The sequence below is a fragment of the Schistocerca americana genome, chromosome X (genome assembly GCF_021461395.2).
Source record: "Schistocerca americana isolate TAMUIC-IGC-003095 chromosome X, iqSchAmer2.1, whole genome shotgun sequence".
Lineage (NCBI taxonomy): Eukaryota > Metazoa > Arthropoda > Insecta > Orthoptera > Acrididae > Schistocerca > Schistocerca americana.
Window position 1 is genome coordinate 448336386 of NC_060130.1, and position 72089 is coordinate 448408474.

General features: G+C 41.3%; 1 protein-coding gene across 1 annotated transcript; it reads right to left on the reverse strand.

Moving 5' to 3' along the window:
* Positions 1-17281: 17281 nt before the first annotated feature.
* LOC124556068 (ABI gene family member 3-like) lies at positions 17282-33372 on the reverse strand. Its single transcript, XM_047130097.1, has 2 exons — positions 33294-33372; positions 17282-17526 (listed from the first exon to the last, which is right to left on the reverse strand). The coding sequence occupies exons 1-2, from the start codon at positions 33370-33372 to the stop codon at positions 17282-17284; spliced, it is 324 nt and encodes a 107-aa protein (XP_046986053.1).
* Positions 33373-72089: the final 38717 nt, after the last annotated feature.

Here is a 72089-nt window from a genome sequence, read left to right on the forward strand (position 1 = left end):
GCAGTGCCAGACTTAAGTATCGAGCCACTTTCCCAGTACTTCGTCTCCGGTAGCTGTCAGCGACAACCTGGCGCTGGGAACCATTTGCAGAAATCTGGGCACATTTGTACCAATGGGTTACCTGCCTATTGAATGTCTTCTGCCCTCAAGCGCCTCAGGTGGGTTGCACCTTTGAGCACAGGGTCCTATGCTGTACACCACTTTCTGAGGGCCATGATCTTTGGTCACAGCGTATGTGAACATGCACATTCGACTCTGGCTACGCTAGACGTTACGTTTTAACACCAATAAGCAGCTATAACGAGTTAGCCAGACTTAAAGGAATTGCGTCCGACACACTTCGGCAGCAGCTTCACTGGCGGCACTGCCCATCACTGTCTCCTAGTCTAGCAGTTGCTGATCTTGGCACTCAGCATCCCAGCAACCACAGATGCCATCGAGGGGCAATAGACTTCCACGTAATGCACTCCTGTTTCTGTATAAAAATGAGTAAAAGGATGTTGTAAGAACAGGTGTCACATTAACGTTTTGCCCCATAGTTCAAGTCCCACCACTTCTACAAACAATGTCCGGGTAAGAAAGTGGCATTTCCTCCTCATCATTGAAAAGCCAGTTCCTCTGTTACAGTTAGGATCAGCTTCAACAGCAAGTGGAGAGCTGACCTCTGCTTGCTGGAGGGGGGGGGGGGGGGGGAGGTGTCAGTGTCCGAGAGTTTCAGCTATTAGCGATTTCAACTACTAGGTGTCAGGTACAGCCACTGGAAGACGTAATGCGTAACAAATAGGTGAACAGTTATCACAGAAGAGATAACAGGTAATGGGTAATAGGATATAGGTCATGGGTAATGACTAATGAGTAATGTTTAGTCGTTGATGAGTAACAGGTTATGAGTAATGGGTAATCAGTAATGGATAAGTGGTATCACTTATTGTTTACCAAGCACTTACAGCTCTCCCATTAATTCATTGGTGCTAGCTAACATATCCTGGTATCTACCACCGCCAGTAGCTGATCCCCAGTTGCTTATACCCCCTACAGATACATGCTGTCTGCTCTCAACATGCGGAGTAGTTGCTTTTGCTAGTCGGAACAAGTCTCAACTTCGTAAATCAGTATCATGATCGGACACGCTGGTGTCAGCATTTGCACGATGATGTACACCCGAGAAGATCCATTAACTAACAGCAGCAACACACACGGTAACTTTTGATGACAGAATACTATTTACGACCCAACAGTTGACCCCTACTATCAGGATTCAATGCATGTTATCTGAGTTCTGAATGAATATGTATCTGGAACTGTCAACCATCACTCTCTTGCCTGCTTAGCACATTGTTTCAGGTTTCTAACCATAACTGACATGGAGGAAGAAGAGGAAAAGAAGTTTTTCGAGTATGAAGACAATCAAATGCATCGAGCTTTATAACCTACATGGTAAGTAGTAAGTGCTAGTAAACAGCACAAAGGTCAAATCACAATCACAACTTGATGTATGTACAAAGTGTTCTAGCATTCTGTTGCTATTCATTCCAAGATGTATGAATACACTGCTTTTTCGAACGTGAAACGTCGTCATTGTTTACTTTGCTATTCCTCTGTGCAATTTACGCTGTATGGTAGATCTGCCTATGTGTGTTTCTTGCAACCAGTTTTTGAGTGTATAGATGAATTTATTGCTTATTATGGAGATCAAAATACGGTCGTCAGCAGGAGATAGCTGAACGAGGAAAGCAGAACGAATTTACTTTGAAGCTACATTGGGCTTGTAAAATGTGTTTTGTGACAGAAAACGTTCAATCTTATTTTTTAAAAGACTTAATTTTAGAGATCTGTAATGACATTTGCATATTATGATAAGGAACTTACGTGTATTTTTTTGTCTTGAACAAATGATAAATAATTTTAACAAGTATGTTGCTTTTGAGACATCAAATCTGTCACTTTCTTCGGAGATGGTGCATCTCTATCAACGTCTTTGGTCACGTTGTGTGTAAATGTAGGAGAATTCATTAAGTTTGAGTGACACACTGTAATAAAAACGTCTTCTTTCTTCCCTCATAACATGGTGTTCGGTTATACTGTGTCTGTGTGGCGTTTCACATCGCGTACATGCGGTTAGGAACGAAAAACGTATTGTGGCACTTAATTTGGGCGTCCACAGCAATGTTTTAGGCACCAATTTACGTATATATTATATGTGAATGCATATGTAAAATAACAGTGTTATAATTCACGTAAACAATGCATATTTTTCAGTTTCTGACGTATTTTCGCACAAATTTTGAACGTTTAATGTACATTGTGATACCAGAAACTATCATAGATCTGAAACATAGTAAATATGGTCAATAATTCGAATTAAGAAGCGATCTGTTCGTGAGGAGAGAAACAGGAGTATTATTCTGGAGTGGATTCTAGTTCGCGTTTTGAAGTTTTGAGGAACAGTATTTAAGGTGAAAAACCTCTTCAGCAACTATACAGGGTGGTCCATTGATCGTGACCGGGTCAAATATCTCACGAAACAAACGTCAAACGAAAAAACTACAAGAACGCAACTTGTCTAGCTTGAAGGGTGAAACCAGATGTCGCTATGGTTGGCCCGCTAGATGACGCTTCCATAGTTCAAACGGATATCAACTGCGCTTGCCGGCCGAAGTGGCCGTGCGGTTAAAGGCGCTGCAGTCTGGAACCGCAAGACCGCTACGGTCGCAGGTTCGAATCCTGCCTCGGGCATGGATGTTTGTGATGTCCTTAGGTTAGTTAAATTTAACTAGTTCTAAGTTCTAGGGGACTAATGACCTCAGCAGTTGAGTCCCACAGTGCTCAGAGGCATTTGAACCATTTGAACCAATCAACTGCGTTTTTTAAAATTAGGACCCCCATTTTTTATTACATATTCGTGTAGTACGTAAAGAAATATGAATGTTTTAGTTGGACCACTTTTTTCGCTTTGTGATAGATGGCCCTGTAATAGTCACAAACATATGGCTCACATAGTTAGACAAACAGTTGGTAACAGGTAGGTTTTTTAAATTAAAATACAGAACGTAGGTACGTTTGAACATTTTATTTCGGCTGTTCCAATGTGATACATATCCCTTTGTGAACTTACCATTTCTGAGAACACATGCTGTTACAGCGTGGTTGCCTGTAAATACCACATTAATGCAATAAACTCTCAAAATGATGTCCGTGAGCCTCAATGCATTTGGAAATACGTGTAATGACATTCCTCTCAACAGCGAGTAGTTTGCCTTCCGTAATGTTTGCACACGCATTGACAATGCGCTGACGCATGTTGTCAGGCGTTGTCGGTGGATCACGATAGCAAATATCCTTCAACTTTCCCCACAGAAGGAAATCTGGGGACGTCAGTTTCGGTGAACGTGCGGGCCATGGTATGGTGCTTCGGCGACCAATTCAACTGTCATGAAATATGCTATTCAGTACCACTTCAATCACACGCGAGCTATGTGCCGGACATCCACGATGTTGGAAGTACATCGCCACTCTGTCATGCAGTGAAACATCTTGTAGTAACATCGGTAGAACATTACGTAGGAAATCAGCATGCATTGCACCATTTAGATTGCCTTCGATAAAATTGGGGCCAATTATCCATCCTCCCATAATGCCGCACCATACATTAACACGCCAAGGTCGCTGATGTTCCACTTGTCGCAGCCAACGTGGATTTTCCGTTGCCCAGTAGTGCATATTATGCCGGTTTACGTTACCGCTGTTTGTGAATGACGCTTCGTCGCTAAACAGAACAAGTACAAAAAATCTGTCGTCGTCCCGTAATTTCTCTTGCGCCCAGCGGCAGAACTGTACACGACGTTCAAAGACGTCCCCATGCTATTTCTGGTGCATAGAAAAATGGTACGGGTGCAATCGATGTTGATATAGCATTCTCAACCCCGACGTTTTTGAGATTCCCTATTCTCGCGCAATTTGTCTGCTACTGATGTGCGGATTAGCCGCAACAGCAGCTAAAAGTCCTACTTGGGCATCATTTGTTGCAGGTCGTGGTTGACGTTTCACATGTGGCTGAACACTTCCTGTTCGCTTAAATAACATAACCATCCGGCGAACGGTCCGGACACTTGGATGATGTCGTCCAGGGTACCGAGCAACATACACTACCGGTCAATAAAATTGCTACACCACGAAGATGACGTGCTACCGACGCGACATTTATCCGACAGGAAGAAGATGCTGTGATATGCAAATAATTAGCTTTTCAGAGCATGCACACCAGGTTGGCGCCGGTGGTGACACCTACAACGTGCTGACATGAGGAAAGTTTCCAAACGATTTCTCATACACAAACAGCAGCTGACCAGCGTTGCCTGGTGAAACGTTGTTGTGATACCTCGGGTAAGGAGGAGAAATGCGTAACATCACGTTTCCGACTTTCATAAAGGTCGAATTGTAGCCTATCGCGATTGCGGTTTATCGTATCGCGACATTGCTGCTCGCATTGGTCGAGATTCAATTACTGTTAGCAGAATATGGAATCGGTGGGATCAGGAGGGTAATAGGGAACGTTGTGCTGGATCCCAACGGCCTTGTATCACGAGCAGTCGAGATGACAGGCATCTTATCCGCATGGCTGTAACGGATCGTGCAGCCACTTCTCGATCCCTGAGTCAACAGATGGGAATGTTTGCAAGACAACAACCATCTGCACGAACAGTTCGACGACGTTTGCAGCAGCATGGACTATCAGCTCGGAGACCATGGCTGCGGTTACCTTTGACGCTGCATCAGAGCCAGGAGTGCCTGCGATGGTGTACTCAACGACGAACCTGGGTGCACGAATGTCAGAACGTCATTTTTTCGAATGAATCCAGGTTCTGTTTACAGCATCATGATGGTTGCATCCGTGTTCTGCGACATCATGGTCAACGCACATTGGAAGCATGTATTCGTCATCGCCATACTGGCGTATCACCCGGCGTGATGGTATGTGGTGTCATTGGTTACACGTCTCGGTCACCTCTTCTTCGCATCGACGGCACTTTGAAGAGTGGACGTTATATTTCAGATGTACTACGACCTGTGGATCTGCCCTTCATTCGATCTCTGCGAAACCCTACATTTCAGCAGGATAATGCACGACCTCATGTTGCTAGTCCTATATGGGCCTTTCTGGATAGAGAAAATGTTCGACTGTTGCCCTGGCCAGCACATTCTCCAGATCTCTCACCAGTCTGATCAACGGTGACCGAACAACTGGCTCGTCACAATACGCTAGTCACTACTCTTGATGAGCTGTGGTATCGTGTTGAAGCTGCATGGGCAGCTGTACCTGTACACGCCATCGAAGCTCTGTTTGACTCAACGACCAGGCGTATCAAGGCCATTATTACGGCCGGAGGTGGTTGTTCTGGGTACTGATTTCTCAAGATCTATGCAGCCAAATTGCGTAAAAATGTAATCACACATCAGTTGTAGTATAATATATTCGTCCAATGAATCCCTGCATTTCTTCTTGGTGTAGCAGTTTTAATGGGCAGTAGTGTACATAGCACACCTCCGTTGGGCATTTTGATCACAATAGTTATACATCAACACGATATCGACCTTTCCCGTAATTGGTAATGTATCACGAAGCAAATACCGTCCGCACTGGCTGAATGTTACGTGATACCGCGTACTTATACGTTTGTGACTATTACTGCGCCATCTATCACAAAGCGAAAAAAGTTGTCGAACTAAAACATTCATATTTCTTTACGTACTACACGAATATGTAATAAAAAAAGGAGGGGTTCCTATTTAAAAGAACGCCGTTGATATCCGTTTGACCTATGGCAGCGCCATCTAGCGGGCCAAACATGGCGCCATCTGGTTTCGCCCTTCAAGCTAGACGAGTTTCGTTCTTGGTAGTTTTTTCGTTTGATGCTCATTTCGTGAGATATTTGGCCCGGTCAGTATCAATGGACCACCCTGTATATAACGAATTCGTTAGCTACTTTAAATAAGCAAATATTTGTTTCTTATCCCTTATGGGAATTATGTTTTGTATCGTTGGAGCACTTCCTTTAGAGCGTGTAGTCAGGTTTTGGACACCAATTTGATGTAAACGTTGGACTTTTGCGTTCCCGCAGCATTTTTCAGACATTGTAAATGTGTTAAAAGAACAGTGTTATACTTGATAAGCACAGATGTGTAAAATAATGAATTTGTTTCTTCAGTATAAAGTTTTCTTCATTTGACGTCAGACTAGTTTTTCACGCGGGAATGACACCGATCACTTTCACTTGAATATGTACCTTACGTTAGATCATTATGTGCGTTTTTCATTAAGGCGTGCTTACCATATTACGCCGAATGGACATGATATCAAGGCAAGACCTACTGGAAAAAGCTCAGTCACCAAGCCCAGTCTTGCCTCTGTCTGGTTATTTGACCATTGAAAATTGACAGCAATGCAGGTGTCGAAATGAATTGATTTGAGATTTGTTTTGATTTTCAAGTAAACACGTACTGCTTTCTGTAATTTATTTTGAATATGACGCAAAAATCTCTATCATTTAGATGTTTTTGAGCACACTCTAAACAACTCTGAAAAACAGCTAGTTACACTTTCTATGTAACGTTTTTGGTGAATGCTTTCGTATTTGGCACCCCTTTGGGTAAATGTTTGCAAAAATTCTGTATTTTGAACATACCGAAAAAAAATCTGAACATTCAGACACTTTTAACACCCTTTAGAGTTCTATGAAATAATGCATGTTCCATTCTTTACGTATTATTTCGCCAAATACGTATGTGTGTGTTCAAGCTGCCACTTTGCACAGTTCAGTCGACACTTTCATAATTCTTTTAACTTCATACGAAATATTCAGAGTGTTTGAATACTTTTGACCATAGCCAAAATGGTTATATTGTGGCCTTGTTTTTATTTTAATGGTCTGTGAAGTACGAAGCTGTGATTAACTCCTTAATTTTAATAGCACAATGTGACTGACTGTAGAAGTTTAGTGGAAGGGCGTGGGGTAGGGGATTGGAAGAGAAAGAGTGGCCAGAGGGGAGTAGATTCAGACAAATAGATAGTAGGCAGTACAAATTACAGAATCATCACATGTGTTCATATATTATACATTCTATAAGGAAAATATCTGCGCCTGTCTCCTTTACAGTATTAAATAGTACATCATAACCTGGGATTTATACCTCTAATTGTATAAACTTATCTACTAGGCCACTCACAGGTATTACATTAAGCTGTACAGCTTTGTCTCACAAATTTCCTGGTTAATGCTTATCGATACTGTTTTGAATGTTTCGGTGTTGGCATTGTTCGTCGTCAAAGGTCTATGACTTCCTACCATATTAAACTCCTTTTGCAGTCTGCATACTTTGCCATCTCCATAGGTGACGGTTTCTGACTGCTCCAGCTGATGTGTAGTATCTCCGCAACGCAAGTGTCAGCCATGGAGACATTCTCTGTCTATGTTTCTTCTTTACTATTTTTTCGGATTGATTTCCTTGTTCATGGTTATCTTATCTCACTTTCAGTCGTATGCTGTTCGTTTTGCTTGTTGTTCTTTTCGGATGCCTCTGTTTTGGCATGCTAACTTCGCCTTCGGCAAAGTGTATCCCCTGCAGTACTCACGCTACACACAAGAACAGAGATACAACGAAGTGTTTCTCACAATACCTGCGCACGACAGTTCGCTTATAGTGTCTCTAAGACTACGTTTCCCAGTGTTGTCGCTAATTTTTGCAATTGCGTCTATAGATTCCACGTCTGACGTTTCATCCGTTAATGCTAACGCCGACTCTTTGTTCGGATCTATACTGACCGATTTTATTATATTTCTGGATTCATCGTCCTTCGATGTATCTGTCCTTCTGTAGTCATCACACACTTTTTTGGGGTGATACACAGTCTTGCATGTCTTCTGACGTGATATTTATAAAAGCTAACAGCACAACAGCAAAACTAAACTACTACTGACGTTTTTGGACAGTAATACCAAAGTCTCTTGTTTTATTCTAGGAATCCACTACAATTACTTTCTGGGGGAAACATCTGCGAGTAGGTCCACTCAGACTTCTGAGTCCAGCAGAAAAGATACTTAAATATAAAAGCAACTACATTCACATGCAAATCACGTAAGTTGCGTTGCGTCGAAAGGATTGTACCACGCAAGGTGACACACAACATTTATTTATTAGCACCAAACGTTTCAACTGTTATTTTTTCAAGTTAGAGAGTGAGACGCTTGACGTATTACGACAACGGATCTTACTTTTGGCGGATTTCAGAGCAGTTCTCTAGGATTCAGGTCTAGATGCTATTGTAGCCGTAGGTCGGGAATCATTTTCTTGAAATTCTTCTCAGTTACATGGTTTCTGTTGAATAATCATAATGTGCTGGAAATGGAAATGTGGACTGGGAACCCTGAGGTCTTCTCAGCTGGGTCCGCAGTTAATTAATTATTTAGAGTGGCCACCCGACTAAGTTGGGAAAATATAGTTATAAGAAAGGGAATTAATAACTGCTTCGATCCCCGTTAATTATATATACTTAATTGCCTCCAAAAGTTGGTCAGTTAAAGTCAAATTATTCATGAAGTAGATAACTTCCGTGTGAAAGTTAGCAGGAGGTTAAGTCTCGAGACAATATCCTAAATTCTCACTTAGAAACATGAAAGGACTTGGTCTACAAGAATTGTTGCGCTTAAGAAAACGCCAGACTGGATGTATTACGCTTATTATAACAACGAAGGGGTTTGAAGCCATTTTGACTATTTTTCGACTGTGACTGTTTCAAGAAACACGTAAAGATTTTTCTAAATTACCGCTACCAGTCACAAACTTTCTCAACTGTTGTATTACATATTTATTTAGTGACATGTTTCGAGGGAATACCTCATCTTCAGTTTAAATGGCATTACAAAAACAACTTTACCGTAAGATCACACTGATATTACATAGTCTTCTCGTAAATGCTGTGGTCATCTTTCTCCTTCTGGTGCGACAGGCTCTTTGTGATGCGCTGAGGTGTTTCCATTTCCGTGGCTCTCTTGGCTTTCTTGGTCACTGTTCACAAACTGTCACTAACATAACAGTAACTTGGAAACACGAACACAAACAATTCTGTATTTCGACCGCCATCTTTCCACTGCCATACAGAATTGTTTGTGATAGTGTTTCCGAGTTACTGTTGTGTTAGTGACAATTTGTGAACAGTGACCAAGAAAGCCGACAGAGCCACGGAAATGTAAACACCTCAGCGCATCACAACGAGACTGCCACGCCAGAGAGGAACAAAGATGACCACAGCATTTACGAAAAGACTATGTAATATCAGTATGAAAGTTGTAAAGTTGTTTTTGTAATGCCATTTAGCCTGAAGATCAGGTATTCCCTCGAAACACGTCGCTAAATAACTAAGTAATACATTAGTTGACAAAGTTTGTGACTGGTAGCATTAATTTTAAAAAAAATTTTTATGGACGAAGGGGTTGCCTTGGAAACAGTCATCAACTTCTGACGATTTATTTTCATAGAAAGAAACAATTCAAATCACCCCATAAGAAATTATGTTACCTTAAAGTGACCGTTGCGTGTATTTACATACTGGTATCATTCAAACCAAAAGTGTATTAGATACTTACGAACATCATGAATTTAATTCAAACAAAATGGGGGAAAGACATGGTAAATTCACAAGATCTGTGTTCACATTAGAAGAATACAGACTGTAGGAGGTCAGCTCTTCACCACGTAAGTACACAAGACGTGGTCCGTGCCTTTCAGCAGATAGAGGTGGCGGTAAAAATGAAATGGCACCGAGCATTCACACACGTGCAAGTCAATACACAAACGAATCACACACGAGGGCATGAAACGCTAGTGAATTTTCTGAATAATTAGCCAATAAATTAAACTGATAAATACGTGCCATAATAGGAAAAACCAAATAAAAATTAAATGATAAATATAAGGAGCTTAGGACACTACGGACTCATGCGTTCACGTAGCCTATGTGAAAATACCAAGAACTCGAACACCAAAGTTTAACATAATAAACGCACACGAAAACATTTAACTACACTGAATATCTACTGCCACACGAGGTCACCATAGAAAATAAAATGGTATAGTCATGAGGGCACATGGAAAGAATTTATGACTACGTGTTGTGCTATACAAAAGAAAATGTGCGTAGTTATTCGTAAAATTGAAACGGAAATGTTTTTACAGAAGAAATGAAAATACATTCACACGAGAGTACATTCACACGCACATTCTAAACTAACGAAAACTATTCTCTCAAAATCTCGCCGTATCGTAGTGGAATGCATTCTCGCACCACAAGTTCTGGCACAGCATAGTAAGTCTTAGAAAAACTTAACAAAAGCAGAATAACACAAGTTCTTACTCTGAATGAAGTATTAATTATGATTCTGGTACTACCGCTGTGAAATGAACTGAATTTGAATATTCCAGATAGCCTGAAGACTTTCACACTGCACATTCTACACTCCTGGAAATTGAAATAAGAACACCGTGAATTCATTGTCCCAGGAAGGGGAAACTTTATTGACACATTCCTGGGGTCAGATACATCACATGATCACACTGACAGAACCACAGGCACATAGACACAGGCAACAGAGCATGCACAATGTCGGCACTAGTACAGTGTATATCCACCTTTCGCAGCAATGCAGGCTGCTATTCTCCCATGGAGACGATCGTAGAGATGCTGGATGTAGTCCTATGGAACGGCTTGCCATGCCATTTCCACCTGGCGCCTCAGTTGGACCAGCGTTCGTGCTGGACGTGCAGACCGCGTGAGACGATGCTTCATCCAGTCCCAAACATGCTCAATGGGGGACAGATCAGGAGATCTTGCTGGCCAGGGTAGTTGACTTACACCTTCTAGAGCACGTTGGGTGGCACGGGATACATGCGGACGTACATTGTCCTGTTGGAACAGCAAGTTCCCTTGCCGGTCTAGGAATGGTAGAACGATGGGTTCGATGACGGTTTGGATGTACCGTGCACTATTCAGTGTCCCCTCGACGATCACCAGTGGTGTACGGCCAGTGTAGGAGATCGCTCCCCACACCATGATGCCGGGTGTTGGCCCTGTGTGCCTCGGTCGTATGCAGTCCTGATTGTGGCGCTCACCTGCACGGCGCCAAACACGCATACGACCATCATTGGCACCAAGGCAGAAGCGACTCTCATCGCTGAAGACGACACGTCTCCATTCGTCCCTCCATTCACGCCTGTCGCGACACCACTGGAGGCGGGCTGCACGATGTTGGGGCGTGAGCGGAAGACGGCCTAACGGTGTGCGGGACCGTAGCCCAGCTTCATGGAGACGGTTGCGAATGGTCCTCGCCGATACCCCAAGACCAACAGTGTCCCTAATTTGCTGGGAAGTGGCGGTGCGGTCCCCTACGGCACTGCGTAGGATCCTACGGTCTTGGCGTGCATCCGTGCGTCGCTGCGGTCCGGTCCCAGGTCGACGGGCACGTGCACCTTCCGCCGACCACTGGCGACAACATCGATGTACTGTGGAGACCTCACGCCCCACGTGTTCAGCAATTCGGCGGTACGTCCACCCGGCCTCCCGCATGCCCACTATACGCCCTCGCTCAAAGTCCGTCAACTGCATATACGGTTCACGTCCACGCTGTCGCGGCATGCTACCAGTGTTAAAGACTGCGATGGAGCTCCGTATGCCACGGCAAACTGGCTGACACTGACGGCGGCGGTGCACAAATGCTGCGCAGCTAGCGCCATTCGACGGCCAACACCGCGGTTCCTGGTGTGTCCGCTGTGCCGTGCGTGTGATCATTGCTTGTACAGCCCTCTCGCAGTGTCCAGAGCAAGTATGGTGGGTCTGACACACCGGTGTCAATGTGTTCTTTTTTCCGTTTCCAGGAGTGTATTATGTATTCCCTAGTCTCGTTCTTAAAATTGTGATGTGCCCTCATCAACCGCCCAGTGACAAGTGCTTTAGCATACTCCCCGAATAACGAACCCCAGGTAAGCGGAACTCACCAGAAGGGTTCCTTACACACCCAACGTAACCACTGTCGAAGGCACAAACCTCTTTGCCTTGGCTGAACCCACTAAGTCTGCCACCCTGTGTCTCCAGTAGATAAAAGATTGCTGCGATACTAACTACTATTGAAATAGAAAGAGGGTACCCACATTCACTCACTCTTTCGCACAGAAGTTAAGGAAGGAAGGGAAATGTGGGAGCACAAAATACAAATAATAGAAACAGTACCACGGGTTTGCATGGAACATGAGTAACCATGCATAAATATGTTACAGGGATGTATAACAGATAGTCTGCATCGCTCCATCAATTTATCATGAGATAAGCATGTCCCAGTTTTGTCAGGGGTCGGGCCAAGAAACGCACCGATAATTCGAGATGCCAGTAATGAATGAAATAACATTAAGTCCGAGAAAGGCTACATGAAACGTTTCCGATTGCGAAGTTTCACAATAGAATAAAGAATGGTCAGAGCCCATTAATTAATAGAGGAAATTCGACATACCTTGTCCTTAGGTACTTTAAAATTTTAGCCGTCCATCTGTACATAATAGTCCAACAATTTCCTGTTATAGACACAGACAATAAAAACTTGTCTGGCATTATTATCTGATAATACTCCCCAGATACAATCATTTTGCAATAATTATTCAAAGTCTAACTGGTTTTAAAAAAGAAGTTACTGGCTAATTTCATTAGATGCTTAATGTTTATTGAAAATCTTATATACTATCCTGATTTTACAAGTAGGTTGTATCGTCCGCATATAATCACACGTTTATTCAGGCAGCTTTTTAATTGAAATTCCATGGATGGAACATAATTTCTCTGAGTTTCTTTGCTAGTCTGGAACTCCTGTATTGTGTGACAAACTCTGCGAAGGTTTTTCAAAGACAGTTTCCTTTGTATTATCCATTACATCGCGTAAACTTCTGTGTAACAATACCTGTATCTGTATCATCAATAAAATATTAAGTGTGTGAATTTTACTTGCTTTGCTTTGGGATAGATGCACGATTCTTGTTGAACTTGGCGTAATGCCCCTCATTCCACTATTTCTTCACCAATGATTTGCTTCATATTTGCTTGTTAACCCTAGAATCGCCGACGGAACATGGTTGTCCCATTGGAAAATATTTGCCCCCTCAGCCTGCTTTAATTGTTTTATGGTGTGGATGAGGGTTCATGAGTGTCAACGTTTCTTAGCGTAGTTCAATTTGAAAGAAAAGTGAACAATATCAGTTGTACAGGTTTTGAGAAACATAGTAAATACCTAATATCACAGACGTGAATATTTTGTCCCACTGAATAAACTAAACGCTGCAGATTGCTATAAATTGTTGGTAGTGTTTATCATGTCCGCTCCTACAGTGCAGATATTAAACTGTAAGTGTAGCATCATTGGCTGAATAAACATTTATATAAATAGAATAAAGAGGCACTGTGATGTACAGCAGCATGGCTGAGAGAATAGTGAGAATTGAGAGAATAGTGAGAATAGTTCAAAAGAATAAGCTAGGCAGTGCATAGAAGAGTCAGTTTTGAAAAACTTTTGTCAGATTAAGTTTCACCTAACAACCTCCTGTGAAACAAGTAAAATTATTAAATCTCTGAAAAATAAATGTTCTGTTGGAGTAATTGACATCTCTAATAACATATTAAAACAACGTGGAGCATTTACAGCTGATGTTCTGAGTCATATAGCTAATGCATCACTAACTCAAGGTATTTTCCCAGACAGGTTAAAATATGCCACTGTCAGGGGGACACTACAGATGTCAAAAATTATTGGCCAGTATCTTTGCTTACAGCATTTGCAAAAATCTTTGAGAAAGTAATGTACTCAAGAGTGGACAGCCATCTCAACAGTAATGGCGTAATATTTATTTAGTAAAATGTCACCAATAGGAATTTTCTGTGACTTGTCCAAAGCATTTGATTGTGTGAACCATGACATGATGTTACAGAAATTACAATTTAATGGTATAACTGGAATAGTGTATGAGTGATTTAAGTCATACCTACAGATCAGGAAACATAAAGTTTCTTTATATGGGTGAAGTGATTTAAATAAGTTTGCCACTTCACCTAGCTGGGGTGAAATTACATTAGGTGTTCCACAGGGTTCAACCATGGGTCTCCTTCTTTTCTTGATATATAAGAACGACCTTACTTCTTATCTGAAACAAGAAGCTGCACTGAAATTGTTTGCTGATGATACAAGCATCATTACTAATCCAGTAAAAGGAACTCCAGTTGAAAAGGGTACAAATAAGGTCTTTGGAAAAGTCATTAATGGTTTTCTGCAAATGGGCTTACTTTAACCTTTGAAAAATCGCAGTACATTCAATTTTATGCTGCAAAAAGTGCAGTTCCTTCAATAAATGTAACACATTAACAGAATTCAGTAGACAAGATAGAGAATACAAAGTTTTTGTCTGTACGTATAGATGAGAATATGTATTGGAAAATTCATATTTTAGATATTCTAAAGCAACTAGGTTCAGTAACTTTTCCGATCAGAATAATTTCCAATTTTGAGGATATAGAAATTAGTAAGCTAACATACTCGCATACTTTCACTCTCTGATGTCATGCAGAATAATATTTTGGGGTAACTCAACACTTAGACAAAAAGTATTCACTGCCGAAAAGAAAGTGATTAGAATAATGTGTGGGGTTCGTAGTCGCACATCTTGTAGGCATCTTTTTAAAAGATTGGGAATTCTTACAACAGCCTCTCAGTACATTTACTCACTGATGACATTTGTTCTCAATAACATCGACCAGTTTAAAAACAACAGTGACATTCAAGATTATAACACCAGGAAAAAGAAAGGTGCTATAAAATTTTAGACAAAGAAAGTTAATGGAAAAATTAAATAAGGCATTCTCGAGGCTGATTTGGTTGATTTGAATGGTAGCCAGTAATAATATCGGTATAAGAATTTTATACGAAAATTCTGAATCCGTGTTTCCCACTATCATATTGTCAGAGTGAAGAACCATCCCCTCATTATATAGATAAAATTTACAAAAAGATAGTAAAAAATACCAGAATGTAACCGAATTGCAGTCAGCAACGAAATATAAGGTACAGATATCAAATACAATTGTCTGTCATCGTATTGCAACTTCAGCACAAAAACATCACTGTTTTTCAAAAAACAAGCTATAAAAGTTTGCTTCTCAACTAGAAACAGACTTTGGCGTATTTTCGCCCATGGGGTTGATAAAAGGAATATACATCACGAATCAGCAGAGTATAGTATCAAATGTCCAGACTGTAATACCCATTACGTTGGACATACAGATGGACAACTTGAGATCAAGTTGGGTGAGCCTGTAGCTTTGGAGAGGCGGGAGTTACATTGAGAGAGCTAACTTCACTGTCCACATAGTTGCGAATGGACACACCCTCCCCTCTCTGAGGTCATGTGTCAAGTTGTAGCACAGTGCTCAGGAAGGCAGATTCATGGACCTATTATAGGAGATGGAGATATACTGCCATGTGACGTGATCTGGCTCTCACCTGCTCAATAAGCAGGTGTCGGTGAAGAGAAACCTGTTTTGGGGCAACAGACATCACGACCCAGGGAGGTGCTTAAGAGCTGATTTCTTTTTCTTTATTGTCATTTCATTCCCCTAAATGGGGGGGGGGGCGGGGGACAAGGAGGCAGCAGTGATGTAGCCGTTGTTCAGCCTACTGATTGTAACATAATAATGGAATGGTTGAAAATTTAGAAAGGTGAAAAAAATAAGTGTACTGAACACTTCTGGATGACAGTGATGTGTAGACTTGGCGTTTCATGCCGAGCATCGAGGTGACGAGTTACAGAAGATGATGTTGATGTGGCGTCTACTTGATGACCAGCTTCAAGTAAGTGGCAGACAGAACGGATTGTGGTATCACCGTGGAGAGTAAAACTAAAGATGAGGTTAGAGAGCTGGCATGAAGCTGTGGAGAAGGAGAAATTTTGTTTATGTGGTAGTGAAAGGGTTCGTTATGGAAGGGATTGAGGGTGCCAGGGGGTTGTAGGGTCTCCTCAAGTGTAGGATGAAATATGTTACACAAGGGCGTCTGCTTAGGAGAAGAGGATATGGCAGTGGTTTTGGGAATATGTGGAAGTGGCATATAAATGAAATATGGAATGGGATGCTAGGGTGGCCTGATAAATGATGTCTGAACCCTCAGATAAGTTGATACTTGGAAGGATAGTGGTGATGAATCGGATGACGACTTCAGCAATAGGAGTAGGATGTAGTGAGCAGTTTTGGTGGAGTGGTGTGTCAATAGGATGGATTGGGACAGTCAATTCAGGTTTCGTGGGGGTGGGTGTGGCTTTAAACTTACAGGAGTAGATGTGATGGGACTGATTGCAAGTGTTGCAGGTGCATGCAGTCTTCAGGCTGAGACAGGTGCAGTGGAGCAAGTGAGAGAATTTTTGCATGCGGAAGTTAAATGATCGTTGTAGATGAGGCACTTGTGGCAACAGAATGCTTGGGCTTGGAATCTTGAAGGCTCAACGTTATGTTTGCGGTGATAGATATAATCCTGAAGGAGGTGATTTATGGTTGAGGAATCTTTGAAAAATATGCAAATGAGGAATGTAGGATCATAATGATGATGAATTCGAAGATTTTTTCGGATATTTGAGTTAGGATTGGAATTTAGCTCCCAATCAACTTTCCCCACTGTGATCTCAGGGTCCACCATCTTGACCACAGCAATAAGAGGCGGCAGGTGGCGTGCGGTTGCGATTCTCTGGGTCATGGTGGTTCATGGTGGGTTGAGGGGGACAGGGAGGCATGTGGAGCATAGGTGATGAGACGGACACATTTCAGTAGGTGAGTTTGAAAATCAGGATCAGATGATTTGACGAGTACATAGTCTTTGAGGGGTATGATTCATAATATGGTGAGTGTTGGAAGGTATTTTATTATTTCGAGGCAAAGTGTTTTAGGATTGCAGCATCTGACCTTGGGATGTGATAGGAGGAAGGAATGTGTTGGAGTAGATATGTGGGGTGAGCTGGGGGAGGACTCCATAGGTTCTGGTGTGTGGGTCTGGTGGGGCAGCAGTTGGCTATCAGGGATAGGTGGAGTACCTCTACTGGGTGGAGTCCAGAGATAGTTTCATGATGGGAATTCGGAGGATATTCTCTATGGAGTGGGGTGGAGTTTACTACGACTTTCCTTAGTTGTCTTAGATGGAGCTGGTAGGGTTGAAGCTCATACAGATGTGGTTGGTGTGACCACAGCTGTTGCATGTGTTATTGGTGCTGGTCCGTTTGTGGTTGGAGTAGCTGTGGCCGTTGCTTCTAGATGAAATGACGACAGTGGCAGCAATGGAGCAGCAACAGCAGGAGCTCCTGGCACTGCTGGCTGGTGCAGGTCTAACATATCTGACGAGAGTGGCAGTGGTGGTGGCAACAACAGTGGCAATGGAGATACAGTATAAGTTGGAGGGATGACATCTGCAAATGACGAGGGAATTAATGTGCAATGTTTCAGATTGGGAAGAGGGATGGTGTCATCAGAGTAGTGGGGAAAGAGGGAAAATGAGGAAAGTGCAGGGGGGAAATTGAATAGTGGGTAAAGAAGTAGGTGGAGGTTGAAATGGACTACAGATGTGAGTAAATGACCGAGGATGTCGTAGTTGTAGGTTGATACATCCATGGATGAGGGTAGCGAGAGTGGTGACTAGCTAACGGAGGTGAAGGCTGGCAGCAAACACTTCGGCTGTTGATCACTGGCGATGTTCAGCGGCGAGGAAAGCACTGGCAGTAATGACGATGATGGGCGGTGAGGTCTTGCAGTAACGATGATGTGTGGCAGTGAAGGCAATAACGATGACGAGCAGTAAAGACTAGTAGTAATGGCGTCGTCTCCCAGTGGAGACGGTGACGATGATGATGAGGATGATGGACAGCAACGGGACGGAATCGGCCACAAACATGTCTCTATGGAATTTCATCCCTGAAGGCAGCCCAGGCAGTTGTGATATCTCAGGGGGGAGGGGTTCCAGCCCTCAGACGTTGAGCTAATTTGGGAATTTAAAAAGACTGTAATTGGCATTGTAGTATGTGAGAATATAACTTATTAGTGAATTGTTTTGTCTTCCATTTTCCCAGAGTGCTATAAAATAATATATCTGTTTTACCACCAAACAAGTAAGTCACTGTTCACTTTAAGAGTATTGTAAGTTAGATATAATGGAAGCTTCTTTTATCATCTTTCCGCAAACAGCGTAACGTCATTGTTGCTATATCATATGTTTATTTATGAAATTTTACGTCAGTAGGGGGCGGTTGCATGTTTCGTTAAATGTACCTGGTTAAATCAGCTTTTTCGTATTGATCTTCATTATTTTACTGTGATGTTAACATGTATTCATAAAAATTATTTCTGAGGACTTCTATAATTCTTTCACATTAAATATGTAATGGATCACTTAACCACTACGATATGAGTGCTATTCTTGGCTTTACACAACCGCCCCAGTTTCCTTCTGCCTCTGAACCAGTACGTTCATATGGTGACATATACTGCTGCGAGTTTATTGGATTTTAACATAAATTATGGGTTGACTAGTATGGACGGATGCTGTTCGATAACATGGTGCTTACCTTATTGTTCTATACAAACTAAATTAATCCGTATTCCTTAATTGCTTGGTATTTTAGCGCTGAAGGTGGCTATTTACAGCCGAAGGTTAGATACGCAAGAGTAATGAAAATCAATGGGATTGCGACTCATTGCTGTTTGCCTCTTCTTCCTTATTGTCAATGGTCACTGTGTACAACGGTACACTATGGAATCAAAGTTTTTTAATAGGTACAAATGTTTGTTGCAGTGGCTGACAAATTTAGAAAAGTGGAGTGGTCTAACTTATTTATGCTTTGCGTCTTCGTACTGTTTAGTGTGGCCATGGTCATTATCTTTTAGCTTTTGATCTTCAGCAGCCAGGGTGTATATGTGAAGTGAATGATCTGGGTTCTTCCTCCAGAATTTTGGTGGGTCTTGGAGGTATACTTGGAATGAGATGCCTTGGAAATTGTATTGCACATGGACACCAAATATTTGGTAAGTATCCATACATCCTACGTTTCTAGGGTAAGTGCCATTACTAGTCACAAGCGACAATGCAAAGCAATATACATTCCGTTCATCAAGATTCTGGCCATTAGTGCATGCCTCTTGGCAGCAATATCATATGACGGATGAAACTGAACCCCCGGCACCCAAAATCAATATATTTAATACATGTGAGTATATATCGAGGTGGAGTACATCGCTGAGTACCTTCCTGGACCCTACTTCGTGCATTTCAGACTAATGGCACAGTATGACCCACTTCGTAAAAGTTTTAAACCAGGCCAGTATTGACTCACCCCACAGTAACACACCATTAGCCCCCAAAATTTGGATGATGCTCTTTTCCTCAACTGCATCACGGCACACTTTCTAGTGATGTGTAAGTGCAGAGTACAGAGCTGCTTTATTCTTAATGGCTGGTTACCGTGCGTCGTTAATGTATCCAGGGTGCTCTCTCTGCAGAACAACTTGGAAAGCATTAAGGGTAGTGGCAGAAACTCGATAGTATGTATTCGTGTAATCAGTGTGGACCAATGAGGCGGTGACCCCAAATGAGCCAGCAACCACACAATGGTCCAAAGAGACTGAAGGATCTACTTTGTGACCTGTAATAATGTGATAATGTGAACTCTTATGACGATGTTACGAGATGGTCCAGGAGACAGGGATTATGGCCTAGACTATGGCAAACGAGGAAAGGCTTTATTGCTGTTCCATCATGTCAGTGACTGACAGACTTGGGCGTCATAAACGAACTGGGCTGTGGCACATCATGACACGGGCACATCATCCTCAGACAAGCCTGACTGTGGCTCATATGTTCGTAACTAAACCATCACTGACCAACAGGTACGCTATGGCATACCCAGCTGTGAGTTCATAATCGATGATGCGCTTGGATGAAGCATGATCAGCCGTAGGTGTATCATCATAGTCAACAATGGGTCAGTTGTTGCAATTGCAGGCGCCAGCCTCCTTAGTTATATCTCATCCTTATCAGCTGCAATGAATGAAAATATATTAACTATCACCCATAATTTAGTAAAAATACGTTATGATGTCTGTAGACATCTGCCCATGTTCAAAATTATCCGCATGCATATCAGTCGGTGGAACATTCTTCAAAGCATTATTGGCTGCTATCTCTAGTAACTTCGTCTCCAACACAGCCAGCAGTTCAACACTCCCCTGGCTCAAGGCGATATTCTCACTGAGTGCACCTAGAAACATACAAGAATATCTAAAATTTGCATGAATGCAGTTGTGTTGAGTAACAAGTGTATCATTATTATGGAACTACTCACGTGTTCACCACTTCCTGAGTGCAGTCATAATCTATGAACTAATGCTGGAGAATGGAGAAGGGATCTCAATTATAAGCTGTGTCGTTGAGTGGGTTAATTTGTGCTCTCGCGTGCACCTATAATTAGAAAAGATAGTTTCACTTCAGTGCTGCATGCAATTGTGTGGATAAGAAGCATATTATTATCAGTATTATTATTGCACAGGAAGAGAAAGAATTAATAATCATGTATTTGCTCCTTGATGACTTGTGTCAGCCCCAATGGGCTCACGGTGGAGAAAGATGTGGCCATAGATATGGTTATCTCTGGCTGTATTATCTGAACATCATCCGAATTAATTTTAGTGACCATCTGTGGCATTAAAAGAAATATTGTCGGAGTCAGCAGTACATCATAAATTACCATAGTGATGATGAATATCCTTCCGACGATTCCCTGAGTGTCTGTTAATGGTAGAAACTCTATCAATGTACTCACACACCGGTTGCACCCAGCTGCTGCGAAGATGCTATCTGCAGAGTACTACCCACACTGTTGCTGGATGGTAATCTGTAGCTGCCTGGTCAGACATAATCGCTGCTACTGCTCTGTGCCGAAGTCTGCTTTGCTGAACGGAGACTGGGTTGTGACGCTGTTGCACATGCACTTATATAATAAAGGTTTGTGATATAGAGATCGTACTGATGATTTCGGACGTCCACTCTCCAGATTAGTTGTATACCTCAGTTCACGTATTAAATGAGAGGCCTATGGGGTGGATAGGAATCGCTTCACCATACGTATTGAGGGGGCTTCTAGGATTGTGACCCCGATACTCAATGAACAACACAGGCCATATTTAACGAATACTTACCTGAACCCTTCAAAACCTATAAGAGAATGTGAAAAAATTGAAAAGAGAAACAGTTTAAAATAAAATACAGTATCGTTTCTTGATGATCTAACGTAGAATTATTTGTTCTTTATCTGAGGCCTACATAAACTGAGGTGACATAAGTCATGGGATACCTTTTAAATATAGTGCTGGACCTCCTTTTGTCTGGTGTAGTGCTGCAACTCGACGTGGCACGGACTCAACAAGTTGTTCGTGGTACCCTGTGGAAATATTGAGCCACGTGCTCTTTATAGCTGCCCAAAACTGTGAAAGTGTTGCTGACACATGATTTTATGCACACAGTGACCTCACGATTATGTCCTATAAATGTTTGATGGCATTCATGTCAGGCGATTTCGGTGGCCAGATCATTTACTCAGATTGTCCAGAACGTCCTTCAAACCAGTCGTGAACCATAATGGCGCGGTGACCTGGCGCATAGTCATTCACAAAAAGTCCATCGTTGAATGGCTGCGAATGACCTACAGTGCTCGAACATACCCGTTTCCAATCAATGATGGGTTGAGTTGGACCAGAGGCCCAGGATCATTACATGTAAACACAGCTCACACCAGCTTGCACAGTGACTTGTTGACAACCTGGATCCATGGCACCGTGGGGCCTCCGTCCACTCTAACCCTTCCATCAGCTCTTACCAACATAAATCAGGATTCATCTGACTAGGCCACTGTTCTCCAGTCGCCTACGCTGCACCCCGTATGGTTATGTGCCCAGGAGAGGCGCTGCAGGCGACGTCGTGCTGTTAGCAAAGGCACTCGAGACGGTCGTGTGCTGCCATAGCCTATTAACGGCAAATTTTGCAGCACTATCATAACGGATGCATTTGTTGTACGTCCCGGATTGATTTCTTCGGTTATTTCACGCAGTATTGCTTTTCTGGTAGCAGTGACAACGCTACGCAAACGGCGCTGCTCTCGATTGTTAAGCGACGGGGGTCGGCCACTGCGTTGCCTATGGTGGGAGGCAATGCCTGGAATTTGGTATTGTCGGCACACTCTTAATGCTGTGGATTTCCGAAGTGGAATTCCCATGCGTCTAGTTCCATCTGCCATTACGCGTGCAATGTCGGTTACTTCCAGTCGTGCGGCCATAATCACGTCGCTTCCGACCTTTCAACATGAATCACCTAAGTACTAATGACAGCTCCGCCAATGGCCCTGCCCTTTTATACGTTATATATGCGATACTACCGCCGTCTATATATGTGCATATCGGTGTCCCATAATTTCTGTCACCTCAGAGTATATTCACCTACGTGCACAACGTACGTTTTCCTAAGTCTCCAAATAGCTGAGCAGCTATTATCTTGAACATGCCTTATTGATGGACTTCTGAAAATGTTACGAAACAACAAAAAAGCTTTACACAGCCTTTGACATAAACAATTCAGTCGCGTTGATTGTAGATTCCGAGGGATGTCGCCATTTCTTCAAGGTGCAATCTGTGGTTATTCCACCGCTGACCGAGGTGATTGCCGGTTAACAAGTCAGCTGTCTGTCGGGTCTTGGCCCTCTGAAGTGTACGAAATGGTATGGGTGAAATGGCGATGCTGAAGAACATCGTCAATTATGGTCCACCAACAACTTTAAACACAAATTGCCTCCATTTGCCATAAAAGCCCCGCATATCTGTGATGACGTTCACACTTTGTGGCGCCATCGTTGAATGTCTCTGGTGTGAAGCAGCACCATCGCATATACAGGGTGTTTGTCTTAATATGAGACAACTAAGTATCTCGAAACGACGCATCGCACGAAGAAAAGGTTCTACTTGGTTCAAAAATGGTTCAAATGGCTCTGAGCACTATGGGACTTAACTGCTGTGGTCATCAGTCCCCTAGAACTTAGAACTACTTAAACAGAACTAACCTAAGGACATCACACAGATACATGCCCGAGGCAGGATTCGAACCTGCGACCGTAGCGGTCGCGCGGTTCCAGACTGTAGCGCGTAGAACCGCTTGGCCACTCAGGCCAGCGGTTCTACTTGAAATGTGGATATTTGTAAAGGGGCAATCTGTCTGTACTACAACTGGCCACTCCCTCTCTGGTGTGGGTGGTGTCAGCTTTGTATTTTCAAATAGGAAACCACCCTTTCTTATACCATTTTCGAATTCTACCCAAAAAAATACGTATCGTTTACTCAAAATAGTGTTTCCCATTCGTGATAGATAACGTTTTAATCGACCTATAGCAAGTGTACTTGTTTTGGTATTAATAAATGGTACACTTGATTCTACATTTCATTTACAATGTAAATGTAGAATTTTGTTTTCTTAGGGTTGATATTCATACTCTAACGTTATTGGTGTTGCAAATGTAATTGTACAATACAAATAATGTGGCTACAGATTGACATTTCTGGTTACGTAGTTTTCTGTTGCCTACAGGGCCAATTTTGGTAAGTCCCCAAACCATCGGAATGCTTGATTTCGGTGACCGTCTTCGTACCCTGCCATCCAGGTGACGGGTTCCGGTATGTTTCCATCCAACCACTGTAAACTCTCACAGAAGCCTATAGAAGGCCACTCGCGGAATACAAACGACAACCCTTGTAATAAGGTAAAATGTCCACGAAGTGACAGTAATTGGCGCACCAACCATAGGTACTCACCGAAACCATCCAGCTTAATGGTGGCTGGTAATGAGGCTCACTGAAATCAAACACATCAGTGGTCGGAGGCAAGAGGGCTCACCGATATCAAGCATACCGATGGAAACAGAGAACTATTACATATACATGGTTGTTCCTGGATCATGGATATTTATAACTAGACACTGCAGTTGTTAGGCATATTGTATTCTACAACCAAATCCGCAACACTAAAGTCAATTTCGAACAAAAATGTCAACCGTTAGAACACAAAGGTTTATGTCTACATCATAAATGAAATGTAGATTCAATTCCATCGGTTCTTATTAGCACATTTAATATTTGATGACTACAGCTCGTCTACCACGAATGGAAAACAATTTTCTGAATAAACTATACGTACGCAGTAAAAATGAAAGGCTCCCAGGTGAAAATTTGAGCTCACAGGGGAGATGGTTAGGAGGTGGTCAGTCGTAGCGCAGGCAGATGATTTCTAAACTAACATTTCACCTACAACAATTTTTTTCCATACGCGGCGTCGTTGTCGAATTATTAATTGACTCAAGTTAAAACAAACACCCAGTGTGCTAATCGCTGTACAATTCCTGAGAGGAATACAATTAATAACACATACATACAACAGTAATATGTATGCTGCACTTCTTGGAGGGAAAGGTTTTATGATTAAAATTCAATATGGATATCAATAGGCCCCGTCTTGATATTCTCATTTTGCTTCAAAGAATTAATCATGACCGCTGGTGATAAATCCTTAAATATCCGTAAGCTACCATACATCGAAATTCACTGCCCTCATAGAAATCCTGATGATTGTTGTTATTGTCACTGTCGCATTCGTATAGCGGATTATTCTATGGGTAATATACAGAATACAGTAACACTTTTGCTTTCGTTATGCTACAGTTGTCGTTTACAGTGGAATCCTCAATCACATTTCCTCTCATGGCTGTCTGCAGCTCCTAAAAAACGGGTCAAGGTGAACATACTTGAACAGATGTCTTAACCGATCAGCTATATGTAGAAGTCATTGGTGTAACACGATACTCAGAGAGATCCCAAGATTGGAAAGTTAATGAAAGCTCAGCTGCAGAATTTAGCACACAAAAAATTCCCATCTGGTACAGATATGTGCGGTACTTCCCTCATCACTTCAGCCAAAACAATGTTTCCTTCAGCTGTTTGAACTTCTTCACTGTACTCATTATTAACTATAGCACTACGGACTGGAATCATTTACTGTCTGGCGTTTATAATGGTGTATTTATTATCTTTAAAGAACTCCATGATATTTTGAGAGGGATGCACATGTGAAACTGATTACCTAACGCTCCATCAGTGGATAATCCAACGTTTTGTAGAAAATTCAGAACATTTGTAGAAGATTTTATGCAGAGACCAAAGATCTTGAGTGGTGATTTGATTCCAATGTTTCCTTTGTGGTCATTAAATGTCTTTCGTTTCATATACTATTTCTTGAAACAGAAGGGAGAAAGCACTATGTCTAAATCACGATATTTCTGCTGGAGTGCTTCCTTCAGTCTTTATAAATGTTCCTTCCATGTATAGGAAACTGCTCCTTGAAACTGATAAATTATCTTGATGCTGAATAAAAATTCTTATCTAGCCATTATTATTGAACATCACTTTAGCAAATGGTGTGTGGGAGATGTATTGTGGATGAGTGGTTTGTTCAAAATACTTAAATGGTGTTATTTTGAATGATGTTAGTCTGAGATTTCAGTTCTATCGACTCGAGAAACAGTTAATTCTGATGTGTTATCACCCTGTCCTTCAGCTGCAGAGTGGAGTACTGACTGGTGTGTGGGCTGATTTTGTACTGTACATCCAAAATGCTGAAGACGTACCACGACTTCCTCTCAGAATTCAATTAGGTTGCTGTCCTGGCCAGCACTGTTCAGCCTGAGATGTTCTAGTATCTGAACAGTCACTGAGAGATATGTTGGACTGCTCGGCTACTCAACGAGTTTGTATACTGGTCCCATTGTAGGAAAAATCTGTAGACAGTATGTACTGATTGGTCGTTGAGGTATGAAGCCCAGCGCGGGTCATGTCAACAGGAAGAATATCAACTGGTTCATCAGACTTTGAACGTTTCGCGATATTATTAGCCTAAACTTGACGCTTCGAGAAACCAAGTACTGACCCTATTACGCGTTCCTGGCTAGATATGTTGTATGTTATGTCGTTTTTATTTCCGTTTCAAACGTATGTTTGCACAAATGACAATACCTTTTACATATCATTTTACAATATTGTATTTAGAACATCAGTGTCACGTATGCCAGGAGGAGTCTTCACAACTTCGTCACCTCCTACATAAAGTTCAATTTTTCGCCTCAGTCATGTTTGGAATCCTATTACAAGTTTCCAGCATCCAGTCTAAGTTTTCATTAATAGAAAATGCTAGAATATTTATTTATTTAGCTTTATTGGCTAAAACTCTGTCTGCAGCATGATACTCTACGAAACTTTTTTTATATAGCATGCTAAATTACGCTCCTTGTAGCCTTCATCAAGTAGATTAGTTGCTTTATAGCCAACAGTCAGATGCCTTTTAATTTCATTCCAGGTGAACAGAAGCTGTATGCAGAGATAAGGAGTTAGCTGACAGTTTGATGGGAGTATCACCACCACCTCTGATGTGCTTCTAAGCGCTTATACCACTCAGCAGTCCGAGGTTTGTGGAGCCTCTTATATATCTGATTGGGACCATCCACGCAACTGTTTTACGATGAAGCAAAGCCAAACAATTTCACTAAGGCCTTGATCTTATGACACCTCATGAAATGCAACACGAGACACACATCTTGTTCCTCTGTGTAAAAACTGCCTGTTTAGTTGTCCTTTAAGACGGAAGTTCTCACGTTTGTCCACTGCTCTTTGACCAGCTCAGAATGTAAGACTTCTCAAACACAGCTTTCTATTTTGAAATACGCATCGTATTACATACTTTAAACTTCAGCTTGCATGGATGCGCTTGTTAATATGACTGCCTGTAGTATTTAGAAGTCCATTGTCACGTATATCAATAGTTCTTATCTTAATCGTATGTTGCTGAGGTCGATCGCACTTACCTGTAATTTATAAAAGAGCAACTATCCATGTTTATGAACAATGTTGATTGAATCAGATCCACAAGTGGCTTTCAGTGATTCAGTTCAGACACTTCACCATACTCATTGTTAAATGAGAGAATGTTGAGTTATGGTTTATTCCATATCGCTTCATTACTAACCTGAAAAAGCTTATTGCAAAATCCACTTACATGGTCGGTGTGTAGGTTGTTGGGACACTGATAAGTTCCAGTGTGCAGCAATTCTTCAAACACCCACTCGACTTCCCCTCCAGTCTTTGCCTTCACAGGATTGGTCCAGGCAAATTTGTAATACGTATCTATGACTGTTACAATATTTTTCAACCCTTTATTCTAGTATGAGTATTCATGGTATCCATGACATCAGCCTAAATAAATCAGCCAAACCTCACATTATGACTCACCTGCACTGGAACGTTCTGCGAGCAGGCCTCTGGAGTTCACGGATTGCGGTCTCCATTGTTTAACAACGCATCTTTCTCGGAGGTTCAATATGATTGACTTATTTAGTTCATGTGATCTGTATTCCTAGCAGTGGCAGATGTTATTAGTTGACATAATAACTCTATGGCTTAATTTGGACCATCAGAATACGAGGGTTGTAATTTAAATAGTGGCAACTATTTAGTCACAACCGATACAAAAGAGTTACATGTTTGCACCTGTTACTGTCCTTCAAAGTAGTCACCAGCGTTGTGTAGGGCCCGTTACCAGCGTTGTAGAATGCGTAATATACCGTTAGCAGAGCCTATTCTGTTGATGCTGCGAATGGAGCGGTCTACTGCCTGTCGAATCTTTGGAACAGTTCTGAAGCGAATGCCACGAAGTGGTTCCTTCATCTTTCTAATCAAATCAAAGTCACGAGGACTTCTCATCTTTCACCACCATACGCTGCCATGTGTGAGAACCTTTTAATACTTCCTGTTACTGGTCTAAACATTTCAGTGAAATGTGGTTTATACTCCAGCTGTCCCACTTTTAAGACTCATAGTTTAGACGAATAGCTCTCTGCACTTCAACGACTCTGCGTTTTGTCGATATGCTGTCGCGTACTGATCACATTTCGTGATACTACACATCTTATGCAGAGATACACACGCTTTTCTTAAGCTCGTCAATCTTTTGATTTATTACATTGGGTTCATTGCCTTTTTCTTGCGCTTTCCTTCCATGATATTTACAGGAGGAGATTTTTACCCCTGCTAACGTTTTAGGACATTACCATTCACTAAAACAGTCTGATTTATGTCTGCTTTTGTTGTCCCAATGTGTGATTGTACTCTATCATTGGACAACCAAATCTGAGATCCACCTTTTGTGGTTGCTGTTATCCAGTTTCATTTGGTTGATTGCCTGATCACATCGATGGATTCCATTAATGAGCTGGTTCATCTGAGACTCGCCTTTTACAGCTGCTGCCTTAACATCACTACAGAATTCCGTTAATTTTGCATTGATTGTCTCGATTTCTCTGTTGCTTTATAAACGTATGTTTGGTTTCTGCTTTATGCCATCAGAATGAGACCATTGCATACATGTAAATTTCTCCATAGTCTACAATATACTGAGGAAATTACATTTTCGTACACTGGGTTATATGCGGAATCTCACCGAAGTTTCGGCTGTATCAGTCTTCATTCAGGTTCCTCATTTTATCAATAACTGAACAGTTATACTGCAAGTTATTCCAGGAATCGCTGCATGTGGTGATGAATTCACTAAATGACATGTCAGCATGAGGTTGGTAAATATGCTTTAAATTCAGATTGTCCTCCCTGAGGATGTGGAACAAAAATGGAAAAAATTCAGAAACATCGTCCAGTACGCCTTAGATAAGTTCGTACCGACTAAGGTCCAAAGCGAGGGGAAAGATCCACCGTGGTATAACAATCATGTACGAAAGGTACTACGAAAACAAAGAAAGCTTCATCATAGGTTTAAGAGTAGTCGAATCATAGCTGATAAGGAAAAGCTGAACGAAGCGAAAAAGAGCGTAAAGAGAGCAATGAGAGAAGCATTCAACGAATTCGAACATAAAACATTGGCAAACAATCTAAACAAGAACCCTAAAAAGTTTTGATCATATGTAAAATCGGTAAGCGGATCTAAATCCCCTATTCAGTCACTCGTTGACCACGATGGCACCGAAACAGAGGACGACCGAAGAAAGGCAGAAATATTGAATTCAGTGTTCCGAAACTGTTTCACTGCGGAAAATCGTAACACGGTCCCTGACTTCAGCCGTCGCACGGACGCCAAAATGGAAAATATTGAAATAAACGATATCGGAATTGAAAAACAACTGCTATCACTTAGTAGCGGAAAAGCATCCGGACCAGATGAGATACCCTTAAGATTCTACAGTGATTATGCTAAAGAACTTGCCCCCTTTCTATCAGCAATTTATCGTAGATCGCTGGAAGAACGTAAAGTACCTAGCGACTGGAAGAAAGCGCAGGTCGTTCCCATTTTCAAGAAGGGTCATAAATCAGATGCGAATAATTATAGGCCTATTTCGCTTACGTCAATCTGTTGTAGAATAATGGAACATGTTTTGTGTTCTCGTATTATGACGTTCTTAGATAATACAAATCTCCTTCATCATAACCAACATGGATTCCGCAAACAGAGATCATGTGAAACTCAGCTCGCCCTATTTGCCCAAGAAATTCACAGTGCCGTAGACACTGGCGAGCAGATTGATGCCGTATTCCTGGACTTCAGGAAGGCATTTGATACGGTTCCGCACTTACGTTTAGTGAAAAAAATACGAGCTTACGGAATATCGGACCAGGTTTGTGATTGGATTCAGGATTTCCTAGAAGAAAGAACACAACATGTCATTCTTAACGGTTCAAAATCTGCAGATGTAGAGGTAATTTCGGGAGTACCGCAGGGAAGCGTAATAGGACCTTTATTGTTTACAATATACATAAATGACTTAGTTGATAACATCGGTAGCTCCGTGAGGCTATTTGCAGATGACACGGTTGTCTACAAGAAAGTAGCAACATCAGAAGACTCGTACGTACTCCAGGAGGACCTGTAGAGGATTAATGCATGGTGCGACAGCTGGCAGCTTTCCCTAAACGTAGATAAATGTAATATAATGCGCATACATAGGGGCAGAAATCCATTCCAGTACGATTATGCCATAGGTGGTAAATCATTGGAAGCGGTAACGACCGTAAAATACTTAGGAGTTACTATCCGGAGCGATCTGAAGTGGAATGATCACATAAAACAAATAGTGGGAAAAGCAGGCGCCAGGTTGAGATTCATAGGAAGAATTCTAAGAAAATGTGACTCATCGACGAAAGAAGTAGCTTACAAAACGCTTGTTCGTCCGATTCTTGAGTATTGCTCATCAGTATGGGACCCTTACCAGGTTGGATTAATAGAAGAGATAGACATGATCCAGCGAAAAGCAGCGCGATTCGTCATGGGGACATTTAGTCAGCGCGAGAGCGTTACGGAGATGCTGAACAAGCTCCAGTGGCGGACACTTCAAGAAAGGCGTTACGCAATACGGAGAGGTTTATTATCGAAATTACGAGAGAGCACATTCCGGGAAGAGATGGGCAACATATTACTACCGCCCACATATATCTCGCGTAATGATCACAACGAAAAGATCCGAGAAATTAGAGCAAATACGGAGACTTACAAGCAGTCGTTCTTCCCACGCACAATTCGTGAATGGAACAGGGAAGGGGGGATCAGATAGTGGTACAATAAGTACCCTCCGCCACACACCGTAAGGTGGCTCGCGGAGTATAGATGTAGATGTAGATGTAGATGAAATTGGTAAGAAGATTCGCTTTATCCCTGACCAACTCCAACATGTTAAAAAAAAAGGTTCAAATGGCTGTAAGCACTATGGGACTTAGCATCTGAGGTCATCAGTCCCCTAGGCTTAGAACTACTTAAACCTAACTAACCTAAGGACATCACACACATCCATTCCCGAGGCAGGATTCGAGCCTGCACCCGTAGCAGCTGTGCGGTTCCGGAGTGAAGCGCCTATAACCGCTCGGCCTCAGCGGCCGGCCCTACAGGTAACTTCAATACGTCTGGCTCAAATAGAAGATACCGACTTCTATGTGGCAACCTAAGCAGACGTATTTCTGGATCTCATTCTTGTTTTCCACTGTGACGTCTTGAAATATTTTGGCTTTATTTTTGCATATGGTGTAAGATTGCTACTTCCGCTGATAGTGGAGTATGTTTCTTCATCGATACAACGCAGTATCTCCTTGCAATGATTGATATTTTTGCTGAAATACGGCTTTTGAAGAAATGTATACATAATCAAAGTGGACCAGATCAGTATGTGCTAACTCTGTTAAAACAAGATTAATCTTCCCGTAATCTGAAGGTCCAGCAATTAAATCATGTTTATTACCAGAAAGTGATAAGCCATTCTTTTTCTGCTTGTTTCAGATTCCAGCAGCATTGCAGGACCATTCGGTTTACACAAGACTCCTTTGATGGGGATGTTTTGTCCACTCCGTCATGTCGATGATTGCGTGCTCACATTGGCATGTAGTGTACTTTACAGAGTACACACACCTGTAGCTCTTAAAAATTTATTTATAAACATTTACATATTGCTAGGTATATGAAAAGCTAAAACACGTTCGCAGTTATGTGAATGTATCTGGCATACTTGTCACATATATTTATACTTCCACAGAAGCACAATATAAATCATACTCGTCACGCTGAGTGATGGTTTCTTTCTATGGGCAGAGAGCTTGTCATGCTAACTACAACAATATACTCCACAACATCTCGTAGGATCGGTGGACATACGACTGTCAGCTTACGTTAGTCGGCAGTGCGCGACATACTTTACGGAATAACTTGTATAAATTAGTTCCTGAAACATCTGTTCCTACAGATGTATGCTTCCTTTAGTGTAAAATATTTTAATTGCACCATGGAAGCGTCCTGCTCAGACCGTATGATCTCCCAGCGTTACTGACGGCTAGTGAACTTCACTGTGAAGCAAAGCAGAACTATGCATAGATATACTGCATAGTGAAAACCATTTATCTGTCGATAATATCATTTAAGCTTCACAAGTTTGCGGACTTTCAAGTACAAGTACCAGATAAAACTCAGTATCTGGCATTGAACCAACACTAATCTGTTTACAGCTAGTGTTGCTTGAAATATAGCCATCATTAAACAACATAGTTATCATGTCATGTGGCTGCTTCTTCACCTCACTTCCTAAGTACCTCGACAGCTTCACCCTTTGCCAGTTCTCTCACGACAGCTAAAACTTTTTATCATTTGCTATTAATGTACATCATTTGTAGCAGTGTATGCAACTTTAAAAAATATTTGTTATCATAGTGTATATACTGTTTTCTACTGCTAGTTCATTGTCAGAATTAACAAGGGTATGTTCATTTACAGATCGTCAGTGCTCGTTGTTAACTTACGTGATGGCAGTAAGTGTGTAGTGTATGATATGTCTTCTGGTGTGTGCGTCATTACCTCGCTATTGAGGGAAAACAGTGACTGCACAACTTTGGAATTTCCAAGAAAATGACGTTCTGGATATTCCTGAATGTTTTGATGATTTTCTTAAGGACTATGGCTTCCATCATGATGATGATAATGATTGCGTTCTGCATATTACATGATCGAGTAGGAGAAACAATAAACTTTCTGTGAATTGCTTTTGAAATTTTGTATGATCCTGGAAGACATCGCAGCTAGACTGTTGTAGATTATTGGACATTTCCTATACAGCTTATACCTTTGCTATGTGATATTTCTCACAGATTTAACTTGCTGCCTCAAGAGTTTAAATAAGTTCTTCTTTCTACGCATGAGCCCAGCAATAAACATTATGAAGAGAATGCATGAAGCAGATTGATGGTCCTCCTCCTGTGAATCTGCACTGCGTCGCACCTAAAAGGTAAAAACAGATTTATCTCTACTTAGTGTACATTTTTGGTAATAATAAATGTACACTTGGCATATTAGCAAGCATATGTTGTTTCTAAGATGCTATACACTAAGCCACAATCTCTACATTTTATCATTAACTTATATTTCATACTTTAATGAAGCAACTGTGTATCTCTGTCCACCCATTTTGAATCCATGTGCCGTGTGGTCAGGCAGGATTCGCTTGTCTGTCTCCGAGTAAGCTGTGAATCTGCGGCTCTCAACATATGTCCGTATCGGACACTCTTTTACATGTTTCCGATGATTTGGGATGCTGCGTCGTAGGTAGTGTTGGCGGCGGCAGCGTCGACACCGGAGGTGGCGGCGGCATCTTTGGGAGTGGCAGCGAAGGCGTGGGGAGTGGCCGCGTCAATTGCGGCAGGGGTGGTGGCGATGGCGGTGGCGGTGGCAACAGCAGTGCTAAGAAGCTATGGGCAGGACATTGGGGGTGTGAAATAACAACAGTTTTGTAATAAACGCATGAAGTATTAATTAATGTTTTGTGTACAAATTTCATTGCGTAATGGCAGCACAGAATGCTGAAAACTGCTACCTTCTTGACGCCTTCTATTTGGCTTGTATCACATCAAGCCAATGGGTGGTATTACCCACGTAGGAATTTCTTCATTAAACTCAGCCTCTACAGACTTCACAGGATCCACAGTTACACACTTTGGTACAGAGGGAATACCGACATTGATACCCTATCCTAACTGGTACACAGTAACAATATTTTTAATTATGTGCAACAAACCCATAGTATGCCAGCGGCACCGCACCTCTGTAGTAGTCAATAATACACAGTACATATCATCTAAATTCACAAGACTTGAATGTTGTAAACGTATATTTGTGCCCCTAGTGTTAATCCTAACACTGCCTCACTGTACTATGGTAACCTCCTGTCCTAAGATTTGAGCTTTTGTTGGAGTATTGGATAGACCATATTCATCTTTAATCTTATTCATTATATTCCATTTTATTCCAAACAGCCACTACCACTCATAATATGAATGTTGAACATTGGTATTGTTGCATTGCACTTTTTGAACTTCAGTCACCACAATAAAGTCACAGTCCGGTAATATTTACATGTTCACATCCTCTCATGGTCCCGTTATATGTGCTGTTGAGCAGTTGTGCTCTTGAGGGAGTTGCCTGCAGTGCTGTGAGTGAGGTAGGTCCAATGGTTACTGCTGCTGCCGTGGCAGTACAGTATAGTCGAATGACACCAGGTCCAGCAAATAAGACCATCTATGAGTTGCTGCTGCTGGGGCACAGAAAAAAAGGAGTGTCCACTCCTAGAAGCTCCATTACACCCAGATCAGGGGCGGGCAACACTGGAACAATAAAAAAACATAAATATAATACAATAATAATAACAATACAGTTAACTATAATTATAGCAGATACTTACTTTCAAGTCTGACAGCCTCTCTTTCCTCTTTGGCTTGGGGCACTGGCTGGTCCCCACTAACACGTCACCCCTTCACTATGAAGATCAGATTTCGAATGAGGCCAAGAGAGGTGGCGCAGTCGCTAACACATTGGAATCGCATTCGGGAGGACGACGGCTAAATCCCGCGCCTGGCCATCCTGATTCAGATTTCCTGTGACTTCCCTAAATCGCTTCAGGAAAATGCCAGGATGTTTCCTTAGAAAGGATACAGCCGACTTTCTTCCCCATCCTTCCCTAATCCGATGAGACCGATGACCTAGCAGTTTGGCCTCCTCCTCCAAATCCACTCCCTCTTGAATGCGAGGGGCAAGGCCGTTGGATTCGTAATAGACACATCAAAAAAAGTTTTGCATCACCCCGGTTCCCAGAGCTCCTGAAGATAAACGTTGAGTGTGGATTTTGTATCACAGACACAGTTACTTTGACTGTTTAGCGATGTCACGGAATCTGTCCAAAGACGTAAATAATCATGCATGGGCAGTGCCTATTAGAAGGAGGGGATCCGATAGCCGATCATTTCTAGTCACTCCACCAGGAAGGAGTTACACGGCTCTTGTTGTCTGTAATTCAACCATGCCTACACGGTCAATACCGCGTTTCGATCGCGTGAGCATTGTTACTTTGTGCCAGGAAGGGCTCTCATCAAGGTAAGTGTCCAGGCGTCTCGGAGTGAACCAAAGCAATGTTGTTCGGACATGGAGGAGATACAGAGAGACAAGAACTGTCGATGACATGCCGCGCTCAGGACTCCCAAGGGCTACTACTGCAGTGGAAAACCGCTCGGAGGAACCCTGACAGCAACGCCACCATGTTGAATAATGCTTTTAGTGCAGACACAGGGCGTCGTGTTACGACTCAAACTGTGCGCAATAGGCTGCATGATTCTCAACTTCACTCCCTACGTCCATGGCTGGTTCAACTGGTCAACCACGGCACCATGCAGCGCGGTACAGATGGGCCCAACAACACTCCGAATGGACCGCTCAGAATTGGCATCACGTTCTCTTCACCTATGAGTGTCACATACGCCTTTAACCAGACAATCGTCAGAGATGTGTTTGGAGACAACCCGGTCAGGCTGAGGGCCTTAGACACACTGTCCAGCGAGTGCAGCAAGGTGGCGGTTCCCTGCTGTTTTGGGTTGGCATAATGTGGGGCCGAAGTAAGCCGCTGTTGGTCATGGAAGACACCGTAGCGGCTGTACGATACAGAACGCCATCCTTCGACCGATAGTGCAACGCTGGCCGGGGTGGCCGAGTGGTTCTAGGCGCTAAAGTCTGGAACCGCGCGAACGCTACGGTCGCAGGTTCGAATCCTGCCTCGGGCATGGTCCTTAGGTTAGTTAGGTTCAAGTAGTTCTAAGTTCTAGGGGACTGATGCCCTCAGCAGTTAAGTCCCATAGTGCTCAGAGCATATGAAGCATTTTTGATAGTGCAACCATATCGGCAGCATGTTGACGAGGCACTTTTCTTCATGCGCGACAATTTGCGCCCCATCGTGCACATCTTGTGATTGACTTCCTTCAAGATAACGACATCGCTCAACTAGAGTTGCCAGCATGTTCTCCACTCATGAACCCTATCGAACATGTCTCGGATAGATTGGAAAGGGCTGTTTATGGACGACGTGAACCACCACCCACTCTGAGGGATCTACGCCGAATCGCCGTTGACGAGTAGGACAATCTGGAGCAACAGTGCCTTTATCGACTTGTGGATAGTATACCACGTCGAATACAGGCATGCATCAATGCAAGAGGGCGTGCTACTGGTTATTAGATGTACCGGTGTGTACAGCAGTGTGGACCACCACCTCTGATTGTCTCACTGTATGGTGGTACAACAGGCAATGTCTGGTTTTCAGGAGCAATAAAAAGGGCGGAAATGATGTTTATGTTAATCTCTATTTCAATGTTCTGTACAGGTATCGGAACTCTCGGAACTGAGGTGATGCAAAACTCATTTTGATGTGTGTATAATAAAGGGGAGGAGGGGACTCGATTCCTGTTGGTTCAGTTTTCCTATTGATACAGAGGAGAAGAGTTGGAGGGGGGGGGGGGGGATTTGATCAATTTCCCTAGGATAGTGGAGAGGCAACGACCTCCATTATAATTGGCACAGGTCTGTAACCTGACGTCGGAAGTCTTTATCAGTGACATTCATGTAATATCTTTATCTGAGCCAGAAAATATATTGATAACCTAGTCACACAACAAGATCAGATCGCAAGATAATTTCATGAAGTAAATACGATACTCGGATAACTACCACTGACAAAAGAATAACACAGAAAATGAAGAAAAATAATCCCAGGAAGGAAAGTATCGTACGACAGTGGCAAAGCACTGACAGTAAAAATAATTAAGGCTTTGATGGTAATACAGTCACGGACAAAACACATAACAAACACAGACCTAATTTAAATTACAGTTGTAACATATTTTAGTAGAAAAAGAGAGAGAAACAAACAAAATTTATTAAATGAACAAAATGTGTTTATTTTACATTGATTCTTTAGCATAAACAATTAATATGGGACATAAACTACCTGCCGTTTAGGAAAATTATTTCAAAAGTTTAATTTTCAAAGGTGTAGTATTAACGTTATACTTGAAAAGAAATTTTTAAAGACAGTTTTTTGTTGTTGTGTCCAACGAATATTACAGCAAAAAGAAATCGATGTGGTGTGAGAGTGACATGTGTATATATACACACTTGAAAATGATTCAGTAGTAAAGTTTTATTTCCTGTAGAAAATTAAATGCATTTCATAACAAAATGGCATTTAATTACCACAGTTCAATGGCCATTTAGTAATTAAATTACATTTGTTTTACATGAGATAAATTCAAACAATCTTTGGATGCAAATGACCATAGACGCTACAAACACTGTTTTACAACGAACTTAATCTCTGACATTAGCAATGTAATCAGACTACTATTTTGCACGTAAGTTACCATTTTGAAATTTTAACACGTTGTTTCTGTCGATTTGAGATTCTACTGTATATTGCAACACTTGGTCTCCTCCATAGCGTAAATTCTATGGTTTATCACAATATTATTGTTGAATTGAGCGAAGCCGGCCAATGAAAAATACTGAGTGCGACATGTGGCTATTCTTTATTTTAACAATCGCTGTTCCCCTGTAGTCAATGCATACTATCGTTATATAATAAAAAGGCATTGAAGGACCGGAAAAGGGAAGAGATATTCGTGGCCTCCTTAACCACGATGCCCCACCAGTAAAGGAGGTCGCTATTTCTTATTTTAAGGCACACACGCAGAGTTACTAATTTTCCGCAATTTTTTCTGTTTCTTGGCCTGGAGGCCAAGAATCAAATTCCTTGATCTTTACAGCTACGGGAGGCCACGAAATTTTGCAAACCACTGACAACAATAATATTTCCTTCTCCATTTTGCAACACAATAGTTGCATTCTGCTTTATTTCGAGAATACTCGAGACCAAGTGTAGTATTTTACAAGAGACACGCCCATACACCTTTGGCTGCCACAAGGAAAATTTCGTGCTGCGCATACAGTGAGAGAGCACGCTTTTCGCTTAGTGGCTCTACTGGTATATACATTTCGACTGAGTTTCAATTTTTAGCAATATCGTCAAGTAGAAGAAGGTGTAATTAGATGAATAACGAACACTTAACGACGGTTTATTCAGCACTTGCACATACAAGAGAGCGGAGCGAACTGCCCCCGGACGGTCGCAGGTTCGAATCTTGCCTCGAGCATAGATGTGTGTGATGTCCTTAGGTTAGTTAGGTTTAAGTAGTTCTAAGTTCTAGGGGACTGATGACCTCAGAAGTTAAGTCCCATAGTGCTCAGAGCCATTTGAGCCAGAACATTCCAGTAGAATGATTCTTGACATTTTTGGATTCTTCTAGAATGTACTCTAACCGCATATAAAAATTAGAATTTTACAGTTCAGGTGAGTTTTGAACTCACGACCCTCCATGCAACAGTCTAGTATCATAACCACTATATCACGGTAACTGTGACACTCAGCTTATTCTGCGACATTGCTCCCTCCTTAAGAGAACAGCGTCTCTGTGTTACGTCCTCCTAGTCCGGGAATGAGTCATCGGTCCTGCATCCTCCGACTCCCGATGACTGATGTTCGCCCTGGCGGTCATCTTCTTAGATTTTCCTTTGCCGCTACGTTCTTCGTCACCTTTCCGCTTATTCTCTGTCGCTGGAGCTTCGATTTTACCATGGGCTGCAGGATCCTTTTAGGGCTTCATTCTAAGGTTGTCGACCGTATCTCTGATCTTTCGTCTTCTTGTGTCGAAGTCGAAATCTTCAACTTCATATGTAACATCAGACAACTGTTTTACAACCTTTTAAGGTCCAAAGTAGCGCCTGAGGAGCTTCTCAGAGAGGCCAACCTTCCGAAAACGAGTGAAGATCCAGACGAGGTCACCAGGCTGGTAGACAACAGGGCGGTGGCTCGCGTCATATCTGCGGCGATCGTTTTCTTGAGCCTGTAGTGTGCGGAGTCGAGCTAACTGCCGAGCTTCCTCGGCTCTGGTAAACACCTGGCCGATGTAGTCGTCGTCCACGTCATCAGTGTGTAACGGAAACACAGTGTCCATCGTCGTAGTTGCCTCAATCCCATGTACCAGGAAAAATGGCATAAATCCTTTGGTGTCTTGTTTGGCGGTGTTGTAGGCAAACGTCATGAAAGGTAGCACCTCATCCCAGTTGCTCTGCTCAACACTGACGAACACTGATAGCATGTTGGCCAAAGTCTTAATAAGGCGTTCAGTAAGCGCGTTAGTTTGTGAATGGTAAGCAGTCGTCATGTGATGAGTAATGTTGCACCAACGGTTTATGTCTGTCACAAGATTCGATTGAAAAACAATCCCTCGATCCGTAATTAACGTCCTTGGAGCACCGTGTTTTAATACAATGTCTTCCACGACGAATTTGGCTACCTCGAATACTTCGACAGTTTTCACGCTTTTGCAATGGCATAGCGTTTCAGACAATCGGTGCAAACAATAATCCATCTATTGCCACTATCAGACGTTGGAAATCGTCGGAGGAGGTCAATCCCAACACTCTGGAAAGGCGTTTCGGTTGGTGGAATTGGTATGAGTCAGCCAGGTGGTTTATGAGGAACTGCCTTTCTCTTCTGGGACTGTCGACAGTGCGACACATAGTAACGGACACTCCTAAATAAACCTGTCCAGAAAAATCTCTTGCGGATCATATCGTAAGTCTTAATAAACCCTAATTGTCCAGCCTTAGGTGTGTCATGGAATTTCTGTAGAACATCTAAGTGCATGTGTTTAGGAATAACTGGTAGCCATCTCTTTCTAAACGGATCAAAGTTTTACTTGCAAAGTAATCCATTAACTACCTTAAATTGCCCTTTCACATTCTCTGACCGATTAAGGCAATCATAATTTTAGATATCTTTGCGTCCTTCTTCTGCTCAGCACAGACATCCTGGAGTGAAGCGAGACAGTCACAATCTTCATCAAAGTCTTGATGGTCTTGCACAGGGTTTCCTAAAAGAGAGTTGGCATCTTTTTGTTTTCTTCCCCTATTGTACACTATGGTAATGTCATACTCTTGAAGACGTAGTACCCACCTGGCGAGTCGTCCTGTTGGATCCTTAAGAGCTGTCAACCAACAAAGTGAATGATGGTCTGTAACAACTGTGAATGGCCTTCCATAAAGATAACGTCGAAATTTGCACATGGCCCAGATCACAGCAGACATTCTCTTTCTGTAGTTGAGTAGTTCCTCTCTGTTTTTGTAAGTGTCCTAGAAGCATAGGCTATAACCTTCTCTTTACCATCCAAAATTTGCACCAGAACAGCACCGATCCCATACCCTCTGGCATCCGTGTGTGGTTCTGTAGGTGCTATCTCATCATACAGACCAAGTACAGGGTCAGTTGTCAGAGCTTTTCGCAGCACATCGAAAGAATCTTGTTGAGCACCACCGCAGATAAATTTAGCGTCGGCTTTTAACAACTGTTGGGGTGGCCTGGCTTTGATACGAAAGTCTTTCATAAAACGACGGTAATAAGAACATAATTCGATGAAGTTTCACACATCTCTAATACTTTTAGGAATAGGAAATTCCGTCATACATCTCACCTTTTCTGGGTCTGGCAGCACACCTTCGATTGAGACATGGTGTTCGAGTATTTTGATATATTTTGCTCCAAAGAGACACTTTCATGGATTAAGTTTCAGTCCGCCTTGTTGGAGACACTTATGAACGACCATCAGTCTTTTTACGTGTTCATAAAATGTCCTTGAGAACACTATAATATCATCTAAATAAGAAAGGCACATCGTCCACTTCAGGTGACTTAGAAGATTATCCATCATCCGTTCAAAAGTTGCTGAGGCATCACGCAAACCAAACGGCATTACCTTAAACTCATACAGGCCCTCATGGGTGAGGAATGCAGTTTCCTCACGATCAGTCTCATTTACTTCGATTTGCCAGTATCCCGAGTACAAGTGCATGGCTGAGAAAAACTTAGCCCCCTTCAGACAATCTAGTGTATCGTCAATTCGTGGAAGGGGGTAAACGTCCTTTTTAGTTACCTTATTACGTTTCCTGTATTCAATACAAAAGCGCCACCTGCCATCCTTCTTCCTGACGAGAACCACTGGTGAAGACCATGGGTTCTTCGAAGACTGAATGATGGCATTCTTCATCATTTTCTCTACTTCATCCCAAATTATTCGACATTCCTTTGCTGACACACGGTATGCTCACTGGCTTGTAGGTTGATGGTCTCTAGTACAAATCCGGTACTTCACGGTCGATTTGTCTAATTTGCCCCTCACCTGTGGATTGAAGCATTCAGAGACCTTCTGAAGAATGGCAAGTAACTTCTTCTGTTGTTCCTTAGTGATATCTGGTGCTAGTCGAGCTAGAAGATCTTGTCTCGTAGTGGTAGCGCCAATTTCGCCCACAGACTCGGCATGGGAGGTTTCTATGACGCTCAACTGTTCAGCAATTGACGGCTCAGCGTTTGCTACGCACATGCGTCTTGGAAGGATCTGCTGTTCTCAGTGATAGTTAACTATCCACAATTCACCGAATCCGTTATTAAACGAGACGACAGAGTCTGGGATAGCGAAATTATTCTTCAGTGGTATGGTTCTCTTACATTCAACTACAAGATTCATAAGCTGATGCATGGCATGACACACGACAGTTACCTTCCTAGCGCTGACTGCAGAAATGATCACTTCATCCAGCAAACATAGTCTCCCCACACTCGGATTCGCATCTTCTTGTACACAGTATCTCATCTCGTCTAGCATTATTTTCAAGCGATCACAGTCTATAATTGCCTGGGAAGCTTTCAAAAAGTCTCATACGAGAATGACGTCATGACTACACTCTATTAAGACAATGAATTCTAATGGCTCTTACACCAAACTAATGACACATCTTCCTGGAGGTTTTACATATTGCCCAATAACCACCTTCAGCAGAGATGTTTTGTTGTCGATGAATATGGTTTTCAGCAACTGGCAACGATACTTCTCCGAAATGACTGAATATGATGCACCAGAATCGACAACAGCTTGGGCCCGTCGGTCATCCATGAGGATATCGACGTAGTTTCCTATCATTTTTGTAGTGATCGAGGGTGGAGGAAGGTCGCACCGCTTAGTTTTCCAGGTTGCGGTGGCTAGGTGATCGGCTGGAGCTTCTAAACGGCGATGGAGACCTTGATCGGCGTGTTGGGAAGCGTCTTCACCAGCGGCTAGCTTGCGGCGATGGTGACCTACGTCGTCCTGCACCCACATCTTCTTGTTCATCTTCATCGTCCCGGAGTTGGCGTCGGCTAAGATCGATCTGCTGTCTTCTGGCGCGGGCGTCATCAAATACCCGCCGCCTTTCTTGACAATAGTGCACCACATGTCCCAGTCGTCTGCAGTGGATACATACTGGTTGGTTATCTTGGGTCCACCAGACGTCATTCATCGTTTTAAAGGGAAATGTAGAACGAGAGATTGGTTTCAATGTATGTTCCACTTTCTCCTATATGACCTCTTGAAGCGTCTCGTTTTTTTTTTTTTTTTTTTTTTTTTGCTCGCCGTGAAATCCAAGTGTCTTCTGAACTTCCTCTCTCCCTACCTGACGAAGAACGCTTGTGAAATAAGTTCCTTCCTCCATGACAGACATCGATACGACATTTGGAAGCCGTTCAAACTTCTTGCATGTAATTCTTTCTCTGATGGATTGTCACGGTATACTGGCACGAATTTATGAAGTCGTCTGCTGTCGAAACCTCCTTCAGGAGTAGGACTCGATACATGTCCTCAAAAACACCCTTCATGAGATGTGTAACCTTACCATCCTCCTTCATTCTAGGATCCACTGTTTTACACAACTCCAAGAGGACTTGAATGTAGGATGCTGTAGTTTCTCCTGGGCGCTGTGGCCTGCAGTTTAATTTATCTTTAGCCTTGCACTGCTGTCGTTGTGTGTCGCCGAAATACTGCGCAGTTCCGCCTGGAGTACTTCCCAGCTTGTGAACTTCTCCTCGCTGTTCTCATACCATTGCTTTGCAGTGCCATCCAAGTAGAAAAATACGTTAGCCAAACACACGGTGTCATCCCATTTGTTGAATTTGGCTATACGCTCATATGCCTTCAGCCACTTGTTTGGATTTTGGCCATCGTCACCAGAGAACCGGGAAGGATGTCTCATGTGGTGCCACATAGTTGCTGCCATCGTAACGTCCACTTCTTCTTCTGTCTCCGATAGATTGCCATATGTAGAATATGGCTCGAACTCGGGTTTCTCGCCACGTAAGCGGCGGCTCTGTCGTGGTGTGCAGTATCACAAGTTACAATACCCGGCGCCTCCACCAGAATAATGTCACGTAGAAGAAGTAATTAGATGAATGACAAGCACTAACATTACTTCACGAAGGTTTATTCAGCACTTGCACATACAATAGCGCGGAGCGAACTGCCTCTGGCCAGGATACATACGGTATATGTACAGTTACAGAACATTCCAGTACAATGAGTCTTGACATTTGTTGATACTTCTAGAATGTACTTGAACCGAATATAGAATTTAAAATGTTTGAATTCAGGTGGATTTTGAACTCACAACCCTGCAGGCAACAGTCTAGTATCATAACCACTACATCACTCAGACTGCGCTACTCAAATTCTTCTGCGACAATATTATCGGGCACATCGTTTCACGTGAGACCCAGTTCACGCTGTCCATGAGAAACTGCTCATGTGCAAACCCAGAGAAATCGTGTAGTCGGATAGGAAATCCACAGACCATACGTATGCTATCAAAGCTCAAAGGCTAATATCTGTACTAAAGATAGTACAACATTTATAGATGAAATGTTACATTCGAAGATGCTACGGGATAGAAAGAAGAATTTACGTACAGTTTGTCCGTATAAGTGGATAGCATTCAATATCAGTTTAGAATACTTTTACTGAATTAGTTGGCCATTTGAAGCGCACCGTATGATGAACGACAGGAAAATACCTTTTCTTTGTGACATACAAGATTTCACACTGTTTCTGTATAGGAAATTTTTGTTTAGCACGTTTTTTCAAACAGCGACAAGGCTTCTTCACAAGAACTTGTCGTGTTTTTTGCAAGGAACTTCTCCTTCCGCCAGTGGGATAGGGGGAAGGTGCGCAATCGAGGAAGGCTGACGGAATCGCCATGTGTGCGCTCTTAGCGACTTGGGTGTCGTGCCCCCGCCGATACCATCTTGTCCTAATGGGATCTGTTGCTCGATTTCCCCCCAGGCAGAGGCAGGGGACGCGCTGAAAGCTTGCCTCAGCGTCCGCACCAGCCGCTCCATCTCAAACGTCGTGCCGTATTGATTCCCGACTCCCAGAAACACGCCTCACTATCACTGACTCTTATTGAGATGTATTTACTTCCGACAGCCAGGTGCAGCAACCGGGAACAATTTCAATAAAAAATCTTTCTTCAACCATTTGAAACTTAAAAATAAATCGACTGTGTTCTGGAAACAGACTTACACACGTGATGGATCCATGACAATATGGAACAAGCAGTTCCGGTAGTGTAATAAGATGGGCAGATTAATGGAAGATTCTCTGAAAATTTATTGCTCATAGTAACTTTAAAGATGATAACTTCATGTTTATCGTGTCATAATGGTAGCACACATTACTTAATTGCGTATAAAATCTCATACAAAATTCATTATACCACATATTATCGATAGAAAACAGGAATAACAGTATAACGATAACAACAGAAACTTTAACTTCACCGTACAGAAATGATATAATTTAAATCTTGATAGATACATCGACAACCAAACTCCTATCACTCTACTATAAAAACTTCTTCTCTTATGTGTGATATCTAAGAGAGTGCTAACAACGTCTAATTTAGTGTCTCTCTGACTGTAATAAGCGAGAAGCGCAGTGGTGGAGACACTAGGCTCTATTATGGCTTATGATCGTCGTTCGCGCATTCACATTCAAGTTTTTCATCATTCCCCAAATCGCTTCAGGTGAATTATTCTGTGGTCCCTTAGTATTGCGACGGATGTCTCCCTTCTCAACCTTCTCCAAGCTCGTCGATGACAACAATATAGCGTCATATTTCTCACCTAGGACGGCGTTCTGGAACTACCTCAGAATGCTAGCGACTATAACATAAAACTCAGTTTTCGCTTAACTGGGAGGATTAAATAATTTGTGTTTCACTACCCTAACAGCCAAAATTTTCGATCACCACTAAGAACTATGGATTTGTGGTTATAACAGGAATTTCGCTTTCAGTGTACTATCATATCCGGTTCTATTACTAAATTGAGTATAAACATATAAAGACTAAACGCCTCTGCAGCTTACTTGACTGGTTGTCCCCCTATACGGGCGCTGATGAGTATCCACAACAACACTAATGCGCCTTACATAAAAAGCTTCCACTCGAATGGGCCTTCGTCCTTCAGTAATCTGTGTAGCAATCAGTTCGCATTAGTTTCCAATCTATTGAGTGCATTTAGCAGTGTTTATATACACCTGAACATGTTCATTCCATATTACTTCCTAATGGGACGCAAGCAGCAGAGTGGAATAAAAAATGAGCTGTAATTGTAGCTCTGCATCAGGAAGTCTGTTCTCGAATACAAATACAAATAAAAGTTGGTGTAGCTCAGTCCACAGTGGCCTGTAGGTACACTACCTGTCAAATGTTTTCAATCACCCATGCTAAAAACTGTATACCTTATTTCAACGTACGAACACAAACTGGATAGATCAACATAATAAGTATTTTGTCTCTCTACTATTAAATACACCACAATATGGTTTAGATTTCAGTCTTTTCAAAGTGTCCACCGTTGTCCTTCAGAACTGCTGCACGAACTCCTAGCTTTGTGGAGGTAATATTTTATTTGTTTCTGCCAATATTGCAGTGCAACACGTCCGTAATTTATTCCATAGATCTTCAACATTAGATTACCTCAGTTCTCTGATCTCTTTGTCAAGTTCATCCCGTAAGAGTTTAATGGGACTTAGGTCAGGTGACTGACCTGGCCAAATCATATTCATCAGTTCTCTCCATTTCTCTTTTTTATTGACATACCTACAAAACTTAAAACCGTGTTTGGGATCGTTGTCCTGCTACAGAATGAATCCAATACCAATAAGTCTATTGCAACAAGGAAGTGCATTGTCGATCAGTATCCTGTGATATCCCTCCTTGATTAACGTTCCACTGAGTCTCACTAGATCACCGACTTTATCACTAGTAAAACATCCCACACCATGACCAACCCTCCATCACGCTTCACTAGTGGCGTCACACACTGTCTCTACATACGTTCTCCACAAAGACGACGAAGTAACATTCGACGATGGCTTTCCAGTAGTTCAATATCAGATTCGTTCGTGAACCTTGGACCATTGCTGCACGCTCCAATTTTTGTGTTTCTATGCGCAAACATTTCACTTTATCTTGTTTCTATAATAAAGGTTGTTTGAACATTACGCAGCCCTTAAATCTTATTCACGAAGAAGGCGTTGTGCTGTTGACACAGATATCGGAGGTGTTAGCATATTATTTAGTTGCTCGTGAATTTCAGACGCAGTACTAGTCCTCTAAATTTACCGTGTACACGTATTAACAGATCTTCCCTGTATGATGTTAGTCGGGGTCTTCCAGATCGCGAAACAGTTGCATAGGCACCAGTCTGCTTAATCGATTGAAATGTATACACCAATGTGGATTGGGCTACGCCTTTTGTTGGTACTGTCGTACTAGAATAGTCTTCCTGATGCAGAGCTACAATTGCAGCACGTTTTTCAATTCCAATATTCCGATCCCCTCCAGATAGGAGGTAATGTGGTATGAACCTGATCGGATATGTAAACACTGTGCTAGATGGCAGAAAACGTAAAGCAAACTAATGCGAACTGATTGCTACACAGACAGTACAAGGAATGAGGCCTATTCGAATGAAACCGTCTTAGGTAAAGGCACGTTTGTGCGGCTGTGGATAGTCATCGGCAACCTTCTATGAGAACTAACTGTCAAATATATAACAGAAGCAGTTACTCCTTACATATTTATACTTTTTTATTCTCAGAAAAAGGATATGATTGAATATTGAAACTGAAATCCCAGTTTTAGCCACAAATCCATAGTCGTGATGTGTGATCCAAAGCTTTTGACCGGTAGTATACATAGCACTGTTCACGCAAACTGCTGAGAATACTAGAGGTTCGTTATCTGGAAGACTCCAAGTAACAGGGAAGATCAGTTCATATGTCTACAGTGTAGTCCTCAGAGGACTCTTATGACACCTGAAATTCACGAGGGAGTACATAATATGCGAGTAGCTCCAGTCTCTGTCTCAACAGTGCAGCGCCGTCTTCGTGAACAAGATTGAAAGGGGTGCATAGCGGGCAAAAACCCTTTACTACGCAACAAAATAAGGTGAAGCGATTGCAATTGGCACAGCAACATACAAACTTGACTTCTCCAAAGTCTGCCCTATGTGGTCTATTTACTGCTTTTGAGTGGGACATAGTGTTGGTTTGCTCATTCTGCATTGGCAGTTACGGTACATAGGCTTCCGCCTGTATTGTCACACTTACGATATGGATGATTTGAAAATATACATAAGTGTCCGAAACAAGTAGCCATAAATAAATACACTGAAGTGTCAAAGAAACTGGAGTAGGCATGCCTATTCAAGTACAGAGACATGTAAATAGGCAGAATACGGCGCTCGGGTCAGCAACTACTATATTAGAAAGCAAGTGTCAAGTGCAGTTGTGGGGCCGCTTTCTTCTGGCACAAAGGCACATTATCAAGATGTAAGTGAGTTTGAACGTGGCGTCGGCACACGAGCGATAGGACACATCATCACCGAAGTAGCGATGAAGTGGCGATTTTCCCGTACGACCATTTCACGAGTTTACCGTGAATATCAGAAATCCGCAAAAACATCAAATATCCGACATCACATCAGCTGGAAAAAGATCCTGCAAGAACGGGACAAACGACCTGAGAAGACAATCGTTCAATATGAGAGAAGTGAAACCCTTCAGCAAATTGCTGCAGATTTCAGTGCTGGGACATCAAAAAGTGAACCATTCAACGAAACATCATCGAAATGGGCTTCCAGAGCCGAAGGCCCGCTCGTATACCCCTGATGACTGCTCAACACTTCGCCTGGGCCCGTCAACACCGACACTGGACTGCTGATGACCAGAAACATGTTGACTGGTCGGACGAGTCGTGTTTCAAAATTGTATCGAGCGGATAGACGTGTATGGGTATGAAGACAACCTCATGAATCCATGGGTCCAGCATGTCAGCAGGGTACTGTTCAAGCTGATGGAGGCTCTGTAATGGTTTGGGACGTGTGCAGTTTGAGTGATATGGCACCCCTGCTAAGTCTACATACGACTCTGGCAGGTGACACGTACGTAAGCATCCTGTTCGGATCACCTGCATCTGTTCATCTCCATTGTGCATTCTGACGGACTTGGGCAATTCCAGCAGGACAATTCGACACCCTACACGTCCAGAATTGCTACAGAATGGCTCCAGGAACATTCTTCTGAGTTTAAACACTTCTGCTGGCCAACAAACTCCCCAGTCATGGGAATTATTGAGCTTGTCTGGGATACCTTGCAACGTCCTGTTCAGAAGAGATCTCCACCCCTTCATACTCTTATGGATTTGTGGACAGCCCTGCACGATTCATGGCGTCAATTCCATCTAGCACAACTTCAGACATTAGTCGAGTCCATGTCACATCGTGTCGCGGCACTTCTGCGTGCTCGCGGGGGCCCTTTACGATATTAGGCAGGTGTACCAGTCTCTTAGGCTCTTCAGTGTAAAAAAGAAGATACTTCTTAAGGCAACTTTGGACTAAGCTACAACTATTAATTCCAAATAAAATGAAGCCTGTAGCTACGGTCTAAGGTGTTATTCAAGGGCGAATTTAGTTTTGAACTACTGAGAAGCCATCGTCGAATGATTATTCGTCGACTTTGTGGAGAACGTATGAAGAGACACTGTGGGACAACGATGGAGGATGATGCAGTGTCGGTCATGGTGTAGAGATGTTTTACGAATGATGAAGTCGGTAATCTAGCGAGAAATGATTTGGTCAAGACAGTTATCTGACTTAAGTCCCACTGAACTCTTATGGGGAGAACTTGACAGACAGATCAGAAAACAGAAGTCATGTAATGTTGAAGATCTACGGAACAATTTACAGACGTCTTAGACTGCAACATCTGCAAAAACACTAGAAAACCTTATCTCCAGAATGCCAAGAGTTCGTGCAACAGCCGGTCGGAGTGGCCGTGCGGTTCTAGGCGCTGCAGTCTGGAGCCGAGCGACCGCTACGGTCGCAGGTTCGAATCCTGACTCGAGCATGGATGTGTGTGATGCCCTTAAGTTAGTTAGGTTTAATTAGTTCTAAGTTATAGGCGACTGATGACCTCAGAAGTTAAGTCGCATAGTGCTCAGAGCCATTTGAACCATTTTTGTTCGTGCAACTGTTCTGAGGGAAAAAGGTGGATACTTAGACTGTATTGCACGTTGTGATTCAGGAAGAAAATATTTATTTAGTTGGTCTATTTATTTTGTAAGATGTATTTGTAGTTGAAATAAAGTACACTCTAAGTAACAAAAAATACACAATATGAGGGAATTATTCAAATGAAACGGAAATCGATAGTTGTGATGTACATGTGTAGACAAACAAATGATTAAAATATCAGAAAAAAGAATAATTTATTCAAGGGAAAGAGCTTCACAAATTGAGCAAGACAGTATTGCGTTGGTCCACCTCTGGCCCTCATGCAAGCGCTTTTTCGGCTTGGAATTGGTTGATAGTGTTGTTGGATGTTCTTCTGAGGGATATCGTGCCAGATAAGTCCGCATTATGCCGATTGCCCTTGAAGGAGGCGGTTAACAGAAGATACACTGACATATGCCGTCGTTCCCGCACATTCTCATGGGTCACTTATCACGGAATATGTGTTTTAGATTTTTACATTCTCATATTTCTGCTTTAAAGTTAATCCCAGTCAAACTATACTAAATTATTTTTAAAAATCTTCGTACCCGGATTCGTTAGTTATCCAGTCCGCTTGCTACTGTGATATCTCAGCACTGTACGGCTGCATGTTGTTTATTTCAGTTACCTGGGCGCCATGATCTTAGATACAATTAACTATTGGGCAAATGTGCTTGCTTTGGCCTTCATATATAAAAACACTATCAATTGGTATTCTACTAGAATAGCGCAACAGTATTCGACTAGGATACTGCAACAGACAGTCATCAGCGAGTTTGGTCTACAATTGGAGGAAAAATATCAGTTGCAGCGTCCTCCTCAGACATGAATAATAGACACAGCATTAACTGCAGAAGGATTGGGGTAGTGGGATGACCCTCCAAGTCAACAAATAGGTTTACCCACTGTGCTTTGACCGTAGAGTTCACTCGAAATTAGCTTTTGTTGCTCTGAGTAATTCAAAGCTATATCTGTTTGGTACTGGGTGACAGGTATCGAATTCCAAATACCGAATTCAAACGAAAAATATGTTAGGCAGTTATTCCAGTTCGAGAACCGAATATTCGTTTCCAGTGCGCACATTCCTATGAAGCAGTTTTCGAAGATTTTAGAAAACTGTTGGTATCAAAGTGATTTTTCTTAATAACATGTAATAAATTTTGTAGTATGCATTAACACAGAGAATAATGTAAATATTTTGTACCCACAAGTGTCTATATAGCAATACTCAGCAAACTTTGAGGTGAGACGAACTATAGTTTTGTGATTATCTTACTCTCGGCGCTTAACGTCAACGTGCTCGCGGGTAAATGATTGGTTTTCTCAGGATCTCACCTCACATTCCATTGGCAATTTTTTTTTCAAACTGGCCATCGTTCACAGGGAAACGTTTCATATCAGAAAACATGTTCATCTGTTGTATAAGTAACAGGGTATTCCGGCAACTCAGATATTACTGATTAACGTAATCTTCTTCAATGGATATATTCAAAGGGCAGCAGATGAAGCTATGGATACACTGAGAAGTATAGGAGGAATTAAAATTTATAGTAAGAAAATTAATACGCAGAGATTTGCCAATGATATCGCCGGGTTAAGTGCAAAAGCAAATCAATTCAAGGCGATGCTGGCCCAGATGAAGACCACCCTCAGTTCTTCCTATAATACGAAAATTAATAGAGTTAAAACAAAAATCTTAGTGGGTGAGCGCTCACTTAACAATGAGCGACTGAAGACTGTCGAAACATTTGCCTACCTAGTGAGTAAAACGGCATCAGACGGAAGGTTAAGAAATGATACTGCAAGCCGAAGCACTAGATGTATTTCGTAGGTTCTAGGTCACTTTTTTCTAAGCTAGCCAAAAATTTCAGTATCTTGTAAAAAGTTACCTAGAACCTACCAAATATATCTACTATAATCCATTTTTTAGATCTAACTCGTTTATTTTCAACTAAGAAACACTTATTTTAGTATCATTTACTTAATAAAATTCTAAAAAATGAGAAACTCTCCTTATCACGTTCACTTATCATTAAAACAATTTCTCACTAAAGGTGAACATAAGATAATAAATAATATTTTCTGAAAAAAGGTGAATGCAAGAATACAAATAAAAATATTTTCAGAAAAAACATAAATACAAATGCTTTTTATAAATTCTGTTCCTTACATAAAATTTGTGTAATTCTTTCTTTTTGAGCAGCCGTAAAATTTTTGTAAACTGTTGGTTTTTCATACTGCTTGAGTGCTTTCTTGACTAATCTTCTACCACATTCACAAGTAAACTTAATTTGTGGTAGTCTCTTTTTTACATTCTTTAGACACATTACAATATCCAACTATTCAATATTTATCCTTATAAAATTCATTAATATTCCTTTTATCTAGACCGTCACCACTTCACTTTAGCTGTTTGCTATTGTCCATTTAAAAGATATAAATTTAATTGGAAAAATAAAACTGTTATTAATTACACAGAGTGAATTCCCGATCGTGAAATTCATTATTTTTATTTTTAAATGTCTTCATTCCTCTATATTTCAGTTCATCTGTCCATCTTCAGTTAACTGAAAATACCAGTCAGCAATTGATTTGGAATATCTATGTGGTAAAATTACCTCAAACTCGTTACTTAGTTCCATCCAAATTTTTATCTCCATATCTGGTATTTAAGTATTCACATCCAGTAACATAATATGAAACAACTATCTCTAACTCTCTTATTTTTTTAATCTCTTTCGAGACATTTACATTGTTCATCTTCGTGATTAGTTTCCATTTATGTAGAAAATTTTTCAAATTATGTCGTTTATCACCGTGTTGGCTCAAGGCTTTCTTGTTTAAATCAACAGTGCATGTTTCAGGTTTTTCACTTCGAATCATACAAATTTTTCTGTACCGATCTCTGTTGTTAACAATCTTTATAATCTTCTAAGCTTATTCTGTTTTTAGTAATACATCTCTTAACTCCTTTGGATTTATTCTGTATTTTATCATCAATTTTATATGCATACATATTTGCTCATAAACCACAAAATTCTTCCATTGTTTTTCCATTGCATTCGTCCGTCAGTTTTCTTAAAACTTTTTGCTTTACTTGTGGAATATTGTATATATTATCTGTTGGATAATCACTTGTATCAAAGTAATCAATCATCGATTTTATGTCTTCGTAGAAATGTTCAGCTTTTGTACTGTACATATAACTGTCCATAACTTGATATCAGAACACAATATTTTCTCCATATATTCATACCCTTCTTCTATATGTCCTATTAGGTACAGAATTTGGTGGGTGCATGATTTGGCGGGATCAAAACGAACTTGTTAAAAGACATGTTTCATATCTATAGAGTCGCTCATGCGCTTCAAAGAGAGTCCCTCATACGGTTTGTACAAATGGCAAATAAATCGTGTAAGTCGGTAGTACTCCCTGGAGTCTGGTTCCTTACCGAGCTTCTGCACCGCCAATTTCCTGCTTTTCTCGACGTCTTGGGTATCGTATAATTTTTGCAGCAATGGTTGAAGAGCCGCAGGATTCACATTTTCGCATTCGGGTCAAAATGAATGATCTGCTCCGTGCGCATGTCATTCACCTTAGCCGCTTTGACATTTATCATAGTATTAAGGCCGAGGTTGAGTTATTTCATTGAGAAATGAGCCTATAGCGTATGGGTTTACGATTGTAGGACCCTATTGATTCTTACAATTGATGTTTTGTATTGGACTTTCCATTCACGAGGAGCTGATGCGTCATTTGTTTGAATGTTACCTAAGCGGGCTGTCTACAGCCTACGGGATCGCCCTTGAGCTTCATAAAGAGGTTCCAGGCTATTTTGTTTCTGTTTGTCACGTCCATCCTCTGCATGGTCTCACTCCATCTATTTTACCTCGTTTCTTTCAGCGTTCCCGTCAATGCAGTACTGCAACTTACAGTTTCTTCATGAAATGGGTTTTTCTGGTACAGTTTCTCATATTTAGCGAGGCGTTCCATGGTACTTACTCATGCTTAACTTGTATACTTCTTTTTTTAAAGTCCTTCTTCAACCTTTCTTAGAGAAGGACTTTAAAATACTGTATTAACAAGTTCGAGTGTTAACTCTGGAACATAAATACTTTTTACTTAAGTTTTCTTAGTACAGTTTCAATTATTTTCCTATCATCAAATAATTACTTAACACGCTTTTCCGTTTTGATAGTAACATCAAATTTTGATGCTTCTGACTCTAGTGAATAAGTATTAGTTGCTAATCTCAACATTTTTGCAAAGTAGCAGACGAACAGCGTAGTCATCATTTCCTTAAATTTTCTTTTCTGTTTTGATTACTGTGCTACAGCCTCTGGATAAATGCTCTGAATACTTAATATGGGTGATAAAAATTAAAGTATATCATGCTTTCAGAAACCTGCAGCACTATTTTATAGTTAATATCACCGTATTATCTTTCCATGATAAATTTTACTGACCAAACATCTCCGAAACGCATCTGCGTAGGGGACAGTATTGTGCCCATAGGATAATGTACCTATGAACTCATGATGTTTCTTGGTCGGTATTTCAGTCAAGTGACTGTTTTAGAATCACATGAAATAATACAAATTATAGCACGACGTAAGCAGTTACCGCCACTTATTACAGTTTTAGTTGTTGTTAGACATGATGGTGTATTATGTGCAGTATTTGTAAACGTTTCCCGTTCCACACATTAAGGTGCTGTATAATGTATTAAAGCTATATGGAAGATATTTTTAATTCTTGAAGGACGAATTTTACGATGAGTAAAATGCTATATATCTCTAAAACTAATTATATAAGATGGGAACAGTTAAGCCATACCTCGTCTGTGGTACATCATCTTGCAACTTCAAACAGAATACGGTCTCTACCATGGAACATGCACTACTTACAAATGAAGTGAGATTCTTTACTATCGTAAGAGATTTTTCCGTGTTGAAAACGCGAAGTTGTGTTAGCTTTAATTTCAAAATGTATCTAACTAGAATCTAGCTTTTGATAATTCATTAGCTTAATCTGATTTCACTTACTGATTATTGGTGTGCAGTTAAAAAATAACAGATAGAGGATAAAATACGGTACTGACGAGATTTTCTCAATTGCAACGATTTTAAATTTTAGTTGAATATTTGTTCTAGGTGCATGACCTTTTAGGGCCTTGGATCATGTTTTCACATTTGGAAAAACCTTAATTTTGCGGAGTAATATTTTTAATTTCAGAAAAAGACTGCAGCATATAAAAAGTGACTATCATCGTTTCCAAATTGAATAAGAAACTGTATCAGACTTCTGTTACGGCGTGGGGAGTCTGAGATGTGTACCAAGGTAAATCACTCTCCTCTGCTTGTAGGCCCAGTTACAGCACATTTAAGAGGAAGGTTATAGCCATTGTTTTTCTTACTCTGCTATAGGAAAACAGTAATATAGTAAATCTCATTAGAAGAGTAATATTGACATCTTGAATGACATTAATCTACGAGAGAGGTACACAACTTTAAAAGATGAACCAGCAGATTAATTCACATCTGTTTAGCTTGGTGTCGATCAATCCGCCTATGGTCTCTAAAGGAATAAGCGGAAATAGTCTTGTGCATTGTAACAGTATTTAATTCCTCTTGGAGCAGTCTATAACACGAACTAATACAAAAGAATGTTAACATCCTTAGCTTACCTTTCAGGGCTATGACGTGGTGAATGACACAGGTTTCCGTGATTTCCCTAAATCACTTAGGGCAACTGCCACTCTAATTACTACGATGGCCCATGGTGAACCATCTTTGATGTACATGGTGTCGGTAGTCGTTTGGTCGGTTGGCCTCCTCCCTGCCCCTAGTAGGTTTCAGTATCCGGAGGCACATGTATGTTGAAGAGAAACGTGGACCCCAAGGGGCTCTGCTGCTGGCTTCCACGCTGAAGTTACGTGCTGGCAGCACCTAGCGATGTGATGTTGTCAGATAACAGCCAGTTTTTTATTTAGTAGATGTTCACCAGCGAGCAGCATGAAGTTCATCAGGTGAAGGCCATCACCTCGAGTACATCTTCGACTAGTTCACAGACTGTGCTGGAGCATCTAGGACATAGATTCACTACAGTATCGTAATCACGTAATCCAGTGCTATTACTGTGTACGCCATCGATCCGAAAGATCAACTCATGACGAGAGCTGGATAGCTGAAGTATTTAAAGGGAGCTAGCGTGAGGCTATGATACGAAGCTTGGCTCGTGAAGACCGCATGAGTCCTTTTTATTCTGTCGATATCTCGCTATGTGTTCTTGTAAAATAGACAGAGTTCCTTGCAACATGCCTTACGAGATAACGAATATGCCTGTCTTGCCTCCTTTGGTCTCCTGTCTTAGTCTCCTCTCTTCTGAATGTGTATTCTCATTGGATATACAGTGTCGTAATGCATCGTCGACCTGACCCATCTCCAACAAACTGACACGCTTCCAGCTTCCGACGCTGTCTCTGGGATGATTTAAGTTTGCCTGTGGCAACGTGAATGAGTTTTAAGAAAATTTCATGGTTTCTGTCCCTTTGCTATTCTGCGCTGTAACAGTTCGAAGAAAAGTGAAACGCAGGGAGAAGTGAGCCCCATCAGCAATTAGTTAGATTGTCTGAGTATTTATATATATGAAATTTATGGACCCATTGTTATTAAATAATACCGTTTCTAGCATCTTAATTTTTTAGTAATTGGAAGACAGCTTGTACAGTACGCATTACGTTTTTGGAAGGCAACTAATGTTGTCTATATTATCTTCCCGAGAATCGTTGGAGGAACTGCCGTGATACTCTCTGCCATGCGCATGTTCATTATCTGCTGGCTGTGATGCCATAGTGTTTCAAGTCTTCTCTAGTACGGAAACACGAAGAAAATGTTGATTACGACCCAAGAAAGTAACCTGCAGTCATTAAATGCTACTGATGTTTCTATGCCAATTTCTGTACACTGTTATCAGATCATTACAGTGCGGCGACATTGAACGCAGCTGGCTATTGTTGCTCCTGGAATTTGTTCTCCAAACGCGGCGTTCCAGCCGTTGGTTCCGAAGTATAAGTGCAGCAGAAATTCAACTTCCATCAGTTAATCGGCTGTACACTGAGCGAAATATTTGACTTAATTTTCCTTGACCGTGTTCGGATTACTGTTACCCAGTATGTAAGCCATAATAAAATTTTTGAAGTCCTCTGATAAGTAATTAGCAGATTTCGTTGTCGGGAGACTATCTTCAGTATACTCTCTTTCAATTGTTCGGGTAAGAATGTTGACTCCACCGAAAACTGTCAAGGATAAAATCTATCTCTGGAGAAGGCAGCGCTGCAAATATTCTGTGTCTGAACAACCCGATTTTCTCAAATCATCAATCTCAAACTATTTTCACTTTCTGCACTAACATCAGTCAAAACAGAAAAATAACTTTCAGTTATCTCTTGCAAAATAAGTAAATCACTGTATGCTTTTTAAATGAGGAGTAGAATAAAATAATTTTCACTCCTAAGTAACTTTACTACAACGTAGTAATAATATAACAGGTCTTGACAGTATGACGTCAGCCAGAATACTGTTAATTATCTCATTACAAGGTACTCAATTAACACAACAGTTTTCATTTATTATTTCATTAGGTTTATACTTCTTTATTTTCATTTTCATTTAATTTTTATTTTTATTTTTTTTCTGCTGGTAATTCAGTTGAGTGCAGAGAGTGGCTACAGTCTTCGGCAGGATGTTCAGGATGTTAACAGTCATTGAAAATGTTCGTTGGTATTTCGTATCCACGTTCTTAATTGTTTCGAAAAAATGGTTCAAATGGTTCTGAGCACTATGGGACTCAACTGCTGAGGTCATTAGTCCCCTAGAACTTAGAACTAGTGAAACCTAACTAACCTAAGGACATCGCAAAGATCGATGCACGAGGCAGGATTCGAACCTGCGACCGTAGCGGTCTTGCGGTTCCAGACTGCAGCGCCTTTAACCGCACGGCCACTACGGCCGGCCTTCGTTGTTTCGAACGTTCTGTTAATACTCTTCAACGGAGTTTTACTTTTTAAAAACGGTAAGTGGGTTATTAATTTCAGTACTTTCCAGATAGAGCGAGTCTTATTCCACATATTTTCCACTCAGATTGTGATTATGTTTACCTTTGTTTCTAATCAACATGTAGTACAAGTTTGAGAAATGCCACCATAAAACAACAAAAGATGCAGCCTTGGTAACAATCATTACTAGCTACTAGCTGCGGTCTGCAACCATCATCTAGCAGACATATTTCAGCATTACAGCAAACGATCACATGGGAAATCGCGTAACGACAGTGCTACCCACTTTACAGGATTATTTTGCGAGTAATTCTAGTTTGATATCTGACTTACTACTGGAACTGTTAATTGCATATGAGTACATTTAATGTTCCTGGCATGGCAGATCCATCTCACATACAGTAACAGAAACCGCATTAGCGATTGTGTGTTTACGTTATGGAAGTTTTGTTGGAAGCGTTTCCTGTGATACTAAAATGTATCTACCAGATGATGCTAGAATAACCAAAAATATTAGTTAATTAAGATTATTACCTAAGCAGTGGCTTATGAAGGTTTATGATGGCGTTTTTCAAATACACTGAATCTGCGGAGAAACGTTTATCTCCTTTTCTTTTTAAATGGTATAAGTTTATGGCATTTGTAACATCCGCTCTTCTAAGCACTTCTTCTGTATGTTTATTGCAGAGCTTGTAGTGTTAGAAGTGCGCGGTGTTGCGCAATTTTTTTCGGATACATTTCATATTTTAAATCCTGTGTGTTTGTATGGTTATTATGATTGACCTCACTCAGTCATTATGCCCAGATGTGACAGAGTGGGAGGAAAAGAAAGCGAGAGAAAGAGCGAGAACGAGAGACAGCGAGAACTGTAATTCTGTAACCAGTAACTGTAATTTTCTGGCTGCCATAGTTCACCTTCACCACTTAATGCTTCTTATCGGATATTCGACGTGAGCGTCTGTGTAAACAAAACTAAATTACTTAACAAGCTGGGTACCAACGCTTGCAGCGGGAAGCGGTACACAAAACTACGCACTGGTATAAGCCCTCTGTTAATGCTCACGTCTTAGTAATACCAATTAAACATTGTGCCAAGTTTGTGCCCTCAAACGGGGGTTGGACCTTTAGTGGGGAGCTGTCCTTGTATCTGCTCACTAAGTAGTCGTTCCCTTCCTTCCACGTCAAGGATTCCGAGCTGCTAATTACGGAACAACCTCCGCTTGGTATCGTGCGGATGTAGTTGCGGAGGAAACTGTTACACATTGCAACAGGGAAGATGTCTTCTCAAGAGATAACGAGCTACAGGAAGCGTATGGCTCCGAAAATCCAGTCACACAAACTTCAGGCGGTAGCAGTGTACATTCGCTGGGACACAATACAGCGTAGGAAATTTTTGATGTCCTGGTTTGGCGGTGGAATTATTTTTGGTAACCCTGAACTGTACTTTTACTCATTTGAGGAAGGTCTACAAAACGCTATGCCATTGACACTTTTTCGTACTGACTCATAGCTAACAGTCCTTCAGAAAGAGAAGAATACATCTTCACAGTAGAGATACTAGACCAGAGAAGTCGATTAAGTGTTCTCACGAAGAGACGATAAGCGGTGTGATGCTTTAATCGAAATCCCGAGAAAAATCCCCTAGGATGTTTGATTAAAAGCACGTGACCATATCAGAAATCTGATTCTCTGTAATTAAACTCCTTCTAGCACCAACGAAGTATTCCAAGCGACATGGAAAAAGGGGTAGGAATTTCCGTTTTCAAGGATGGCCAAATATCGATAGTATCATTTTGTTGTAGAATTATGAATTATGGAATACATTATACGCTCGCGTGTGACTTTCTGCGGAACAAAATTCTCCTTCGTAGAAGTCAACATTTTACACAAACAGCAACTTTGTGTCATCAGGCTGCTCTCTTCGTTCGTGAAATTCAGCAGACAGCATATGACAGTGGACAAGATGATGGTGCGTTTGTTGACTTCAGATCGGTAAACGAAACAGTTGCGCAGCTTTACCCAGTGATCAAAATACGAAATTGCGTAATACCGGACCACCTTTGTGAACGGATGGAGGACTTCGTAGCAGATAGAACTCAACTGATCGTTCTTTATATAGGGATATCACCGAACGTAAAAATAACGTCAGACGCTCACCAGAGGTTTTATTATTGGACCTTTACTTTTCTCAACACAGAATACATTAGTACTCTGCTGGGTAACGTCGGCAGCACCGTGAGGATGTCTTAGAATCTGCTATTGTATACAATGGTGACTAAATGCTGTAGTGTGGTGCAGGAACACCTGGACACTGTCTACACTTATATATGGACAAGAAGTTGCGAATAACTAGGAGGAAGCATTCATTACAATGTAGCGCATTAGCGGCTTGTAGTGAAACTGCGTGCTTATGGAATACCGTCTCAGTTGTGTGGCTGGATTCGTAATTTCCTGTCATAGAGGTCACGGTTCGTAGTAATTCACAAAAAGTCATTGAGTATAACATAAGTGATTTCTGGTGTCCCCCAAGGCAGTGTTACAGTCCTTCTGCTGTTCCTTATCTATATAAGCTATTTAGGAGACAATCTGAGCAGCCGTCTTAGGGTGTTTGCCGTTGATGCAGTCGTTTGTCGTCTAGTTCCATCCTTAGAAGATCAAAACCAATTGCAAAACGATTTAGAAAACATATATGAATGGTACAAAAATGGCAACTGGCCCTAAATAATTAGAAGTGTGATGTCATCCACTTGAGTGCTAAAAGGAAACCGTTAAACTTCGGTTACATGATAAATCAGTCTAATCTAAAGGCTGTAAATTCGACTAAATACCTAGGAATTACTAAAAATTTTAATGGAAAGAACACGTAGAAAATGGTGTGGGAAAGGCAAACCAATGTCAGCACCGAGCGAGGTGGCGCAGTGGTTAGCACACTGGACTCGCATTCGGGAGGACGACGGTTCAATCCTGTCTCCAGCCATCCTGATTTAGGTTTTCTGTGATTTCCCTAAATCGCTTCAGGCGAATGCCGGGATGGTTCCTTTGAAAGGGCACGGCCGATATCCTTCCCAATCCTTCCCTAACCCGAGCATGAGCTCCGTCTCTAATGACCTCGTTGTCGACGGGACGTTAAACACTAACCACCACCAATGTCAGCGTTTTATGGGCACAACACTTACAAAATGTAAAAGATCTACCAGAGAGACTGCCTACACTATGAATGTCCGTCGTCTTTTGGAGTAGTGCTGCGCGGCCTGGGATCCTTACCAGAGAAGATTAACGGAGAACATCAAGAAAGTTCAACGAAGAGCAACGCGTTTTGTGCTATCGCCGCATGGTTGAGAGAGTCTCAAGGACGTGATGCAGGATTTTCTATGTACACCATTAAAACAAAGGCGCTTTCCGTTGCAGCAGAATATTCTCACGAAATTTCAGTCACCAAATTTCTCCCCCGAATACGAAAATGTTTTGTTGACGCCGACCGACATAGGGAAAGGGATCATCGTAAAAAATAAGGGAAATCAGAGTTCACACGGAAAGACATAGGTGTTCGTATTTTCCGTGAGCTGTTCGAGAGTGAAATAATGGAGAATTATTGTGAAGGTGGTTCGATGACCCCTCTGTCAGGCACTCCCTTCCATACCCACGGAGTGATGTAAGGAAATTTAAAGCGGGATGACCAGGCAGAGATCTGAACCAAGGTCCCTCATAATGCGATTCGAATGCTTTAATCACTGCATCGACCAGCTCGGTTTTGTTAATGGAATTAGAATGGCAATCGAAAAGCAACTGAATAGCAAATTTTTAATAAAATTCCAGCGTCAGTTACACTTTTCATTATATTTTAGAAACCACGACCAAATTCGGCCCCGAAGACCACTATCCAGTGGGTATCGGGGGCGAGGCGTGCTAGTTACTGCTGTAGTCACCGATTACTGTTGGAGATAAAATGCAATTTCGGATGCGGGAATACTTCATACTGTGAACCCTAGGTATTTAAGACATTAACGGCTGTCATTGTAACGGGCGCCAGTTTGTAAGACCACAGCGGCTGGTCAGCTGTATGCTACACTCCTTTAACCTCCCAGAAACTGCGATTAACGGTGTGCACATGTTCCATTGCAAAGTCCATCCCCTCTCCCGCTTCCGCTAGAAAAAGAGGAGGAGGGCTGTGCAGCTGTTAAAGGCATCTGATAATTGTGTAGTGCCTCCGATCTCTATGTCTTCTAAAGACACGTGTGATATTCTGGCACATATTGCAGTGATGAAAGTATTCAGATGCAGATCAGGGTACATATTTTTGTGATTCATAGTGTTTGAGTACATATTATTACCTGTACATTATAGTTCTACGGAAATGGTATATTTTTTACACATTTTAAATTAGTTTCTCGGGACGTGGGAGGCTGGGTTGCTGAAGTAATATGAATGAAGTAGTGGACTCTCTAGATACAAACATATTAGACTGGAAACATTGTCAGGAATGTCAGTGGAAACCTTCATTCGGTTGACATAGTTTAGAGGCGAAAAGTGACGTGACCAAACAGGAACAGCCTACACCAAATCTTTCACAGTTAATTACAGTAACTAAATATTATGTCAGGTATTTCCAAGAATCTTGGTACAGACATAAAAATGTAGTGTTGGCGACAGTGTTTTCTTCCGATTTGCTGTGGACAATAATGGAGTGAGTGACATGACGAATTTCAAAAAAATGGTCCAAGTAGCTCTGGGCACTATGGGACTTAACATCTATGGTCATCAGTCCCCTAGAACTTAGAACTACTTAGACCTAACTAACCTAAGGACATCACACAACACCCAGTCATCACGAGGGAAGAATTTCAACAACTTAAGGAAACGACAAGACGGTTCCAAGGACCATATTACATGTGTATGGTCACACACTAAATTTGACAGTATAATGCCATAATATTAAATGTTCAGAAACATAACTAACAAGCGAGAAGATATTGACACATTGTCGTCTGTTTAATTGATGTCACATGTTTCCTAGCTGCACAAGGATTCCCTTTCAGAAGACACAATGAAACAGAGAACAGCGATAATCGTGGAAGTTATGTTGAAATGGTAAACTTAATGGCACAAAAAGGTGACTGTTAGTCAAATCACTTGCTGACATCAACTATTTTTCAAGGAACCTCAAGTGACATACAGAATTACCTCATCTACTCCATTGCAGAAGTTATTTGTGCAGAAGTTTCGAAACAACTAAAAGAAAAGCCATTTGTAGCAATTATAATGGATGAAACGGTAGATGTTTCAAGCTAGTCCCAACTTTCAACTGTTCTGCGATATGTGTTATCCACTGGTGAAGTATATGAGAGATTAATGTGATCTGTTGATGTCAGTGATAACGGAAGCGCTGCTAGCTTAGCGGAACATCTGTTTTCCTGCATAAGTGAAACTGATTGTCGTAGAAAACTTGTAGTTCACACACACGACGGCAGTGTTGTCATGGCTAGGCAACACAATGGGGTTCAAAAACATTTGAGAGGCAAATACCCCTTAGTTATCTTCGTACGTTCCTATGTTCATAAACTTAATTTAGGGCTGAAACAGTCTGTTGAACATATGCGGGAGTGCAAGAGTGCAAGACATTCATTCAGACAATTTCTAGTTGGTTATCACTGTTAGCATTCAACCGCGATTCTTATACATATATTTTAACAACGCGTTTCAAGAGACAATGCTCTCATCATCAGGTTGTAAAGTCTATGTCATGAAATTAAACGGACTAAAAAGACAAAATACCATCACAAACAGTTGGGAAGTCCATAGAGTAAAACAGAATTAAAAGTATATTGGACTGTGGGTCCTCGTCTTACATTGAAGTTGTTGACACAAGTCGATGGCCGTCCCATAGCTACCAAGTATGCTGTCGCACTGTGCCGGCTCGGGAGCTGTTGTGGACTGACGTGCCTAGGTGTTGTGGCGTGGTTACAGCCGTGTGTTTGACAGTAACGCTGTGCTATTGGGCGCCTTATTTCCTTAATGCATTGGTCTGCCATCGTTAGCCTCTAGAAACTCCGTCACTGACATGCTACCAACTTAAAGTCGCATACCTACCCTAAAATAATTCCAAAAACCCGCTAAAAAATCTCATTTCTTTAAAATTATCTTGTGCATTTAGAATATTGCTTTGTTTCTTTTCATGGATATCTATCTCGAATTCCTCCAGTAAATCAAGTTTCCTCCCTTTCTTTTCTACATGCAATATTTCTACGTTATCTTCTATGCTATTAAGGGGATGGCCTGTTTCATATATACGATTCGCCAAAGCTGATTTGTCATAGTTTCCTAACCTGAACGCGTCTTTATGTTCTTTATACCGGATCGCGAATGATCTTCCTGTCTGCCCTATATATTTTGCATCACAAGTTCTGCACTGAATCTTATAAACTCCCGATCTTTCAAACTTATTTCTCTTCTCTCCAATTTCGTGCTTAAGGCTATACCTCACTAGGTTATTAGTCTGAAAAGCTATTTTAACATCGTATGGCTTAAAAATATTTGCTATCTTTTGTGAGACTGTTCCGTAGTATGGCATCGTGATAATTTTCTCTTTCTCTCCACTAGTTTTTTTCTTTTTGCGCTTATTACTTTTCCGTAACAGTTTTTTAACCATATCTATTCTGTAACCGTTATTCATCGCTATTCTCTTAACGGTATTAATGTCAGTCTCCCTATCTTTTTCGCTCATAGGTATATTGACTGCCCTATGCACGAGACTACGGAAAGCAGCTTCTTTATAAGCCTGCGGATGGCATGAATCATTCGGGATCACGGCATCAGTCGTAGTTTGTTTTCTATAAACGGAGAACGCATGTTTGTTGCCCTGCTTTTTTATATTCAGGTCCAGGAACTGTAAACAATTGTCAGTTTCATACTCCACGGAAAATTCTATTTTATTATGTGCGTCGTTGAACTTTTTTACTATTTCCTCAATGTCCTCACGGGAACCATCGACAAGTAGCAGAGTGTCGTCAACATAACGTTTGTAATAAACAATTTTATCCATAATGTTATCGTCAGAATTTAGAACTTTATCTTCAAGGTCGTTGATAAAAATGTCCGCCATTGTTCCTGAAATACTGGACCCCATGGCTAACCAATCGTCCTGAATATAAAATTTGTTATTAAACGTACAATAATTAAAACTTGTAATGAGCTGTAGGAGTTCAATAAATTCAATTGTCTCTTGCGTTGAAATTTTACCGTATTTAAGGAAATTTCTCTTAATGATTTCTATAGTTTCGTTAACCGGAACACTGGAGTATAAGTTCTTGACATCCAACGAAACCAAACGGGAAGTGTCAGTGACTGGCGTATCTTAAATTTCACCTATCATGGTCATACTACCACGCACCGAATAGTTATTTTTATACACGTAAGTCTTTTTCAGAATTTGGTTCAACAATTTCGTTATTTTATATGCTGGACTATTTCGACCGTTAACAATCGGACGAACCGGATGCAGATATTTATGTATCTTCACCTGTGATCTTAATTTGGGGGCCGTTGGATTCATGATAACACATCTTCTTTTTTCGGCTTCTGTCAGCAGGAAGTGTGTACGTTTAAGAACATTTTTTAGTTTAATTTGGAAATTGGCTGTTATGTCTTTCGGAATTTCCGTAATGCCATTTTCGACAAAAAACGCTAAGGTCTTAGAAACGTACTCCTCCTCTTTTAATATTACGACCGTATTCCCCTTATCCGCTTTCGCGGCAATTGTTTTCACATCATTAAGTTTTTTATTTATAGAATCGACAGTTAGTCGGTCTGCTCTAGTCTTGTGATTAACACTATTTCGCTTATTTAGTTCATTTTTTACTATTTTATGTAGCTTATGACCGACATGCCCGGTTTCATTATTATTTAATTTGGCAATTTCTGTTGTCATTTTAGTGAGGGCAATTACTTCTTTCGCGATCTCCTTGTTAAATGACGGCTCAATATTATTGCGACTTTAAGTTGGTAGCACGTCAGTGACGGAGTTGCTAGAGGCTAACGATGGCAGACCAATGCATTAAGGAAATAAGGCGCCCAATAGCATAGCGTTACTGTCAAACACACGGCTGTAACCACGCCACAACACCTAGGCACGTCAGTCCACAACAGCTCCCGAGCCGGCACAGTGCGACAGCATACTTGGTAGCTATGGGACGGCCATCGACTTGTGTCAACAACTTCAATGTAAGACGAGGACCCACAGTCCAATATACTTTTAATTCTGTTTTACTCTATGGACTTCCCAACTGTTTGTGATGGTATTTTGTCTTTTTAGTCCGTTTAATTTCATGACATAGACTTTACAACCTGATGATGAGAGCATTGTCTCTTGAAACGCGTTGTTAAAATATATGTATAAGAATCGCGGTTGAATGCTAACAGTGATAACCAGTATAACGACAACTGCTACCTCGACTCCATAATGAATTATATTAAATCAATTTCTAGTTTTTCCATTTTTTTCTTCAAATCGTCTATGAGTTCCAACGCTTTAAATAAGTTGATCAAACGATGTTTTACTTCAGTATCCAACACCATGTGCTAACATAACAGCAGATTAAGCGACCTAGTGGCCATCTATAAGACTGAATTCCAAGAGCTTCTCGGGTCTATGAATCATGATCCTATTTTTTGGAACAGTGAAACACTAGCGTTTGCCAATGGTCTTTTCCTAACACTTAAACAATTTAGTTTTAATTTCTAACTTAACTTTTTTGTCGTGTATACTTCCTAAGTCAGCAACTATTTTCAAAATACTGTATACTAAGCTCTTTGTTTAAAGAAAGTTGACTGGTTTAAGACTGAGTTATAGGAGCTTGGCCATAAATTTGAAGACATTTGTTGTGAAACTGTGCCAGAAGAAAGCGATTCTGAGTCACCAAGAAAGAAGCAATAGGGGTGGCGTGAATGACAGAGAAACATTGTTCTGTGCTTTGCTTTGTGAAATTGTTAATATTGTCGCATGTCAGTTCACTGACTGATATGCTGACTTGGATAATTTGGAATTTATTTCACTAATAAATTATGAAAATTATAGCCAATATACAGATAACTTCTCTGAGGCTGCATTTAATTCCTTGAAGGTATCCTACTGTGGAAATTTTAATATACCTCGATTACGGGCCGAAGATTCGTTCTTTCTTTCTTGGGGTCTTGGTCCCGTTTCATGCGGGGTCGGCCGTGTTAGTTGCAGATGGTGGCCAGATGCCCTTCCTGCCGCCAATCCGAGACCCCCGGGATGGAATTAGTGTGCTCCTGCTGTCTGCGCCTAGTGTAAACCATGGAATAGTTCGAACGTTTTTCAAATGCCTTCAAGTCATGTAACAGAGGCGGAACGTGGGGACCAGCTCAGTATTCACCTATCAGGATGTGGAAGACCTCCTAAAAACCACATCCAGGCTGGCCGGCATAGGGGCCCACGTCGTTCTTCCGCCGGGCGGATTCGATCCAGCGCCGCCGCGCCTACCGCAGTCTAGGAACCAGCGAATTAGCGCTCTCGGCTACCGTGGCGGTTTATTAGGGATAGAACTCTATGTGACATATTCTTCAGACGAACTCCGCAACCAGCCGGTATTTAGACGATGTCAATATCTCACCGCCTTGTGTTTCAGTGAAGCAGTACCTGAAGCATCACAACTAATAAAATTAATTTACACTATTTCTGCAACCAGTGCTCTGGCAGAAAGATCACTTTTGGTGTTGAAGAGGATCAAAATTTATCTGCAAAATACACAGTAGGAAACTAGACTTGTTACCTTTGTTTATTGTTCATTGAAGAACGACTGCACAGATCCGCGAAATAACAACTGTCATTCTATGACTCCGTGATGGAACTTTTCGACAAGAAGGGTCGTGGAATTGACCTCAGATATAAATAAAACTGTGACTACAGGAATTTTTAATATACCATCCTTTTTCATGTAGATGCAATAACAGCTATTTTCTGAGTATCCGGTATCCCTCAGCAGGCTTTACAAGGTTGGGCCCTGTAGTTTAACAGACGACATACGACATTACTCAGCGCAACACTAGGGGGTGATACGACGCAACAACATATAATCGTGAACAATAACATAATAGTAACATTACTTTTGAATGCATTACGGGAACAGCAGTGATCAATGTCTTGTAAATAATTACTGTTAAAAACAGTCTTGATCACGATTTATTTAACAAGGTGACCGGTTTCGACCACTACTGTGGTCATCTTCAGACCATTGAGTAGGAAGCCCTACTCAATGGTCTGAAGATGACCACAGTAGTGGTCGAAACCGGTCACCTTGTTAAATAAATCGTGATCAAGACAGTTTGTAATAGTAATTATAATAGTAACAATTACAGTAATAATTATTATTATAACAATAATACTGTTACTTGGATAACCGTAAACAATAACATAATAATAATAACGTTGACAATAATAATTACCGGTGCAACAACAATAGTTTTGATTTTAACAATTTTTTAAAAGTGCTTAAAGTTACGAATACCTTACGCCTCGCCACTGAAATGTGTCCACAAAGTGTGGAACAACTAAGTATAGCGAAATTAGTCAAATAGACAAGAATGTAACAATAAGCATTATCAACATCACATGTAATACTGGATAATGGCAGTAGGGACAGGTGGTGAATTTCAAAATGAAAAGATGAGCGCAAGTAATGCTTGGGTTTTATTCAGAATCAATACTACATTTGCAGAACTTGCATTAAAATGCTCCACGTGCTGGACAAGAAATGAGAAGAATAGAGTCTATTTCTGATAAAAATGTATACGGTATCGCTTCCAATACAGCGAGTGTCCTTTTTAGCAGCTCACCAGGGCCTAAGACGTAGGAAGAGAAGCTGTGCGTAAAATCCTCTTGGTTATCTCAAAGAAAAGATGGAAAGCACCATAAAACCTTTGTAATGGCTACCGACATAGAATAGAGATCTGAAAGACTCTGGCGGATGATTAAATAGGTGTCCTTTATCTGGTGCAATTAAATCACATTGTTCACGTAACAATACAAATAAGAATACTAAATAGAGTGCTAGCTATAAATAGTGTGCTACTCTTAGATCGAACTTGCTGGGAGCTGGAACTGGAATTACAAACAAATGTAGAAGGTTAAATATAAAACGTAGAATTCCGCTTCATCAGTCTGTTACTTACAAAGTCAACCAATAGTTTACCCACGATATGAACAGTGCTTCCTGCTTTCATTTCTGTTTGCTAATTGCTTTTATGCGATAATTCCTTTCGAAATCTATTTAAACTTAGGCATATTGTGCAGTTATATTTAGTGTTGCAAGCCTTAATAATCTGTGCGTATGAGCATCTTATCTTGATTGTGTAACACCGATAAATTCCTAAAAGCTATTAAAATTAGTGTACTGCCAAGTACTGTAGTCATATGGACAGCCCAGTAAATGTACAAGGTGTAACTAAATTCCGTTCAAAGACTTTGAGAGGAGGTTCGTTAGACGAAAAAAAAATGTCAACTGACCATGGGCTTTAAAATGCATAACTTAAGAGCTATGAGCACTTGTCCCATAGAAGAGATGTGTTTCAAAATATACGGTCGCAGGTTCGAATCCTGCCTCGGGCATGGATGTGTGTGATGTCCTTAGGTTAGTTAGGTTTAAGTAGTTCTAAGTTCTAGGGGACTGATGAACTCAGGTGTTAAGTCCCATAGTGCTCAGAGCCATTTTTTTTTGTTTCAAAATAGCTAACATTAGTAAGTCCTTACTGCTCTTAAAGTAAGCATTTTAGAGTTCATATTTAGCGGACATTTTTTTCTTGTTTTGGTCAACACTACCTCCTCCCAGAAGACGGAAAGCAAAGACACTGCAGTCGGAGAGTCGTGTTTCAAAGTGTCGAAGATGAAGCAGTGCTCGCAGCTCTTACGATATGGGCTTTAGAGACCGTTTTTACGTCACCTTTTTCTTATTTTGTTCTAAGGAACCTGTCCTCAAAGTTAGTGAAGAGAATTTACTTACACCCTGTATACAGCATAGGCATTTTCCAAATATAACATTAACACACTGCTCCGCTTCATGTTATTGTCGCCAGGTAAGGCTCAGAATTGTAGCATTACTCTGTGGCTCCATTCTCACAGGAAGAGCTGTATTCCAACTGCAAAAAGAAGATACTGTCAAGTGCATAAAAACTACTATACGCTACACCAAATGACAAGAACTTTTATATTTATGTACATCTATAATCTATTTTGAAGCATACAGAGCAATGAACCCAACTCTTTATGTAAATAACACACCTCTGCCTTAATTAACGGTCTACTGTCACGTTGTGCAGTTTTATAACTATTTTTAGAGGTGTGAGCGAGTAAGTGGATGTTTCTGATTATACGAGGGCTGTCCAGAAAGTAATGCACCGCATTTTTTTTCTGAGTCGAAAATATTGGTAAGAGTGGGAAACGTTACGAAACGTAATATTTGAAGCCTCCTGAGTGGGCGCGCGAAGTTTCTGTCACTTCCGACAGATAGCGTAGCTCCTAGACAGTTTCAAAATGGCGTCTGTAGGTGATGTACGTTACAATCAATGTGCCGTTATTGAATTTCTCACTGCACAGAAAGAAACTGTGGGGAATATTCCCAAACTCTTGCGCAAAGACTATAGAGCATCAGTTGTCGACAGACTATAGTTATTCGCTGGGCACGAAGGCTGACGTCATCAGAAGGCGTTTCGACGGAACTCCACGGTTTGCAGCGGTCGGGGAGACCATCCAGGGCTGTCACACCCGACATTTTGTAGCGAGCTGATGTTGTCATTCGCCATTAAAGGATTCCATTCGAGGAAGACGTTATGAGGACGATGAGGAGGTGATTCACACACTGAAGCACTGGCTCCACCACCAGGAAAAGGATTTGGTAACCATAGGGCATACACGCCGTTGTTTTGTGCTAGAGGAAGGCCATAGGACTGGATGGAGATTACGTGCAGAAACAGTGTGAGTAGATAAAACACTATTCTTTTATGTGTGTAATTCTCAGTACGTTCAATAAAGAATTGTTGAGGAAAAATGTGCGGTGCATAGTTTTCTCTCTGTTGATAAAACTGATCTACTGAAATTTGATACACCACTTCTAAACAGTAATTGTAGTTAATCATTCACCTCTCAAATTAATAACTTAAATAGCTGTTTAGTTGTAAAAATGTATAATTAAGTTGTAGATTTTCATTCTCGTTTAAGGAATCGGTTACTGATAGACTGATATGACATTGAACATATATCATAGAAAAAAACTCTCAAACACCTTATTATCAAGGAGCCAAACACATCGCTTAGGAACAAAAGTAAGACTTCAGCTACCACAAATATTTGGAAACTATTATTTTCATTTCACATGGATCTGAGTTCATAATATAACTTCTTCTAAAGATTTCTGTCTTCTATTATTGAACTTCCCACCATTGTTACCTTGCACGTTTTTAAATTTCCCACCAGAGCCATTTTGGACATTTTGGCGAATGCTATTCATACGTTTAGGGTTTCCATTCTTCTAATTATAGTCGTTCACAACCCCACATTTTATATTCACGCTGTACACTCTCCTGCACTATTCACCTTTCCAAAATTAGGTGAAATCACTGCTAGGATGTTCCCAAAAGAACTTATACAGGTAGACAGATATCGGTATCCACACTGTCCATAGAGTAAATTTAAACGGAAGACTCAACGTTGAGGCTAAATATCGGAGAAGTGAAAGATTATATACACGTTGTCGTCGGAATACTGATTCGGGGACTGAAAGAAATTTCTAGAACGCTTTGGTCTTATCATCAACTGAGTGGTTCGAATTGGATCGCAAGCTGCGATACGAGAATGATGTGGCAGGAATTCCACTATTTATTTTGAAAACAATTCATTGCGATTTATGGAAAATGTGGAAAACAGTAATCTGGATTGACAGATGGGGATCTGAACCGTGACCTGCCGAATTCATGACCAGTATCTTAAAACTGATGCAAGTTGGTAATTCCCAGACCACAAAAGAAACAAATAAATAGACCAGTGAAAAGGCTGCAGTGGAAAACGTAACTATTATCATACTGAAAACTAAATGCCAGTGAGTTCGATGTATAGCCTTGTAAGTGGATGGTAGATGCAAAAAAATGGCTCTGAGCACTATGAGACTTATCATCTGAGGTCATCAGTCCCATAGAACTTAGAACTACTTAAACCTAACCAACCTAAGGACATCACACACATCCATCCTCGAGGCAGGATTCGAACCTGCCACCGCAGCATTCGCGCGGTTCCAGACTGTAGCACCTAGAACCGCTCGGTCACAGCGGCCAGCTGGTAGATGCACCAACGACTTTCTTTCCTAGATTCCGAAAGATAAGGAAAGATCGAGAAGATGAACTAATGGCATGTGGATAGATGATGATATGTAACGTACACGAGCAACGTAGGTG

Coding starts and splice junctions, on each gene's coding strand:
- LOC124556068 (XM_047130097.1), bottom strand. CDS start 33,372: ATGCCGCCGCCACCTCCGGTGTCGACGCTGCCGCCGCCAACACTACCT. Junction 17,527..33,293: donor TCCCAAATCATCGGAAACAT/GTAAAAGAGTGT, acceptor CGTCATTTGCAG/ATGTCATCCCTCCAACTTAT.